The sequence below is a fragment of the Mustela erminea genome, chromosome 10 (assembly GCF_009829155.1).
Source record: "Mustela erminea isolate mMusErm1 chromosome 10, mMusErm1.Pri, whole genome shotgun sequence".
Lineage (NCBI taxonomy): Eukaryota > Metazoa > Chordata > Mammalia > Carnivora > Mustelidae > Mustela > Mustela erminea.
In genome coordinates this window covers 92,662,169-92,731,296 of record NC_045623.1, presented here as the reverse complement: position 1 = coordinate 92,731,296, position 69,128 = coordinate 92,662,169, and the positions used below count along the sequence as shown (strand labels likewise).

General features: G+C 51.4%; 2 protein-coding genes and 2 long non-coding RNA genes across 6 annotated transcripts in view; 2 read left to right on the top strand and 2 right to left on the bottom strand.

Moving 5' to 3' along the window:
- The window catches only part of E2F2 (E2F transcription factor 2), a 21,510-nt gene extending 2,688 nt beyond the window's left edge, over positions 1-18,822 (bottom strand). Inside the window, exons 1-8 of one of the 2 annotated variants that reach the window (XM_032302546.1) lie at positions 17,641-18,822; positions 12,143-12,248; positions 11,474-11,536; positions 10,069-10,288; positions 9,246-9,404; positions 7,266-7,380; positions 5,292-5,484; positions 1-731 (exon numbers count right to left, since the gene is read on the bottom strand). The exon at positions 1-731 is cut by the window's left edge and continues 2,688 nt beyond it. In XM_032302546.1, coding sequence (XP_032158437.1) covers positions 454-731; positions 5,292-5,484; positions 7,266-7,380; positions 9,246-9,404; positions 10,069-10,288; positions 11,474-11,536; positions 12,143-12,248; positions 17,641-17,892 — 1,386 coding nt within the window. In that variant the 5' untranslated portion in view covers positions 17,893-18,822 and the 3' untranslated portion in view covers positions 1-453. The remainder of the gene's footprint in view (positions 732-5,291; positions 5,485-7,265; positions 7,381-9,245; positions 9,405-10,068; positions 10,289-11,473; positions 11,537-12,142; positions 12,249-17,640) is intronic. The other variant, XM_032302547.1, reaches the window with a different exon arrangement.
- Positions 18,823-28,715: 9,893 nt separating this feature from the next.
- LOC116567239 lies at positions 28,716-63,209 on the top strand. Its single transcript, XR_004276160.1, has 5 exons — positions 28,716-28,790; positions 31,087-31,270; positions 56,296-57,540; positions 58,617-58,724; positions 60,532-63,209. It is a non-coding gene; the product is annotated as an uncharacterized LOC116567239 (long non-coding RNA).
- Positions 36,659-38,287, bottom strand: ID3 (inhibitor of DNA binding 3, HLH protein). The gene is made up of 3 exons (XM_032302200.1): positions 37,897-38,287; positions 37,696-37,778; positions 36,659-37,150 (listed from the first exon to the last, which is right to left on the bottom strand). The coding sequence occupies exons 1-2, from the start codon at positions 38,194-38,196 to the stop codon at positions 37,719-37,721; spliced, it is 360 nt and encodes a 119-aa protein (XP_032158091.1). The 5' UTR covers positions 38,197-38,287; the 3' UTR covers positions 36,659-37,150; positions 37,696-37,718.
- A 4,185-nt stretch (positions 63,210-67,394) lies between the features above and the next one.
- The window catches only part of LOC116567238, a 6,007-nt gene continuing 4,273 nt past the window's right edge, over positions 67,395-69,128 (top strand). The window contains exon 1 of one of the 2 annotated variants that reach the window (XR_004276159.1): positions 67,395-67,950. This is a non-coding gene — a long non-coding RNA (uncharacterized LOC116567238). The remainder of the gene's footprint in view (positions 67,951-69,128) is intronic. The other variant, XR_004276158.1, reaches the window with a different exon arrangement.

Here is a 69,128-nt window from a genome sequence, read left to right as displayed (position 1 = left end):
CTGAGAAGTCTTACTAGAAACTAGAACAATCTCCCTGCTAAAAACTCAAGGAAGACAAACAAAACTCAACCTGAAATAAATACAAAGGCATTAAGTGCTTCTTGATAAATTCAGGGTCCTAATTCACCTCCCTCAAAAGGCGAGGGGAAGGCTTTTCCCTGGACCTGGTTGCCTCACCTGTGGCCCTTCATGTGAGAGGTCAGAGGTCAGAAGCCAGATGGGCCTTCCTGGGCCCAGCTTCTATGAGGAAAGAGAGGACCCGACCCCTAATACACTCCTCACCCAAAACCCCTCTCCAAGATAGCTTCAGCTGGCTGGGGGGGTGAGAAAGAGAAGAGGTCCCCCCCATCCCTAGGGCAGCACCTTGTGTCCCACGTCCCTGCGTGGGCAGAGGGCCTGTCCGTCTGTGCGGAGGTAGAGCCAAGGGCAGGTTGCTGGGACAGGCAAGGCCACTCAATTAATCAGCAAATCCCCAAGGTCGTAGGAGTCGAAGAGGTCACTGATGCCCTCACCCCCGTCCAGGCCCCACAGGTAGTCGTCCTGGTCCAAGGGCGGGGAGAAGCTGATCAGGGGAGAGCTGCACGGCAGGCTCGGGGACAGGAACTGGTCCTCGGTCTGCTGCAGAAGTGGGTGCGGCAGCTCCAGCAGGCTGTCGGTGGCCTCCAGGGGGACAAGCGGCAGGGGCGGGGGCGCTGGCGGCTGCGGGACTTGCTGGGGCGTCAGCGCTGGTGCTGGAGACAAGCAGACAGAGGTCACACTTAGAGCTGGTGCCCAAAAGCCTCCGGTCAGACCTCAGAGCCCAGGAACGGCCCTCCCCCACCCCCTCCCTGGATGACTGGGCATCCTCTTCTCTCCAAACATGCCTCACACCCAATGGCAGGGGACATGCTCCCTCTCCCAGCACAGCTCCAGCCACTGCCCCTGTTCTCCCGCCTCTAGAAAAAGGTGGGATCTCCTGGTCTCCAGCTCCTACCCAACTCCTTCCTGGCTGGCTCCACTGGAAGAGCACACGACTCTTGATCTCAGGGTTCTGAGTGTGAGTCCCATGTTGGGTGTAAAGATTACTAAATAATAAAAATCTTTTTAAAAAAGAAAAAAAAAAAAAAACGGGGTGCCTGGGTGGCTCAGTGAGGTTAAGCCTCTGCCTTCGGCTTGGGTCATGATCTCAGGGTCCTGGGATCGAGCCCCGCATCAGGCTCTCTGCTCAGCGGGGAACCTGCTTCTCCCTCTGCCTCTGTTCCTCCCCTTCTTGTGCTCTCTCTCATTCTCTCTGTCAAGTAAATAAATAAAATCTTTAAAAAAAAAAAAAAAATCCTGCCATTTCCCCAGCACCCAGTCCATTCAGTTCCAGTGCTGTGACCCTGGTCTAGCCCGTCGTCTCCCACCGAGACACTTCTTCCCAGTCACCTTGCGTTGACCCTTATGCTTTAGCTTAAAAATGGCTTGGAAGACAATCCAAGTTTGACCAGCACTGAGATCACCCCGCAGGATGTAGCACCCGCCGCCGGCCTTTCTGTTCCCTCTGCCCCGCCTCCTTCCGCTCCCACGCAGCCTCTCCAGCTATACTGGCTCGGCTGCTGTGAGGGCACCAAAAGCATTTCTCCTTAGATGTCACAGGGCAACTTCCTACACAGGGACGAGGAATAGGGCGTTGGGAATCCCCCCCCAAATATATCCTGACGCCCAGAATCTCACCATTTGAGTCATGCCTTAAACCCCAATCAAGCATTCCTTGGAAAACAGAGCCGTGCTGGTGTGTCCGCCTGCCTGATCAGCCTCTTACTCGCTGTGTATCTGTGGGCAAGTGACTTAATGTGGACAAGCCTCTGCTTCCTCACCTCTAAAAGGGGGACACCCATTCCCTGCCTCGCAGGGTTGCTGAGAGGACTCAGGGATGGGTGCAGGGAGAAAACCCTCATCAATAAGAGGAGCTCTGGGGGCGCCTGGGGGGCTCAGTCAGTTAAGCAACTGCCTTCGGGTCAGGTCATGATCCCAGAGTCCCGGGATCGAGTCCCACATCCGGCTCCCTGCTCTGCAGGGAGTCTGCTTCCCCCTCTGACCTTCTCCCCTCTCATGCCCTCTCACTCTCTCTCTCAAATAAATAAATGAATAAGTAAATAAATAAAAATAAGAAGAGCTCTGGTTTACCAAGGCATGGCCAGCCCTGATCTCAAGGATAGGGGTGTTTCACCTCCTCAAGGGGCCCCACAGGAGGTAATCCTGGGACCCCTATCTGCAGATGAGGAAACTGAGGCTCAAAGGAGCCAATTAAATGTACGTGAATGAGAAAACCGGCATGTTTCTTTAGTGGGTTGCTGAGGCCTGAAGTTCTAGTGAAAGGCTGGGCTTGGGAGTGGGGGCGGGGGTCCAGGCTCGGACCCCAGGCCCACCCCTCACTAGCTGTAGGGCCAGGAACCTCAGTTTTCTCAGGAGGGGAAAGAAGGTGCTACCTCCCTGACGTGCTGAACAGTAAGGAGATAACCCGCGTGTGGAACCCCTGTGGGCCGGACCTTGCTCTCTCGCGCTGCTTATCACACCCAGGAGGGAGCTGCTCTCTCGTATCTGTGCCCACTCTGACGGCTCAGACTCACGCTCTATCTCCAGACCACACAGAGCAGGTGCCCGGTTCACAGAAGCTTTTTAAAAAATCACATTCACGCTGTCTCACTGCCTGTAACCCAGAAATCATGAGGGAGTTTTACGTGTCCCAGTTTTACAGACGTGCAAACAGAGGTTCTGAGGGGCTGAAGCGTCCTGCCTACAGTCACCAAGTCACAGCAGGTGACGTGCAAACTCAAGCCCCAGGCTCCCAGCGTTGACTCCTGCATGGTAACAACATTCATGTTTACCTCAGAATGTGAGAGCCTGGAGAGATGGTAGGGACAACCCATACCCAAAGCCCCTCCATGAAAGATGAGAGAAACTGAGGCCCCAAAGCGGAAGGGATTCCCTCTGGTGATGCCAGAACCTGGGTCCCCAGACTGCGTGTGGCCCCTGGCGCTCAGACCTCAAAATGGCTCTGCTTCAGGCAAGAACGTGGAGTGTATGTGTCTGCGTGTGAGAGAGAGAAAGAATGTGTTTGAGAGACAGTGTGTGTGTGTGTGTGTGAGAGAGCGTGTGTGAGAAAGTGTGTAAGAGTATGTGTGTGTGTGAGAGAGAGTGAGTGTGTGTGTGTGTGTGTGTGTGTGTGTGTACCCCTTCCAGGAACTGTCCTTCTGTTCCTTTTGCCAAGGATGTCACTAAGAGGCCACACGACAAGGGTGGAGAGGGGCACCCATGGCACAGAGCTGGCTCCTAGGCTGCCCCACCCCCAAGCAGTCTGTCAGCCTCTACTCCTTCCAGGAGCACAACTGATCAGTAAAACTGAGGAAAAACTTCACCCTTACTTATGCTGGAGGCCTCTCCCCGCTCTACTGCGCCCCAGGTATCAGAGGACATCTGAAGTCAAAGTGGCTCTACCTGGGAGAGCTGCGCACATGTTGACAGCGGAGTGAGAAGGCAGAGCGAAGCAGGAGAGAAAACAGGGCGTGGCACAGGTCTGGCATGGGAGATAGGCCCTGGGAGGTACCCGGAGGGACAGATGGCTGGTGCAGGGAGAGGCGCGACAGAGAAGAGATCACCAGAGAAGAGCTGAGGGCCTGGGCTTTTGTCCAAGCTCTGCCTCCAATTTGCTGTGTGACCTCAGAGAAGTCACTTACCCTCTCTGAACTTCTGCTTATTCATGTGTAAAATGAAGGGCTGAGTTAGATCAGGGCTGAGGAAACTTCAGTAAAGGGCCAGATGGCTTCTCGGCCTTTTGGCTAAGATCAAGTGTAGGATTTGCAGGATACTTACAGTCTCTGTTACATAGTCACTTTCTTCTTGCCCCCCAACTCTTTAAATACATGAAAACCATTCTTGGCTCATAGGCCCCTTAAAAACAGGCCAGATTTGGCCTGCAGGCAATAGTTTGTGGACCCTTGAGTTAAAGAAATGGAATCCAGCCTGTGTTCTGTGGACGCCCCCCCAAGCCTCTTCCGTCAGTTCGAGCTCTGGTTTTTTTAAACACCAGAGTTCTACTTAAGAGAATTCTGGAGTTAAAAAAACAGAAAGTTGAACAATGGCCTCCATAGCCTCAAAGGCTGACCTGCTGTGTGATCCCAGTAAAAGGAAAAACCATCCTGGGGGAAGGGCCTTTGCAGGCTCCCATTTCTACTCCTTCTGGACTCCTTCCCCGAGACCTCTCCCGCCTCTCTGCTCCTTGATGACTGCCTCATGCTACTTGTTGCCAGGTAGAGCCAGCTTTAGCTGTACGGTCCACCTCCCAGCAAGGGGGATCTGCTCCGGTCAGCAACCCCTTCCTTGATCTGTTCCGAGCCTCACGGAGAGAGGACTGGGCTAGGTGTGTAGAGACAGAGGGTCAAGACACAGTTCTGTTGCCCAAGGAGAACTTGGGCAAGTCACATCCCCTCTCTGCCTCAGTTTACTCATCTCTAAACTGGGAACAATAATGCCTATCTCAAGAACTGCTATGAAAAGTAATGTGATAACATAGATGTACCCAGTACATAGCTGTGACTTAAAAAATCTTAGTTGAGCCTTCCTCCAAAAATCTGTAGCTCCTGGGGCACCTGGGTGGCTCAGTGGGTTAAAGCCTCTGCCTTCAGCTCAGGTCATGATCCCAGGGTCCTGGGAATGAGCCCCGCATTGGGCTCTCTGCTAAGTGGGGAGCCTGCTTCCTCCTCTCTCTGCCCGCCTCTCTGCCTACTTGTGATCTCTGTCTGTTAAATAAATAAAATTAAAAAAAAAAATCTGTAGCTCCCATTTACTGTGGGCTTCCTGAGCGCCAGAGGCTTTGCTGGTTGTAGTCCTCATGGAAGTATGGTTCTAGCAGTACTGGCAGGTTAACAATGACAAGAATAGCCAGCAGTTACTGCCAGGCACCATCCCAAGGGCTTTCCCTATATGAACTCATTCAATCTTCACAACCTACAAAGTAGATACTGTTACTGTGCCCAACTTAGAGATGAGGCTAAGGCGAAGAGAGGTTAAGTGACTTGTCCAAGGTCACACAGTTGGTAGTTAGAAGTGCAGGGGTTCAAACCCAGGACCCAGAACAGCCTCAGCCCAGAGCAGCATCAGCCTCCTGACTGAGACAAGAACACACACACACACACACACACACACACACACACACACAGGCTTTATGTAAAGTGCGAGCTTCCCCTTGCCCAACAAATGTTGCCGTGGAGGAGGAAACTCGAAAGCTGGGTGCTCTCCCATTTGCTGCTCCTCTGGACAGAGGGTCCTACCTGGGGATGCCACAGGTTCTGTCATCCCAGGGTCCGTGCTGCTGCCGGGCTGGGTGGAGTCAGGGCTGGGGCCAAGGGTGGAGGTCGGCAGGAGGGGCTCTTTGGCAGGACTGTCGGGCTCCTGCACCTCCTCTGGGCACAAGTAGACTTCGATGGGTCCCTGGGTGCTCTTCAAGTATATCTGCAGGTTCTCCTAGAGGAAGAAGAGAAGCCAGGTCATGACTCTGGGCAGCTGGGCACTGACTCATGGGTTCGGCCGAATGGATGGACACCCTGGCCTCCCACCACCCACGTGAGCAAGCCACACTCCTGAGCTGGGCCCCCACACTTGCCCCATCTGACCTGAGGGGGACATCTGCTCCTTCTGCCTGTCTGGCCCCCAGGCTCCCTTCTGTGAGGGAGAACATCTCGATTTTCCCTTGGGAAACCACTCCTCTGCCACTCTCAAGTCATGTAGTTTGGGGGGACAAAACCTTTCCCAGCTCCAGTGGGTGAGCTTGGGGAGCAGGCCGGGAAGGTCACAGTGATGGTGACTAGTTCAGGGAAGCACACGACTCAGCTCAGGTCCCGAGCATCAGACCCAGGACTCGTGCTGGACTTGGAAATGGAAGCTCCCTTCCCACTGGGGTTGCGGGGCTGGGATCATGAAAGCTACCTTTGCCACCAGAAGAGGCACGCCCACCTAGGAATGGAAACAGCACAGAGAATGGCAGAGAAAGATGGAGAGCATGGGGTGAAGCGTCTAGCCTTGCCTGCAGTTTCCAAATCTTCCCTCTGGACCTCTCGCTTGGTTTCCCGCAGTCCCCTCCACCCCTCACCCCTGACTTAAGCCATTTGGACTTGGCTTTCTGCTGCTTACAACCAGGAGTCCTTGTACTTGGCCTTGCCTCCCCTGCTTCTTCCCTCCCACCATCACACACCCCTGCCATTCCAACACGCACCCAGGTCTCCTCCCCAGTGCACCTGCAGGGCCCTCTCTCTACTCCTGTTCCCCCTGACAAACGTCCTGGTCATTCTTTAGGACCCAATACCTGTAACCGTCTATGGGCTCTTCCTCTATCTGTCCTTTCTCTGGGCCCTCAAAGCACCTTAAATCTATAAATGGCAAGACGACTGCTTCCTTGGGTCTTTTTCCCACTAGGTCCTGAGCTCCTTCAAGGCAGGGGTAAGGTCCCATTTATCTTAACATCCTTCCATTAAACGAATTACTTCTCAAGCACTTAGGACATATCCAGCTCTGGGCCAGGGGTACCACAGGCGTGCAGCATGTCTTTGTGGAGCTAACCCTCTAACAGGCGAAGCACAGTATCATCACACAGTCACCCGTATCTTCCAGCAAACGGAGGGTAAGTGCAATAGAAAAGCACAGGAACTTATGAAATCTGGGAGGGGTGGGGAGTGGTGGTAATCTGGGAAGCCTTCCTGGAGGAAGTGAGGTTTGAGTTGAGACCTGTAAGACAAATACCAGTAAACCAGGCAGTCCAAGGGAAGAGCATTTCAGCCGGAGGGAGCAGCAGCAGAATGGGTTATAATGGACACGAGCTTAGTGTGATGGCAACACAGCAGAGAAGTCATAGGGGCCAAAGCAGAGGCACAATGGGGCATAATGAGAGAAGAGGCTGGTGAGATCAGAACCCAGAGGGCCTCCTAGGGAAGCAGTAAGAATTTGGGTCTTTAACCTAGGCGAGAAGGGATCATGGTGAGCCACCAGTACCACGGCGTGTAGGCCCAGGAGTACAGGGGCTGGTGGGTGCAGAAAGGTGCCAAGAGTGGAGATTTTTTTGGATCAGTAGCTGACGTCTGTTGTCCTTTCCGGCTCCTGCCATCGTTGCCCCTGCTCAGAGACCACCAATCTTGCTACAAGCACCAGAATGGTTCAGACAAGCTTAGGGCCAGGCAGGGCCAGGCACAGAGCCTACAGCGCCGCCTGGGACCCTCCTTAACCTTCCTTCCGCCGAATGCTCCCCCTCTCACCTCGCTCCTGTCAGGCACTTCGAGTCTTGTCTGTGGAGGGGCCTTGACAGCGATCACCGTCTGCTCCTTAAAGTTGCCAACAGCACGGATGTCCTGGTAAGTCACATAGGCCAGTGTAGGGGCACGAGAGTCAAGAGAGGTAACTGGTCAAAATCCAAACCTCTAGCCTACCAGGCAAAGCCTCTGAACATGTCTTTCTCACTCCTTCCGCAGCTTACAAATAACCAAAAACGGCTACCGGTCCTTTTAGCATCATAAGCTACCGTGGATCCCTTTAGAAAACAAATGGGAGTACAAATCACTTTTTTAATTAATTTTTTTAAATGTTGCCTCTTGTCCATTTTCTAGACTATCTTGGGAGCCTGGGTGGCTCAGTCAGTTGAGCGTCTGACTTCGGCTTGCGTCATGATCTTGAGGTCCTGGGATCGAGCCCCGCATCAGGCTCCCCGCTCCACAGGGAGTCTGCTTATCCCTTTTCCCTTCTTGTGCTCTCTCTTTCTCTCTCAGATAAGTAAATAAAATATTTTTAAAAAAAAAGACTTTATCTCTCAGACTAGATCCTTATCTTTGAGCAGGTAGTAAGACCTGTCTTACTTTTGTACATTTCTCCAATGCCTAGCATTCTTATGGAAATACAAGGTGAGATCCTAAAACCAATGAGATGATGGAGCCATTTGGGAAAAATGGATGAAAAGCCTAAGCAGGGGTGTCTGGGTGGCTCAGTGGGTTAAGCCTCTGCCTTTGGCTCAGGTCATGATCTCTGTGTCCTGGGATGGAGCTCTGCATCAGCTCTCTGCTCACCAGGGAGCCTGCTTCCTCCTCTCTCTCTGCCTGCCTCTCTGCTACTTGTGATCTCTGTCTGTCAAATAAATAAATAAAATCCTAAAAAAAAAAAGAAAGAAAGAAAAATCTAAGCAAAGTCCATGTTTATAATTTTAATCCTAGGAATCTAATGAAATAAGTAAAAAATAAAGGAAAATATTCTCTGTACAAAAATATTCTCTGTACTATACTATTTTATAAAAGCAGAAATCTCAAATCGATCTAAATGTTGATTCTAGGGGTGCCTAGATGGTTCAGTTGGCTAAGCAACTGCCTTCAGTTTGGATCGAGCCCCATGTTAGGCTCTCTGCTCAGTGGGAACCTGCTTCTCCCTCTCCCTCTGCCTGCTGCTTCACCTGCTTGTGCTCGCTCTCTCTCTCTCTCAAAGAAATTAAAAAAAAAAAAAATCTAAAATTTGATTCTAGACCTTCTCAACAAACCAGAACATAGTCTGAGCAAGACAGTCATTCTAAACACTAGGTTAAATCACATGAGGTTGGTACTTTTGTAAAAAAATGGTCCAATAGCAACAATTCCATGTGGATCAGGCAAATAGGAAGGATTTGTAGCAACATAAAAAACTGTCTATGAGGGGCGCTTGGGTGGCTCAGTGGGTTAAAGCCTCTGCCTTTGGCTCAGGTCATGATCTCAGGGTCTTGGGATGGAGCCCCGCCTCGGGCTCTCTGCTCAGCAGGGAGTCTGCTTCCCCCTCTCTCTCTGCCTGCCTCTCTGCCTACTTGTGATCTCTCTCTCTCTGTCAAATAAATAAATAAGATCTTTAATAAAATAAAATGTTTGGGAAAAAAAAAAAAAGAGGGGCCTTAGGGTGGCTCACTGGGTTAAAGCCTCTGCCTTCGGTTCAGGTCATGGTCTCAGGGTCCTGGGATCGAGCCCCGCATTGGGCTTTCTGCTCAGCGGGGAGCCTGCCCACCCCCTGCCGCCTGCCTCTCTGCCTACTTGTGATCTGTCTGTCAAATAAATAAATGAAATCTCTAAAAAAAAAAGGGGGGGGAGAAAGAAAAGAAAAGAAACAGACATGACGGACCCTGAGGGAGACTGCCCCCTATGGGGAGATTCTGCAGGAACTCAGGATGGATAGAGTATGCAGCAGGGCCCTGCTCCCTGACCGCTCCCCCCACCCCCAGCCAGACAGGATATCTCTTGTTGGCCTTGTCCTCCGTCAGGTGCTTGAAGCTCAGAGAGCAGCTCTGGATGAGCTGGTCCAAGGCCTGCTCCGCGCTCATCAGCTCCTTCAGCTCCTGCCCCAGCTGCTGCTGCTTCCCAGGCCGGGTGGGGTCTTCAAACATTCCCCTGCCTCTGGGAAGAGAGCCGTTCCCCAGTGTCAGTCTCAGTCCATATCCAGGAGCCCCAACCCTAGGGCTGCAGCATGGACCTGCCCAGACCGCACAACCCCAGAACGGGGCCATCAGCGTGGTCTACAGTGGGGCTCCCTGGGCTGTGCAAATCAGTGGTTCCGCCTAGCCCGCAGGGAGCCGCTGGGAATGGAACCTGAAGTTCAGGGGCTGGGCTAGGGAAAAGAGACAAGTCAAGCCTGACCCTGCTTTCGAAGAGCTCTCGAAACGGTCCACGCTACACCCCAGCCTCCCCCAAATGCCTTGCCTGGGTTCCCTGCAGGTCTGCTCTGGTCTTCGTAGGAGGAAAGGAGTCCAGAGGACTCAGATCTGAGCTGGAAAAAGGGTCAGTTGCAACAGCCCAGGTCCAGGGGACTTTGCTAAGCTGGACAGGGGAATCTTAGGGTCCCCAATTCAAGACGATCTGGGTCCTCTTAGTCTTTACATGTTCTAGAAATCCCTCTTCAATACCTTGGCTCAGCTCCCAGCATGTAAGCCTATGGGATGTTGCTCTCGGCGCCAGCCCCCGCCCCACCGCCACCCCACCTGCCGGATATCGTGCCCCTCCCCCACCTTCACCCACGGCACGGGCACCCACGGGCACCATCGGCCCCAGCCCAGGCACTCACACCCACTGGATGTTGTTCTTGGCCTTCTTGCGGATGAGCTGGATGCCCTCCAGCACGTTGGTGATGTCATAGATGCGCCGTTTCTGCACGTCCAGCACCTCGGCAGCCCAGTTCAGGTCCAGGACCCCATCCTTGGATTCACTCAGGAGGTAAATGAACTTCTTGGTGAGCAGCCCGAGCGATGTGTCATAACGAGTCTTCTCTCCAGGGGACTTGGGGGCTGAGGGAGAAAGGGGCCCTGTCACCGCTCAGGGAGAGCCAGCCTGGACAGCCTCGTCCACGGATGGGGACCTAACAGGTACCGCCCTTCCCATGAACACAGGAACAACCACTCTCCAGTTTACAGAGCACCGCGAGGCTCTGTAAACCTCGTGGTGGTTCGCCACCCCTATCCAGGCAGGGAACCTGAGACCTGGAGAGGGAACGTGACTTGTTCAAAGTCTCACAGTCAGGGGCAGGAACAGGACTGGAGACCAAGCCTCTTCTAACTCCTGGTTCAGAGCACCTTCCCACCATAGCTTAAGGGAGCCGTATCAACACCCCCACCACCAATGATGACAAGCACTGAGTGTGGGATCACGGTTCTAAGCACTTTCCATATACAACAAATTCAATCCTTGCAACCCCCTAAGAGGCTGCTGCACAACCATCCGCATTTCATGGATGAGACTACTGAGGAACAGAAAGGGAAAGTGACTTGCTCAGCTCACTCAGCTAGAAAGTGCCAAAGCTGGGATTTAAATCCAGGCAGCCTGGCTGCAGAGTCTGTCTTCTTAACCATTCCCCTCTCCAGCCAGCTTTGCCAGAAATCTGGAATTAGGGTAATGAGAGAAAGAGAAGGATACGCTGGGACTTGGGCACATTTTTCGACTTGCTTTTTCTTTCCACGTATAGCCTAATGATTATCTGAAAGGAATCAGTCCTATAATACCAAGTGGGGCAGGTTCGTGAAAAAAAGAGACTTTCTTAATGGGGTTGATGTCACAAGACCACATCCCAGCGGCAGTATCTTAAACCACAAGAGGGCTTTGGCAATCAAGTGACTTGCAAAGTCCTACAGCAAGCTAGCCGCGGAAGAGTTCTGGAAACTGAGCTTTGAAGAAGGTCAGATTCCTCCGGAAGGGGACTTTCGGACCCCATCACATACGGATGGCAGGCATTCGGCACACAGGAGGCTTTGGTCATGTTTGGGGTCCCTGGGAGACATTACTGAATGATCAGTGCTCCTACTGTCTCTCAATAAAATGTTGCAGGCAGCCTCTACCCACACAGGAGGGCCAGCTTTCCTGACCTCCCTGACCCAGCTGGGCTTTGTTTTACAGAAGAGACAGCTAAGGCTCACGGCAGGGTGGACCAGAGCCCTGCCCAGATCCCCGACCCTCATGCTTCCCACCCAGTGACATACCTTCTTCATGAGGTCTCTGACCCCCCAAATTTTCTAAAACTCCGGCTGGAACCAGGATGTTGACTGAATATATCAAGAAGCAGAAGTAGAAATTTCCTGCAGCTTAGCTTTTGAAAGACACCCACCCCCACCCCCGCCCAAGCAGCCCCAGGATCTTCACGGTTTAGACCAATCCAGAATCCAGGCTTCCCTTGGAATCACTCACTCAGCTCTCTACCTGTGGGATAAAGCCCTGCTCCTCTCGGAGCTGGAGTCTCTCTTTTAGAAAAGGTCAGACTGAACTAAATACAAACTTTTTTTTTAAAAAATGAGTAAGCTCCCAAGTGAAATACCAGTCACTTGAGGTCACGAGAGTGGTGCGTGGTGTGGGAGAGGCTGTGCCCGCTTGGGTTTGGGCCCTGACACCCCTCCCCGCCACCACCAGTGTGACCTTGGGCAAATCACTCAGGCTCTGAGTCTCTGACAGCCTCATAGGGAAAGGGGGACAGTGCTGATGACTGGCAGGGTCCTGTGAGAGAAGGCAGAGGAAGCTGCTTTGTAAACCGGGAAGTATGCCACAAATATCACTCCTGCTGATGTGGGTAGGGCCGCTGCCCTCTGCCCCAGCCTGCCCTCCCTTCCCACCCTCCTCCTGAGCCTGCCCTTAGATGCCCCATCTGTGCGGCTTACTTCTGGGGCTGGAGAGACCGTCCACTCTAAGGCACTTCCCCTTGGGAGTCCGGAACTCAGGGACCGTGGGTCTCCCGATCCCCTCCAGGTCCAGCTTCCTTTTGGCCTTGGAGAGAGGAGAGAGAGTCAGAGTTTGAGTATCATTCCTCTTTCAATCTTTCCCTGAGTCGGAGCCAAAGCATGGAGGCCACTGGCAGCTGCTTTCTGTGCCTCAGTTTACCGCCAGTCCCGGGGAAACATCTCGGCACTTGGTGAGGAAACAGCAGTGACTGGCCAAGCGAGATTTTGGGGGGAAAAGGAGTCCTGAACCTCAGCCTGAGGTGCGGGTACTCGAAGACTTCCGAAGCCAGTCTGGCCAAGGGCTCAGGGTTCTGTCATAATGGGCCCCAAGGTCACTTCTACATCCGCCATCCCCAACCCCCAAGCCCAGAGGCTGAAGCAGGGAGGAAGAAGTGGGTAGGACCTAAACCACATCAGGCTGGGGAGCGCCTCCCGCCCCACCAAGTGCACGAGCAGCTGGCCCAGCCTGCCCTGGTGCCCATCACAGCCCCACAGCTGGCCCTTATCAGGGTGGGGCTGGGCATCCGCCCAGGCCCAGGGGACTTCCTGGCTCCGTGCCACACCCCAGGGAGGTGCCCACATTGGGAAGCCGAGCAAACATTCCCCACCCCCATGTTTGGGCTCCAGCTCAAGGGCCCCCGGGGCCTCCTGAATAGACTCTATTTGCCAATCTTTCTTTGCTGAGAGGGGCAGACAATGAATCCCTCCCCTGCATCTCAAGGACAAACAGCTGAGGTCCCCCTGCTCCCCCTGCCTGTTCCCGCCAAGCTTGGGAAACACCTGCTAGGGAAATGGAACCACAGACATCTGCTCCTCACCCCGCTGCCACCAGGCCCCAGTTAGGCCCAGAAGCTGCACTGGCCAGGAAGGGGCCTCTCTCCTGTTAGGGCTGGGTAGGGGCAGGGCTAGGGTACTGGGGCACTGGGGCAGAGGTCAGAGGCCTGGACTTGACTCTCCCAGCTCCTTCGTGGGCTCCCTGCATGTGTGTGTGTGTGTGTGTGTGTGTGAGACTTGGGGAAGTACACAACAGCTAGGAGCCACTTTCCTCCTCTGTAAAATGAGGCAGAAAACACCTGCTTTGAGGAGCCACGGTGAGAAACCAAGGAGATAACCCCTGCCAAGTGCTCACCCTACGGCTCAGCACAACACAGTAGGTGTTCAGAAAATGCAGACTCCCTTCCTGAAATCCAGGCTTGGCCTCTTCTTTGACACACCCTTCAGGGGGCCCCTGAGCCTATTTCCTTCCTCTCCCTCTTCCCTAATCACCCAGACACCCTGAAGCTGGCTGGGACAGAGAGGCCTATTTTAACCTCTAACAGTGAGGTCATGCTTGGCGGGTCTGACACTTCTAACTGCTGCTGAGCACAGCTGGGCTGACAGGTGTGGGAAGTGGTGACAGCGATTCTGGCTATCAGCTCTCCTCCCTGCTCCTGCCTCCTCCAGGCAGTCCTCCTGGACTGATTCCAGGAGACCCGCTCCTTGGTTTGAGGAGCCTGGATATGATGCTCCTCTCGTCCACCCCAATCCAGTCCTGGACATGATCCAAACACATCCCTGCTCATTCCTCTTGAAGACCCTCTGGCATATTCTTTTTCTAACCTCTCAACTGGTGAGATCCTAGGGAATGTGACTTATCTTGTCTCTAGAGAAAGGCCCAGCCATTCCCTGAGAACTTCCACATGCCCTGGGCCGAGCCCCAACATTCATCACCTCACTGAGTCTCCCCAGCACCACCAAGCCCCATTTAACAGCTCAAGTAACTGGGACCTGGTGAACTCCAACGTCTTTGTCAATCCTGATCGAGGTTGTCCATCTGAGGACCCTTCCCCCATCCCTCAAGAAGGAATGCCAAAAGCAGGGAGAGGAAGAGAAGTCAAGCTGAGTTTTACCCAGGACAGAAGTGGGGCAGCCCAGAGTCTCCCCAATGCCACCCACCTACCCCACCCAACAGGAGCCAGGCCCTGCTGAGTTCACGGAACACAAGCAAGAGCCTCACTACCTGCAGAGCAGGGAGAAGGAAGGACGTTGAATAAAGTATCTGCACTGGGCCTATCACGTGCCCATCAGTCCTGCACCATCAGTCCTGGCAATCTCTCTTGGCAGAAGAGAAACGGAGACTCAGAGGGGGTAAGGCATGAACCCAAGGTCACACAGACAAAAGGCAGAGCCAGAGTTTGAACCCAGGATTGTCTGACTCCAAAGCCACGTGCCAGGCTGTCTCAGCTCTTTTGCACACATTCCCCCAGATTTTGCTGGAACTTGAGCCGAGGCCTGGTTGTGCCCACCAGCCCCCCATTACTTTATATACACATACCAGTTCCCTCCCTTCCCTTACAGTCCCTCCCCTTACCCTGTACTTCAAGCATCCCAAAGCAGCTAAATGACCCTCACCTAAGGACATCTCCCTGACACCTTGGGGCATGGCCCATGGATGTGCCTGAGCCTACAGAACAGAGGTGGCAGAGGACAAGCCCAGGAAGATGAGGGCCAAGAAGAGCCAGAGCAAAGGCTTGGAGTCAGATCCCTCTGGGTTCCCTTCCAGGCTTCCCCCCTTGTTAGCTGGGTGAGCTCAGCAAGTCAGTTTACCTCTGGAGCCGCACCTGTAAAATGGGCATACTCTGCTCCACCCTGGCTGGGGACCCAGCGACAGTGCAGCAAAGCTCCTGGCTCACACACTGAAGCCACCATCACTAAAGGTCCAGAGCAGCGAGCAAGGGGGAAGTGCAGAGGGAAGCTGAAGAGATGGGAATGTGCCAAGAGCCAAGGCACATTTGCTCTAATCTGGACCCTCTTAGGAGGCAGCCCCTTTGGCTGTTTCTTAAAGGCCTGGTTAGGATTCAAGCTCCCCACTGACCCCTCGGGAGAAGAGGCAGGCCCAGAAATGATGGGGCCAGAGATACCCAGACGCAACCCCACTCTGGGCAGCAAGGTGCCCAAGGTGGGGCTCAAAGGAAGGGAAGTGACTTGCCCAAGGTCACTCAAGGAATGAAGCCAGGCTTTTTCCAAGCCCCAAGTCCTAATTTAGGCAGTGGGGGTAGGAGCAAGTATTCCAGATCCCAGCCCTACCACTCAGTAGCCTGCACTTCCACATCTGACCCGCCTCAGAGGGTTGTTCCTTAACATGCTCCTTTGCTTTCAAGCTTCTCAGGGGGACTTTGGAAAAGCCAGACGAAAAGAAGAACCGTGCAGAATCCCACCCTCTTCACAGAGTCCCATAGGAATAAGACAGAATCATGTAATGTGCCCGGCTGGACTAGGGACTCCGTAGAGGAACATCCCAAGCCTTCCCCAGAGGGTGCTGGAAAGAGCCCCAGACAGCGAGTGAGGAGACCAGGGCTCAGGCTTCTATGCTGCCACTGAACTTGGTTGCCATCCCCGAGGTCCCTTTAAACAGCAGCTCCCCAATAGATCCTACTCACCCTGCCCTTTGCAGCCTGGCCACAACCCAGGCAGCCACACCCAGGGTTGGGTTTGGAGCTGCTCCAGGTCCCGCCCTGGTAAAATGAGTAAGCGGGGGGCCAGGCCTGCCCATGGGGCTGGGGGCCAGAGGGCATCTGATGGGAGAGGGGGCTCTGGGCCTGACAGGCCTTTAGGGCAGTCTGATGCAAGGAGACTCTCCCACTTCTTGGCTTGTGACTTGGACAAGTGACTTCACGTCTCTGCTCAGTTTCCTCATCTGTAAGATGCCTCATCCCAAGCATCTTGGCCAAGATAACGAATGTGAGGAGTGCCAAGCAGTGACTGGCACACAAGAGGCGTTCAGTAAAAGAGAACCATTCTTGCTGTGATCACTGAGCCCCTCTGGGAGGGAGCTACAGACAGATGCACTCGGGCTCCTCTGGGAGGGAAGCAGTTCAAAACCACAGCTGTTACTGAAACGCAGCCACTGAAACCCCGCCTGGGCGCCTGAAAGCAGCTGGCCAGAGAAGACTGCACCCTCCACTGAGCCCCTTCCCCCGCCCGGGGCACCCAACTCCTCAGTCAGGCAGTACTGCAGAAAGTCAAGGCTGCAGAGAAGAGACCAATGATCACCAGCCTTGGTCATACACCTCCCTGCATGACCTTGGACAAATCATATCCTCACCCTGTGCCTCAGCTTCTCCCCGGAGCTACTAAGGCCTCCTCCTTCCCAGGGTACAAAACTGTGTTAGGCTGTAAAACGCTGAGCATAAAGATAGACACCCAGTCTCAATTATCTTTGGCTGTTTGACCTATGAAATAGGATAAGCACCCCTGGCTTCCTCGTGCAGGAAGGGGCTCTGGAAAGTTTAACGCCTTGAGCATGGGCAAAGCGTGATTCCCCTAGCAGGGACTTGTGCCTGCTGCATCCGGGGAAGTCTGGGGGTCTGTGCCTGTCCACCAACAAAGGTCTGACCAGATAGATGCCTCTACGGCAGGGAGGGCTAGTCTTATCTCTCTGTACCTGAACCTATCTACACCACTCACAACGAAGCAAACTACAGCACCCCCATCTCCCCTTTCTGGAGCCGCTTTCCAAAATCCAGGACCAGGAGCTGTAAATGACCTGAGATGAGTTAGCCCAATTATGCCATGGACAGGTGCATTTTCAAGAAAAGGAAATATAAGCCCAGACTGGGGCCAAGACTTGTCCAGGGCCACACTGAACTAGTGGCAGTCAGGACCAGAAACCAAGCTCCCCATCCACCACCCAGTTCCCCAGGGCTTTTCCCACCCCACCCACCTCTACCCTATGGTTGTTTCCATTCTCAAGGGCTCCAGGAATTCCACTCCCACAAAACACACCCTGTACCTGGTGCCACCACATTTAAGACCCTCCCTGGCAATGGCCTGGGGGCTTGAGGAAGGAAAAGTCCATCCGCATAGGAAACCTAGGGGGCTGCCCCCAGTCTGCACCTGCTACTGGCTGCCTGGGAGGGAAGACTGGGCCTGGGAGAGCCATGGGCAGATAATCGGGAAAGAGTCGGCTGTACAGGAAATTTAGAGTCTGTCCAAGCTAGACTGGACCTGAGAGACACCCCATCCCTGCCCCCCATCTTAAAGTCCCCCATTCTACGCCTAGACCAAGCCCTATACCTGTGCCATAGCAGATGCCCAGTACCAGTTTCTGGACCAAACAATGAATGAAAGAATGAAGGAATGGTGGCAATGTCAGCTCCGTGGACTTCCTCAAGGTCACACGGTGCACTGGGGGTAGTGGGTTGAGTCTCCGCACTCCTAGTCCTGTGCTCATTCCACTCCAATGCATGGTTTTTTCATCCCAAGTCCGAAAATGAAGGGCTCCTTCAATTCAGATATGCAGGGCAATGGGTTGTTCTGGAAGCTGAAAGCCCTCTTTTCCCTCCTCAACTCGACCTGCTTCGTTCAAACTGGGTCCCAGGCGCCCCTCCCTCCTTTCCCACACCCGCAAAAGCAGAGGGAGAAGCGATGGGCGGCGGTGGGCAGGTCCCCAGCATTACCGGCAGCCGGCCAGCCGGCACGCATCGCACAGCTTGGCCCTCCGGTCCGTGGGGGGTGGCGTCGAGGCAGGTGCCGGGCGCCGCAGTGGGAGGCACAGTCTGCGGGTACAGCGAGGTGTAGTAGGTGGTGGTGGCCGGACAGAGCTGGGGGCTGCTGAGGCCGGGCGGCCACAGCTCGGTAGGGCTCATCGCGTGCAGTCCCTTCGAGGGCGGCCCGGCGGCTGGAGCCAGGGCCCGGGGCCCTCGCAGCATGGCGAGCGCAACGCCCCCTCCTCAACCCGGCCTGGCGCGCCCGCAGGCACCTGCGGGCTCCGGAGCCCGCGGAGGCTCACACCGCCCGAGGCATGGCGCGGAGGCCAGGGAAAGCCGCCAATGGACGCCTGCGGGGCAAGGCCGGACCCTCCCCTCCTGGCCAGCGGCCGAGCTGAGCAGCGCTTGGAGATCCCCGCTTGGAGATCGCCCCGCGGCGGCGGCGGCGGCGGCACGGCCAGTGGCTGTCCCACCCCGAGGGCGACGGCGACCCGGGACGGCCCCGCGCCCCCGAAAGGCCTCGGCGCTTGGGGTCTGGCTGGCTCCTGGTAGGGGTCTCTGGGGTCGCCGGGGGCTCGGAGGAGAAGCGATGCGCTCGGACGGGGAAAAGGGGCCGATTGCACCGACTCCCTCTCGCCTGGCTCTCTGGTCCCCAAGTCTTTCTCTGCCTCTTTTTTTTCCTCCTTCTTCTCTCTCTCTCTCTCTCTTTTTTTTTTTTTTTTTTTTAGCGCCAAACTGCGTGCCGCGAAATTCGGATCTCCCGCGGAAAATGCCGCGCTTTGGTTGGCCGCCGCTACTGGCACAGGCTCCACCCCCCGGAAAGGACAGGTTCCCAAGGCTGCGATTGCAACACGAGCTTCGCTGCTTAAAGGGGCCGCCACACCTCCTGTCGCCGGGCGCCGGCCGTCCCTAGCAGCGGGAGAAACAGGCTGAGGTCGTGGTGCGGTACCGTGCAGAAGCGGCCAGAGTTTGCTGAGGAAGAGGCCTGGATTCCCTGCGGCGGGGAGGGAGGAGTGCGGGAAGGAGGGAATTGGGGCACGGAGTCCTGTCCTGAGCCCGGACCCAGCAGCACATTACCCAGGCCAAAGGCTTTTGGTTATTTTGCATATACGCTTTTATATCCTTTTTCTGCCCCAGTAAAATGAAAGCCAGGAACCTGTTTTCTTTCCTGGCAAGGGGGCCAGGGGTGGAGCCTAATATTTATACCTCATCGTAGGAGGATACTAACATCTGCTGAGGGCCTCCAGTAGGCCAAGCACCCTGATAGTTGTTTTATTTCATTGAATCCAACAATCCCAGGAGGAGGCACGATGGTCTTCGTGGTAAAGACTGGAGAGACGGAAAGGCTAGGTAACTTGTCCAGGATCACAGAGAGATTCACTGACTTGAGAACTGGTGGTCCAATCTGGACAGGCCAGCTTCTGAGACCTTGTTTGTTCCAATAAAAGCTTTCTCCCCCACCCTCCCAAGCTGTGCCTGCCCCTTGCAGGCCTGGATGGGGCCTGGGGGGTCCAGAGTGCAGAGCTATGTCTTGTTCTCAGTGACATTCCCAGAGCCCCACATTCAGCAAATATTTGAACATCTCCATGTTTCTCCTAAACAATCCTTTTGTCCCACACAAGAGCCTCCCTCCCTCATTCAAAATCTTCATTGCCAATAATCCATTTACATTCCCAGTCCCTCCAGCTTAGAGATGCCTAGGCTCCAAGAAGTAACCTTAGCTGCAAGAAGCTAATTCCAAGTCTGCCAGTTCCTGCCTAGTGCTGCGTGATTTCTATGCAGGTCTGAGGCTGGCGTTCAAAATCCTCCAGAGTTGGTCCCCAGCTTCATACCTGGTTCTTATACTCAGATCTCGAGGATGATGTAACACTAATGCACGATGATCAAGAGCCCAGACTTTGTAGCAGACAGCACTGGGTTCAAATCCAGTCCCAGTCACTTTACCAACTGTGTGACCCCAGGCAAGTTTTATAAACTCTCTGAGCCTCACTTTTCTCACCCTATTAACACCCACCTCATAGGATGGTGGGGGAAATCTCATGAGATCAGGTACAGCTGTCAGCACACAGCCTGGTTCCTGAAGAACCTCAAGAAATAGCCGTGGTCACATTTCCGGCCTTATCTCCAGTATGCAGACCCCCTTCATTCCAGTCTACATATTTCACTGTTCTTCAAGGTCCAGCTTAAACATCACCTCCTCCAGGAAGCCTTCCCTGCTTACCTCCCCTTTCCCAGTTAGAGAGCTTCATGCCCTCTTCCCATGCTAAGTGTATTCTGACTCAACAAATAAAGCTCTATTTAGTGGCAAGGAGGCTGCGATTCAAGTCCCACTTCACACTTCCTAGCTGAGCAACCCTGGACAGGCCGCTACTCCACATCTCAACCATCAACTACCGACAAGGCTTCTTCTACTCAGTTGCTTTCATAGGTCTCGGAGACACTATTGAAATGGGGGTGGTAATGACCCTCACAACACCCTTCTGGGACAGGCACTGTTATTATCCCCATTTTACAGATGAGGGATCCTGGAAGGAATTGTGGCAGAGCAGGTTTGGGGAAGGAGCAGAGCCCCAGGGCCAGGAAGGGAAATGGGGGTGGCAGGGCGGGGCTGAGAGAACGCAGGGAGCCAGCAAGGGGGCCAGGAGCCAGCTCTCTGTGGTTGAGTTTCGGGCCGCCGGGGCTAGCTTTGGTTTCACTGCCTGGGAACGGACTAATTCCTGTGGGGCATATCTGTAGTCTGTTCTCCCTGAACTTGAATTCCTGCCCCATCCATTCCTAGCTTGGGCTCCTGGTCAGGTTGCCAGACTTCTCTGAGCCTCACTTTCTTCACCTTTGAAATGGAGATGGCATGGGGCGCCTGGGTGGCTCAGTTGGTAAAGAGTCTGCCTTCTGCTCAGGTCATGATCCCGGGGTCCTGGGATGGAGTCCCACATTGGGCTCCTGGCTCCCGGTTCCCTGCTCAGGGGGGATCCTGCTTCTCCCTCTGCCTGCTGCTCCTCCTGCTTCTGTGCTCACTCTCTCCCTCTTTCTAAATGAATAAATAAAATATATATATATTTTAAAAAGCATGGAGTCTGTTTAGGGCTCCCCCTCTCCCTCCGCCCCTCTGTAACCTATATGCACTCTCTCTCTAAAATCAATCAATCAATCAAAAAGAAAAGAAAAGTCCCCAAACCAAAGCAAACTCCATTCCAAGTGATGTACCTCACCCCTGGTGTATCTTCTGAAAAAAAGCCTCAGATTCCCTCTGTTCAAAGTCCTACTTATCAAAATACAAAACACCTTATAGAAACTTCCTGAAGGTACAGACCTCCTGTTTGGGGGCTCTCCAGTGGGTTACCTGTTCACATGAATCTAAAATTGAGAGAGAGAAGCCAAAAGGGAGCTTCTGTAGGAAGGAAAGGTGGGGGGGGGTTCTGCTCCTTAGGGAAAAGAAAATCAAATCACAATGAGATTCACACCCACTAGGACCACCGTAATCAAAAAGATTGACAAAAACAAGTGTCCAGGATGTGGAGAAATTAGAACTCTCCTTCCTTGCCAGTTGGAATGTAAACTGGTACAGCCACTTTGGAAAACAGTTATACACAGAGTTACCATAGGACTCAGGAATATCACTCCTAGATATACACCAAAGAGAACTGAAACTAAATGTTCATCCAAGAACGTGTGCATGAATGTTCATAACAGTATTATGCATAGCAACCAAAGATAGAGGTAGCCCAAATAGGCACCAGTGGTTGGGTGGATAAATTTCAGGTGACGTAGCCATACAATGAAAAATTATTCAGTCATAAAACGGGATGAATCACACACAAGAGCCACAACACAGATGAACCTTGAAAACTATTGTGCTAAGTGAAAGAAACCAGGCACAGAAGGCCATCTACCACATGATTCCATCAACGTGAAATGTCCAGAATAGGAAAACCTATAGTGCCAGAAAACAGAGTCGTGTTTCCAGAGGTGGGTAGAGGTGGGTCAGTTCCATTTCACAGATGAGTAAACTGAGGCTCAAGAGAAACTGAGTTCCACTACCTCTCCTGTCTGTGTGGCTTTGGACCCATGACTTCACCTCTCTTGGAGCCTTAGTTTTCTCTATTGTAGAACAGAAATACTGTTGTGCATCTAAGAAGGTGATTGTACGTGGTTGGTATTTGTTTAGTTCCTTTTCTCGCTCGGCTCCCTGGCCTTTGGGTGGAAGCTAGCGGGGTTTAATGGTTAAGAGTGCCACCTAGAGGTGGGCGCAGGCAACTGCCCCAAGCCTGCAAGGCCGTCTATTTTTGGTCAAGTCAGCCCCCTACGGGCTGGGGGAGGAGAAAAAGGATGTGAAAGGCGCCGCCCTGCTGGGAAGGCGGCGGGCGGGGGGCGCTACCAAATTGGCCAGATTCTTTCCAGATGTGTCCAGACCCTGGAGATGTTTTTCACAGATGTTGGGTCCCGTGAAGGTGGCCGCACGTTGTGGGGAGGGCAGTCGGATTCAAGTCCAATAGAGATGCCCAGAGCAGCTTAGGCGGACAACACCCATAATTCCTGGGGTTCTCAATTAATTCTTTCCTCTTCCTGTAGGAACTTTTTCTTTTTCTTTCTTTCTTTCTTTCTTTTTTTTTTTTTTAAAGATTTTATTTATTTATTTGAGAGAAAGCAAGAGAGAGCGCGCAAGAGAACAGGAGCGGGGGCGGGGGGAGAGGGAGAAGCAGGTGCCCCGCTGAGCAGGGAGCCTAACCCAGGGCTTTATCCCAGGACCTGGGGGATCATGACCTGAGCCAAAGGCAAACACTTAACACACTGAGCCACCCAGGCTCCCCTGTAGAAACTCTTCAAAGACACACCTGATAGGAGCACCTGGATGGCTCAGTCCCTTTCCGGTCTGACTTGATTTCTGCTTGGATCATGCATGGTTTCTGGGGCTTGCGGTTGAACAGGGTCCTGAGATCCAGCCCCAGAGCCGGGTGGGGAAGCTCAGCAGGGAGCCTGTTGGAGATTCTCTCTCTCCCTCTGGCCCAGCCCCTGCTCACTCTTCCTCTCTCAAATAAATAAATAAATCGTTAAAAAGCCAAAAAAACAAAAACAAAACAAAACAAAAACAAAAACAAAAAACTGGGGCACTTTGGTGGCTCAGTTGGCTGGGCAACCGACTCCTGGTTTTGGCTTGGGTGGTGATTTCATGAGTCAGAATCTCATAGGCCGTGAGATCCAGTCCCACACCAGGCTCCCTGCTGGGCAGGGAATCTGCTTAGGGATTCTCACCCTCTGCCCCACCCCTACTCATGTGTGTGTGTGTGTGTGTGTGCGTGTGTGTGTGTGTGTGTGTGTTTTCTCTCTAAAATAAATAAAATAACATCTTTTTAAAAAACCACATACCTGATCTTATCACTCTCTAGCTTAAGATCTGGCAAGAAGTTCCCCACCGTGGCCTGCCACCTCTCTGCCCCTAGCCCCTGCTTTTCAGCCCACTTCACTCAGACACCTTAGGCTCTGATCAAATACACATCTTCTGACTCCGCCTCCGACCTGCCTGCTCTCCCTGTTGGCCTATCCTGTCCTCTTTTCTCTTCCACCAGGAAGAAAAAGTCTGCTGTCAGACACAGGTTTCTCAGATACACAAGTCATTGAGAATGCTGTGATCTCAAACAACACTTGATAAAAACGGCTATCCTGGAACCCTTCCCACAGATAGAACTGAACCAGGGACAGCAAAGTCAAGGATCCAGATCAATTACTAACACTGAGAAATAAGACTCAGAATACTTTTGAAATAAACAAGACATTCAGTCTTTGGAGTCCCGGTGATGCTGGTACGGGCATGGGTGGTGAGGGCTTCACCCACCCCTCCCTCGGAAACGGTCTCTGAGGTCTGCTCCCCATGTCCTGTTAGGAATCTCAGGCTATCCTAATGACACACTGTCATTACAGTTGTTTTTCTGTTCTGTCATCTTCCCCAGATTTAAGCTGTTTCTTGTCTTCTTTATCTTTATACCCCAATGTCCAGGCCAGTGTCCATCACAGAGTAGAAACAGGAGAATTGCTTACTGAACTAAACTCAGTGAATATTGTTTAGACTCGTTTTGTTTTTGTTTTTTTATGTATTTGACAGAGAGAGATGCAGTGAGAGAGGGAACACAAGCAGGGGGATTGGGAAAGGGAGAGGCAGGCCTCCCGCGGAGCAGGGAGCCTGAGGCAGGGCTCGATCCCAGGACCCTGGGATCATGACCCAAGCGGAAGGCAGACGCCCAACGACTGAGCCACCCAGGCACCCTGGAAGATCACTTCTGATCTCTTCCCAGAAAAGCCTCTGGCCACTGTCAGAATCTCTTAGTGTCGCTGTATGGGGGAAAAAGGGGGCCCTGTGGGGCCAAAGAGGTCACAAGGGCTGGTATTCTCAGGTACCACCTTCTCCTGGCCTGTGGAGAGAGACTTTCTTGCTTTCTAATCCCACCTGTCCCCAAGCCCCCCACCCCGAATCATTCCTCCCCCAACAGGCAGATCAAAACAACAATGCTAATAGTAGCAAAGCAAGCACACTCACACTCCATATCCATTTCAGTGATCACAACAGCCCTGGGAGGAAGCCACGACCAGCCCCATTTTACAGATGAAAGGACTGAGACAGGGGAGTAGTTCAATGATCTGCCTTTAGGCACACAGCTTCAGGGTCCAGAACTATATTTATTTACTATGTGCCACTCACCATTCTGAAGGCTTGAAGTAGGTGTTGTTATCACTCCAACTGTACAGATGAAGAAACTGAGGCCCAGAGAGTTTAGGTAGTTAGCCCAAGGACACAGGGCTTGGAAGGTCAGGGAGGTTTTGGGCCAGGGCATTCTGGGTTCATCCTCTTTGACCACTCTGCTGTCCATCCTTTCTTCTGCAAGCCTTGGCTTCAGTATGTGTAAGTAGGATAAGAATACCCACCTCACAAGATCTCTACGGGATTAGATCTAATATGTATGGGCATCTGGAACCCAGTAGATAACCCAAGGATAAGAGGTCTCTGGAGGTTCTCTCGGACCTCAACTGACAGTTGCAGCAACTGGCCACCAGGGGGGAGTCATGCGCCAAGGACCAAAGCCCTTCTCAGGGGCCTGGTCCACCCTTCAAGGGTTAAGGATTCTGCGGAGCCCTTTTCCCCCTATGCCCCACCCTGGGATCAATGACAGAGCCCAGCCTGCGCCAGAATCTCACGGAACTGACCTTCTTGCAAAAGAAATAAAGTTTAGACCTGAAATGCATCCAAGACCCCTTTGCTAATTCCAGTTCTGGGACTGAGGGGCTGGGAGGATGTCTGGGGAGGAGAGCCCAGCTGTGTCCCATTTGGTGGTGTAGTGGTGGGGAGGTGGCAATTACCAGCAGTGCCCCTTCTGCTGGCGGCTGGGTTCCTGGAGCCACAGCTGCAGGGCGGAGGGTGGCTGGGGGAGTTTGGAATTGTCTCCCTGGGGGTTTCCATGGTTACAGATGGATGCCGGCAGGCAACAAGGCTGTGTCCTTTATCTGTATTGTCTCCTGGGGAGACAATGGGCTTTAGGGATGGGGGACACTTGATGCAGCAGGAGCTCTGCCTGCTCTGCTCTAGAAATCCCCTGGCTCCCCTCCTGGGGCTGACAGCGGGGCACAGGGCTCAGCCTTGGAAATGAATCCTTGCTTTGGTGGACAACATGACCACTGCAGAGACTTGAAGAAGCCCCCAAACAGCAAAACTGCAGGGCTTTCTTGAAGTAGTCAATAAAAACCCCACATCTGGGAGTCAGCCCTTATCAAAGCATGATTCTGTCCCTTACTGACTTGGGTGTCTTATTTTACCTGTCCAAGTCCCAGTTTACTCATCTGGAAAGTGGGGGACAATACCTGCTTTTTTTTTTTTTTTTAAGATTGTATTTATTTATTTGACAGAGAGGGAGAGACAGCGAGAGAGGGAACACAAGCAGGGGGAGTGGGAGGAGAAGCAGGCTCCCCACTGAGCAGGGAGGCCAGTGCGGAGCTAGATCCCAAGACCTAGGATCATGACCTGATGGGAAGGCAGATGCCTCACGACTGAACCACCCAGGTGCCCCAATACCTGCTTAATAAAATTACTGGGAGAAAGCACCAATCACAGAACCTGGTATCAACCAGGTACTCAGAGAGGGCACCTGGTTGGCTAAGTTCATACAGCATGTGACTTTTTTTTTCTTTTTTTAAGATTTATTTACTTATGGGGCGCCTGGGTGGCTCAGTGGGTTAAAGCCTCTGCCTTCAGCTCAGGTCATGGTCTCAGGGTCCTGGGATGGAGCCCTGCATTAGGCTCTCTGCTCAGCAGGGAGTCTGCTTCCCCCCCCTCTCTCTGCCTGCTTCTCTGCCTACTTATGATCTCTGTCTGTCAAATAAATAAATAAAATCTTTTTTAAAAAAATATTTATTACTTATTTGAGAGAGAGAGAGGGAAGGGGCAAAGGGAGAGGGAGAGAGAGATTCCCAAGCAGACTCCACGCTGAGCCCGGAGCCCGACAGTTACAGGGCTCCATCTCCCAACTCTAAGACTGTGACCTTAGCTGAAACCAAGGGTCAGAAGCTTAACCAACTGAGCCACCTTGGAGCCCAGAGTGTGACTCTTGATCTCAGGGTTGTGAGTTTAAACCCTATGTTGGGTGTAGAGTTTGTTTTAAAAAATAAAAATAAATAAATGAAATCTTTAAAGAAAAAGAAAGAAAAAGGTACCCAGTACCTGAGCTCACACCGATTCCTGGCACGTCTTTGGTCATAGGACTGGCTCTGTGGTCTTCACCAAGGCCCTTCTTCTGTCTTGGATTTAGCTGCCTCATCTGTGACCTGGCGACTTTGGAAGGCTTTAAAGGATGAAGTGAGATGATGAATAAAATGCTTAAGGAAATAGAAATCAACCTCCTAACACACAATTCTGCCTTCTAGGACTTAAATCTACTTGGAACCTGCAACACCTGCTTGCAGGGGGCATGTGGTATTTGGGGGGAGTCGAATGATGGGCGCTATGGTAAGATAAGGGAGATTTTTTTTTTTTTTAAGATTACTTATTTATTTGACAGACAGAGATCACAAGTAGGCAGAGAGGCAGGCAGAGAGAGAGGGGGAAGCAGGCTCCCCGCTGAGCAGAGAGCCTAATGCAGGGCTCCATCCCAGGACCCTGAGACCATGACTTCAGCTGAAGGCAGAGGCTTAACACACTGAGCCACCCAGGCGCCCCTTTTTTAAGATTTTATTTATTTATTTGACAGAGAGAGAAAGAGAGCACAAGCGGGGGTGTGGTGGTGGCAGGTAGTGGGGAGAGGGAGAAGCAGGCTCCCAGATGAGCAGGGAGCTCAATGCAGGGCTCGATCCCAGGACCATGATATCATGACCTGAGCTGAAGGCAGACGCTTAACTGATCAAGCCACCCAGGTGCTCCTAAGCGAGATTTTCTAAAGGAGGCAAGATTTGGAGGGTCTCTGAATCAGAAAATTATTCCCAAAAGATCTGCCACCCTGTGCCAAAAAGAAACAAAAGCCCAGAGGAGAGAAGGAACTCAGCTCCTGCTGCCAAGTTTACTTATCTGGCCCGTCACCATCTTCTCCAAGGGAAGGTACACGCAGGTAGGGAAGAAATAAGAGGGGAGGGAAAGTTGTCATTTGTGGGACACCTTCATATAAGGCAAGTTGCTTATAAGCCCGTTTTATGGGTAAGGGAACTAACGATTACTATTCTTGTTATTCAACTGGATTGGCCAAATTATGTACGAGACCCAAGACTGAGATTCATTTATCTGCAGTATGGAAGACAGAACTTGCCCACGGGAAAGAAAAACATTTCCTTCACCTTGAAGTAATCAGCGCCTGGTGGCTCAGTCTATTATGTATCCAACTCCTGATTGTGGCTCAGGTCATGATCTCAGGGTCATGATATTAAGCCCCATGTTGGGTTAGGCATTGGGCATGGAGCCTACAAGAGTCTCTTTCTCTCTCTCTCTCTGCTTCTTCCCTTTCCCCTCTCTTAATAAATAAGTAAATATCAGCAGAAGGAAGCAAAAATTTCTGAATGTCTGTTCTTCCTTCCCTTACGAGGCACGTAGTCCAGAGCCCTGCACACAGTAGGCGTTCAAGAAAGGAAAGTTCTTGTCACCGTCACTGCTGTTATTTTTTTTTTTTTAAGATTATTTATTTATCTGTCAGAGAAAGAGAGTGAGCGAGCACAGGCAGACAGAATAGCAAGCAGAGGCAGAGGGAGAAGCAGGGTCGTTGCCGAGTAAGGAGCCCGATGTGGGACTTGATCCCAAGATGCTGGGATCATGACGCAAGTTGAAGACAGTGGCTTAACCCACTGAGCCATCCAGGCGCCCCCATCACTACGGTTATTAAGCACATTACTACACATTCAAAGCTAGGGAAGTGAAGATAAACAAAACTCACTCTCACCTCTGAGGAATTCACCCTTGTAGAGGAAGGACAAAAGCAAAAAGTCATCTCTTCCACTCGCTTGATTTTGCAAACCACCTTCACATACGCCATTTCACTGAATTCTCGTGACAACCTCGTGAGGAAGGCATTTTTCCCATTTTAGAGATAAGGAAACTGAGCCTCAAGTGGGTTTCAATGATTTGCCCAGACATTGTAAAATATGAATAAAATAGGAAATAAAATAATGTTCGCAGGAACACACCTTCGTTGGATTAACAGATGTGTTTAAAAGCAATAAAAAATATTATGTGAGGCTGACAAAACATGACCCCATTTTATTTAAAAAAATATATATATAAAAGATAGCCTTTACTGGATTAAAAAAACAGCCAAGCTCTTAACAACACTCATTTATGGAGCTACCGCGGTCTGCCAGGCGCTTTCTAGGCATCTCTTTAATCCCACAACAACCGGGAAAGGTAGACGTGGTCAGCCCTCTTTCCCGGAGGAGAAGCCAAGCCTCAGAGAGGTGAAGCTCTGTGCCCAGAGTTGCACAGCAACTTGGATAGAGCCAGAAGGGGGCCCCAGGCTCTAAGACGTAGGTGAAGAGCTGGAGCTTGGACCTGTTCCCAAGTCAGTTTTGCCAAGGAAAAGCTCCCGCTGAGAGGTGATCCCTCTCTCTTGTCTCACTCCGCAGAGCATGATGAGTGGGAGGGAGGCTGCGGGCCGTTCTCCAAGGTAAGAGGGTTCGTTGTAGCCCATTTGGGGAGCAGAACAGCATAGCCTGGCTTTCTCCAAGTGTGTGTGTCTGCGTTCACATGAGTGAGTGTACACGTGTGACTGTGTAAGCTTGGCTGGGTGCCGGGTCTCATAAAGCCACGTGATCCAAATCTGTACCTCTTCCCAAAATGTCAATTTTACTTCCAAAATTGAGACATGATGAATTTTTTAAGAAGATTTCATTTATTGGGCGCCTGGGTGGCTCAGTGGGTTAAGCCGCTGCCTTCGGCGCAGGTCATGATCTCAGGATCCTGGAATCGAGTCCCGCATCAGGCTCTTTGCTCAGTAGGGAGCCTGCTTCCCTCTCTCTCTCTCTCCCCGCCTGCCTCTCTGTCTACTTGTGATCTCCCTCTGTCAAATAAATAAATAAAAATCTTAAAAAAAAAAAAAAGAAAGAAAGAAGATTTCATTTATTTATTTGGCAGAGAGATAGAGAGCACAAGCAGGCAGAGCGAGAGGGAGAGGGAGAAGCACGCACCCCGCTGAGCAGGGAGCCCAATATGATGCGGGGCTCAATCCCAGGACCCTGGGATCATTACCTGAGCCTAAGGCAGCCACTTAACCGACCGAGCCATCAGGGGCCCCATGAGACATGGTGAATTTTACATGAAAGTGCAGATGGCGATAAAATGGCTAAGAACGTAAATGTCATGTGGTATTTCAAGGTGACGAAAGACAACGAGTATAAGGGGAGTCTTTTTATGTACCAAGTACTAGTCTGAGAGCTCTGTACACATGAACTAGTTTAATGCTCAAAGCTGTCTGTTGCAGGGACTGTTACTACCTCCCCTAACCCCCCCGTATAGGTGCAGAAAGATGCAGAGACTGAGGATGAAAAAAGTTAACTTGTTCAAGTTCATACAGCCGGGAAGCGGAGGAGTGTGGGCAAACATAAGCATTTCAATAGCCAGATATTAGAACATCTGTATTACCCATGGTTAGTGCAATTAAACATTTACAAACAGATGGGCAGCTGAGGATGATGAAGAAGCAGGTGGCTTCTGCTTGATTGCCTTGATAAAATAATGAGGGCTGCCAACTGCCAACAGCTTACCTGGGCCAGCTACTCTAACTCTGTTGTCTTGTTGAATTCCTACTACATCCCTTTGAAAGAGGTACTGTTGGGAGCTTTACAGATGAAAAAACGGAGGCTCAGAGAGTTAGTGTCTGTTGGCTGATCACACAGCTAAGTAGTGGCAGAGATGGGATATGCATGGGGGTCTCTTTGACCACAAAGCTGCTGGCCACACGGGTGATTATGTCAGCTCTGTCCTCCAGGTCCTCTGGCCTCTGGGTCTTGTTCTTCCTACACCCATCTAGAAGAGACTCCTGTTCTCTTCTAGAGAGGGGTCCTTTTATGAGTGAGCTGCTTCTGGATCAGGCTGAAACTGGCCAGGCTCACAGAGTTCAAAGTTGAGACTTTCCACCCACTGAAAACACACTTGTCATGAAATAGTTACAAATCCCGATCATGAGAGAGGAAGAGCTGGGCACTAACTGGAACTGTAAAGATCTGGCTCTTAAGCTCTAGCTCTGTGAGGAATCCTTTCCACATGACATTGGATGAGTCACTTCCTTGCTCTGGGACTCAGTTTCTCCATCTGTGAAAAGGGAATAGTGAAGCTAGCTGTGACTTACTGAGGATCTGCCTCACGCAGGTGGGTTTCCAAGTGCTTCACGCTCAGTTCCTCACCAAATCCTCCCCACAGCTCTGCAGACAGGGTGCGGGATCCTGGCAGTATTACAGGGAGGAAATGGAGGCTCAGAGAGGTGACGGAGCTTGTCCAACGTGGCACAGCAGGCGAGTGAAGGCACCGGGCTGGAGTCCTTCTTTTTGGTCCCTGCTCTCCTCCTCAAGGCACCTGGCTGTCCTGCTGAGCAGATGCTCCTGGGGGGCACCGTGTGTGAAACGGCTCTGAAGGGTGCACGTGCTGGGCCGGTCGTGCTGAGATGCCGTGACTGGATTACACCAACGACACCGCCACCTTGGAAGGATGAGAAAGGATTTATGTTAGGAATGTGACAACCATTTCCAGCAAGCTCTTGCTTGGGGTTACCCAGTGCCAGGCGCTTCACAGAGGTCAGCAAAGTTAGTCATCAAAGCAACCATTGCAGGCTCTGAAAGGATGAATAACTTACACAAAATTCGGATTTCAGCCCGTGTCCGTCTGATTCCCAGACTCACAGAGACAAAGTGCAGGGGGCTGGGGTCGCTGCCTGAGGCTGATTCTCTATGACCCATTTGTTTGCACAGAGTTTTGAAAGAGCCACAGACATCCACAGCACCGGATGGGGAAGTCGAATCAGAGACCTGGACTCTGCTGCGTACTTCAGGGTGACCTTCGGCAGGTTCCCTAATACCTGGGAGCCTCGTAGGAGCGAAATGGAAGCAATTTCCAAGCCTCCTGTTACCATGTAGACTAAAATGCTGTGCACTGGTGAGTAGGCTCTTCTGAACACCTTCTTGCTGCTACCTTTGATAAGATGTGGGACCAACATGTAGGCTCCTTGGGACCCACCCCGATGAACCTGCAGTGGAAGCTGGGATCAACCCTTCATACATCTGGACCAGTTGCAAGACCTGTCAGGGGCCCCAGTGGGGGAGGGATGAGTATGAGCCAGTGGGGGGAGGGCGGGGCATCTGTCTTGATGGTCTCTGAGTCCTCATCTCCTCCTTGCATGACCTAGTACCCTGGTGCATCTTGAAACCTTTATTTTTCAACCTTTTATTTATTTATTTATTTATTTATTTTGAAGATTTTATTTGAGAGAGAGAGAGAGTGAGCGAGTGCACATGAGTGGGAGGAGGGACAGAGACAGAGAGAATCAGGCTCCCCTCTGAGCAGGAAGCCTGATGTGGGGCTTGATCCCGGAACCCTGGGATCATACCTGAGCCAAAGTCACACACCTAACCGACTGACCCACCCAGGCACACACACACCCCCCCCCTTTTTTTAATGCTAGAAAATGGCATAAGCTGGGAACAAAACTAAGGTCAGAAAGAACCTGGTTCAGTGAGCAGGCCGGGTTTTCTGAGGAGACTGCCATGCCTTGGGTACCCTTATTGCCCTACAACGCACACGTTTAGCCCCAAACCAACCAACTGCCAGCTGGCCAGCGACCACCTCGACTTCGAGTAATGAGTTCCATATGTTTCCATAAGAACCCAGCTAAGCTTTTCCCCAGCAGTTCTCAGAAAGTGTTCTCCCCGCTCCCCGGCTTCCAACTCGTGCTTGGCCCACCCTTGTTTCATTTGCTCTTAATGAGGGCAGGAGGGAGGAGGCTGGGTGGCACTGACAAGGAGGCAATGCTCTCGGGAATCACCATCCCTGACTTCACATTTCCAGATCCTCAGGGCACATGGTGGGGGGTGGGCAGAGCGGGGGCGGGGGCAGAGGGATGTGCTACCAGCCCCTGGCAGTCCCTCTATAGGAGCTGTGTGAGGTCATAAGCCTCTCAGGGTCTCACTTACCCCATCTCTAAAGTGGGCATAACAATCCCTGCTCAGGGTAAACAGGTATCACAAAAAGAGCCCTAGAAAGGAAGATAGAGGCTTGGGTTCCAGTCCTGTCTTGACTATGAACTTTCTGTATAGGCCTGAGCAGGTTCCTTCCCCTTTCTGGGCCCTTCTGTCCCTGACAAACTTTAGATTTATGAACAAATGGCAAAACGTACAGAGAATTACATCAGCTTATCTGTCAGATGCGGGTGGCTCCAGGGTGGGGGTCGCAGGAAGCCCAAGGCCTCCCTACCATGGTCAGTGTTACTGCCCACCTGGGCTCCCTTTGATGGCGGTGTGGCCCACCGAGAGTTCGACCTCCTATGTCTGGCACAAAGTTGGAGAAGGGTGGTGGTGGTGAGGAGGAGAGGGAGTGTCCCCAGATGGAAAGTCAGTTTATAGCTTGGGTGGGGAAGAGGGGAGGGAGGCCATGGTCAGCCAGCCCCCAGCCATGGAGTAACATGAATCTGAGTTCAGAGGGCCACAGCACCCACTTCCTTAATCTGGGTCGTCAAAGACAACCCCCAAATCCTTGTCCTAAATAACCTACTGCCCTGATCCGGACTGTCCCGATCCTACCCAAAGACTGACTCACTAACCTTGACCACTGATGCTACTAGTCAGACTGACCCTCACACTATGTCTGTTACCCCAAGCCACAGACTGCCAGCTGCCAGCTCCCATCCACACTTAGTCCCAAACCCTGTCACAGTCTGGCTGAACCCCAACTCTGGCCACACTCTGACTCCTCACTCTACTTTCAGAGTGATTCCTGATTTTGGTCAGGAGGAGACCCCTTGACCTTGCCACTGACTTAGCCTTAAGAGGAGATATAACCAGAGAAGAATTAAATGCTAAATTGTGAGTGAAATAGGACATGAGAGAGGACAGTGGGGCGGGCAGGGGTTGGAGGGGGGGGGAGACTGGAGCAGAGGGCAGAGGCTTCCCGGAGGACCCCAGCGGGCCTGGGGCCACACTTGGAAGGTCGGATTGGCCTTGTGCGGGGCACGTCGCAGGCGCTCGAAGAATGCGAGTTGCCTGAAAGAATGAAGGAAGGAAGGAACGGGGGTGCGATCCAGGGCGGCCACCCGGCCAGGGCAAAGCTGCCTAGGCAGGAAGCGGGGTGGGGGCACGCTGAGGCAGCATCGGGCCGAGCGCAGCTGGGGGCAGCGGGAGAGCAGTCCGGTCAGCGACTCCGCTGGGTGGGGGGCCCCCCCAGGCTGGGAGGCTGGGAACTGGGAGGCCGCGCTGCTGGCAGAGTGGCGGGGGCGCCGCGAGGCTCCGGATGGGCTGGGAGCCCCGCCCGCAGGCTGCGGAGGGAGCCGGAGCCAGAGCGGAGCCAGAGCTCAGACATCCGGGCGCCAGCGAACACCTGCGAGCGGCCCCCAGGGCCCGCGGGGGGAGCGCGGGTCGCCGGGCCGGGGGCGGGGCGGGGCGGGGGCGGGGCCGTCTCGCCTCCGCCCTGCCGGGCTCGGGCCACGTGGGCCGAGGCTCCGCCCCCGCCCGGGCCCTAAGCCGCGGCGGGTGGGCAGCGGCTCTCGAGTTGCGAGGGAGGGGAGCGGGCAGAGCGAACCCCAAGAAGCAATTCTGCGGGAGAGAGCGATAGGGGGTCTTAGAGTGTAGCCTGGGGATCCGAGAAGAGTGGTGGCCATGCGAGGTGATGAGGCCAGGAGGACACATAATTGAAGGTTGCCGGGCGCATCCACAGCTGGGTAGAGCTATAACTGGCGTCCTCAAGACACCATCTCCGGTGTCACGGGCATGACTTTGAATCCCTGCTTTGTTACTTAGAGCTGTGTGGCCACGGGCAAGTTACTTTGCCCGTTCTGAGCCTGGCTGTCTTGCTCGTTTGTTTTATTTACAAAACAAAACTCTCTTCCAAATGTCCCTGTTTCAGATCTGATGTGATAATGAACCCAAGACACTCAGCTAATAGTGAAGCTTGTATTTCAGGGAACTTGGTAGATGCTTTATGTACATTACCTTTAATCCTGCAAAGGAGGTACCATCACCCTCTTTCACAAATGAGGGAGAGTGACCCTGGGTGGCCCTGGGTCTTTCATTCTGCAAGCACCCACTGGGGACTAAAAAAGTACCAGGTGCCGGAAATGGCGAGGGAGAAGAGATGGCCTGGAGGAAACATGAGAATGTGGGTTTTGAAGCTCCTTGCTGTGCCACGTCCGTGTGGTGTGTGACCTCCAAGTAATTCAGCCTCTCTGAATCTGCTTCTTCTGTAAAATGGGAATAATGATACCCGCTTTGCTGGGCTGTGGTGAGGATTAGAAAAAAATTAAGATAACATAGAGCCTGGCACCTGGCAGGCACTCGATAGGTGATTATGACGGAAGACACTATCCTCAATCTGAGAGTTTTCCTACCCGCAGTCAAATCGCTTTCACTCTCTAATGACTAATGAATTGGCATGCTGGTTTCAGCTTTTGTCCCAGCCACCTGAACAGCTCAGTCTCAGGCAGACCTGACAGGCAATTTCCTTGGAATTAGCTTAATAATACCTTGTAGGTGTGTGATGCATTTCAAAGAACTTTCCCACCATTATCTTCTGTCGGGGGAGCAAGAACTGCCAGCTGCTGGGCAAAGGAGAAGAGAGGCTTGGAGAGGTAAAGCGGCTTGCTCAAGGTCACACGGCTGCTGCGGAGCGATTTGGGTCTTTCTAGCCGTCCCCAGTCCCCTAGCTTCTGAGCGAGCAGGAAGCAGCATGCCGTGGCAGAAAGGGCAGAAGATCAATGCCTGTGATCAATGGTCTAAGGTAGGGCCGCGTACTTCAGGGTGGATGGCTCAGGATCAGCAATCTTACCTCGATGTGGAAACTGAGGGCCAAGAGGGGCAATCTCTCGCTTGCGGTTGGATAGCTAGGATGTGTTAGAGCAAGGATCCTCACTCTTGTACGGCTGTCACCAGAACAAGCACAGCACCTCTAACAAAACCTGGGTCCCTAGACCCAACCTGGGTCTACTTGGTTGAGGTAAGAGTTCCTCACATAGGGACTGAGGACCTCACAGGGGACTAGAGGTCTGCTATGACTCTGGAAGAGGGTGTGTGTATTTTCTGGTGTGCTCAAACCTCCCACCAGATCATCAGAGACCAGGAAACAGGTTAGGAACCGCTGGTCAGCCAGTTGGCAAAGACAGAGGTTGCCTCCCCACCACGTGCCCCTGTTCACCCCTGAAAGCTCACCCGGGTTAAGGCATGAAGGGTGATGACGTGACCTGTTTGTTATGAAATATTGAAGTAACTCATGCCAGGGGCCAACACACAGATGAGATCATATCATAAACAGGAATCTCATGAGGCCAGGAGCCTGGTGGAGCCCACCTGGGGAGCTGCCAGGTGGGGAGCAAAGGGGGATGGTGGCGATTGGTGGTCTTGCCCTCTGCCCCACTCTCAGACCTGGCCTCCTAGGATGGCCAGTCTCAGGCTCTGCTCCTGTCCACTACAATTGTAGTCACTGTAGTTATGTTAAAATCCCATCTCAAGGGGCTGTGAGAACCCGGCTCAGACCCATTATCCATGGAGCCTCAGACTCTCCATTTCTAAAATAGAGTCAAAGATGCTCACAGAGTAGACTCCCAGTGGAGGTGTTATGGGAAGGAAATACCAGAAGGAATGGAGGCTGTGAGGCCGCTTCAAACTCCCAGTCTAGGCTCAGTCTTCAGCTACCTGGCGGGAGGAGAGGGATTGGTATTAATGTTCCCCAATCAGCACCTAAATCATTCTGATCAGAGTGGCTGGGGGGATTGAGGGATGAGAAAAGCCCCTCTCCTATTTTTTCCAAATTTGGAAGCCCAAGAGGAAGCCATATCAGAGAACATGAGGAGGGAAATGAAACCGGGCCCTGATCTGCTTATTCATCTCTAAAATGGGTCTATCAACCACCACCCCTGTCTGGGCTCTGGGTGAGGCTCCACTCTTCCCCATCCCCTGCTAGAAAGACCTCATGAATAATTAATGGCACCGAAGCCATAGGGTAGTGGAGCAAAACAGCTCAAGGGACCTAAGAAACTGGGACTCAGGAGACCTAATTTCTATCCTGAGCTCCCAACTTGCTGGATGAGCTCCCCTCACATCTTTCCTCATCTGTAAAATGAGGGGCCAGGGCCAGGATCTTCTCTGCACCCAACCCTTACTGGATATGCGGATCCCATTATGGACCCTTTCCACTGTCCCCCCAACTCTAGTCTTAGCTGGCATTTCCCCACATCTCCCTTACATAAGCAAGCTTACTTTTCCAAGGTCCAAGAAGGACATTGATTTCTCCTAAATTCAGCCTTCTGAGAGTGTTTGCACTTAAGGAAAACAAATTATATACTCAAGTGTTTAAAAACCGTTTATTATGCAAAATGTTAACTTTTATAAAAAGTTTAATATACATTGCATGGTCACAGAAAGTCACCTTCCTGCAAAAAAGGTACAAAAGCTATATACTCTATTATAGAGTTCATAATCAGGGCAACAGAGCCTTTCTCCAAGGAGACCAGAAGACTAGCTCTACTGCTGCCTTGGCAGACTTTGGAGAGCAGCCACCCCCCCTCAACCTCCACACTTGTGAAAGAAAGACTTTAAAACTTAGGGGTGGGGTGGGGGCCGGGAGACGTCGCCCAGCTGGTGCCCAGAGCTAGCTCTGGCTCTTTAGGCCACCCAAGTTCACAGTCCTTCGCTCCCGGGCGCCAGGTCCAGGCTCGAGGCAGGGGTTCGGGGAAGTCAAGTGGGCAGGGCGAGGTTGGGGCCCATCCATGCCCTCGGGCTTCCGGCCGTAGAGGGTCCCGGGGTCCCAGGCGGAACGGGCGCCAGCACCTGCATTCTGGGCGGGGGAGGAAAGAAGACCAGGGAGCCATCAGTTTCCGCCGAGCGCGCCGAGGCGGGGGCCGTCCGCAGACTGCCCGGCGCCAGGGAGGAAACTTGGTCTCTACCTCCAGCTGATAACTCCGAGCCCCACGCTGCCCCCACCCAGTTGGCGCCAAAGGACCACAGGCGGAGCCTGCAATCACCCCGCCCTCCTGGAATTGACACTAGCTGGGAGAGGGCAGAGGAAGATACAGCTCCTTTTACGATTCCAAACTACAAACAGAACGGCTCTTTTATTCACCTGCGCCTACTTTTCCTCGAGTCTTTGGCCTCTGATGGAGGACAGGGGCAAAATGCGTTCAAGGTTGAAACGCACATAGGGCGGGGAATTGGTTCTACCATTCATTTAATGTAACCACGGATAAGTCCCTTGCCCCTCTCTCGCCTCATTTTCCCCAAACTGAAGAGGCAGTAATTCCTTAAAAGGCCAACCAGTTCCAAGATCTGTCGTTTAAGCACCGCCCTACCTCCACCCCCCAGGCCGGAGGTGGGGATGCTTACCTGGAGGCGCCAGGACTGCCAGGTCAGTGGCAGAAGCTCCTCTTGTCGTTGGAAATCACAAGTTCCGGAGCGAGCTCAGCTGTCTGAGAAAAGGGAAAGAGGGAAAAGTTATGCACCGCATTTGGGAGTTTTAGGGGTCCAGGAAGCATCCCGGCTCTGGAACTCAGCCCCGCCCCAGCTCCCGCGCACGCCCCCACACACCTGGATGGGAAGATGCGGGCCGTCTGGGGGTCCAGGAGCGGGCTCAGCCAGAACCACCTGCAGGTCGAGGATATAGTCGATGACGCGCTGCAGGATTTCCACCTGGCTAAGCTGAGTGCCTCGCGGGACTCCAGGGACCAGTTCCCGCAAGCGCGAATAGCAGTGGTTCATGTCGTCCAACAGGCTCAGCGGCTCCTCGGCTGCGGGACCCTTGCCGCGACCGCGCGCGATGGCCAGGCTGCGTTCAGACAGGCAGCACACCGCCTCGTAGCAGCCGCGCACCGGGCTCAGAGCCTTCATATTGAGGAATGAGACTGGAGGTGCCGAAAGGACGAAGAGAGCCAAAAACCCCCAACAGCAGCTGGCAACGCGCGCACGCCAGCAGCGGCCCCACTTATAGAGCCCGCCTCGAAGGCACGCCCCTTTATGCAAAACGTGCGCCCGGGCCCCGCCTCCGCCAATCCTGGGCGTTCACAACCCGGTTAAATTGCAAACAGGCTTCCTCCGGCTGGTCTGACGCCGAATACCGCGGAGTCGCGGATTCAAAGAATGAGGAAGCGCTGATACTGGGGAGAGGCAGGCCTCTTTGCCAGCAAGGATTTTAAAAATCACTTAAAACCATTAAGTTTAAGAATTTGCCTTTTCCTGGCAGCGCCCCAGATCTTTGAGCTCCCCTGCCCCCTGCCAGTCCACCCACAGCCCAACACTAACTCGAACCCACAGCTCCTCTGAGGTCATAAATCCCTGAACAGCAAAGAAGCTTTTTTTTTTTTTTTTTTTTAAAGCAAAGGATTTTTCAAGGGAAACTTGTAAGGAATTAGTGCCGCCTTGTTCCCCAATTTGCTGTTCGTCTGACCTCCAGACTCACTGGCGTCAGGAATTATCTTGTGACCAGAGGGGAAAAAAATTAATTGCGGTGAAGCTGAGGTTACAATGAAGAAAACAGATTTGGGCTAGGGCTGAGATTGCAGAAGGAGGAGGGGAAGGGGGTTTGAGCAAAGAACACTATTTATTTGAACAACAGGGGAAAAGAAAAGGAAAAAAAAAAGGCAGACTGAATCCGTGATTTTTGCATGGGGAAAGAAAGGAGCTCCCACCCTCTGGCCCCATGAACTCCATAAGCAGCCAAAGATATGCCAATTGTGTTTTGGAAGTGAGTTTGATTAGAATTTTGGATAGAGTTTTAAATATGGAGGACAGACAGGATGATTTCTATATAAATCTTTTTAGGGGCCCCCATTGGGTCAGCCAATCTCTTGACTCTTGCTTTGCCCTTCCCCCTCCCCACCCCCACACTTTCCACACACCTCTCTGCAGAAAACAATAGTTTGGTAATTTCATCACTCAATTGTCTGTCCCTTTCTGCTATGGAAGGGTAGGCCACCTGGACTTGATTATTCTTAGCCTTGCTGAAATAGCTCCAGCTCTGAGAGCCCAGGAAAGGGATCAGAGGACAGGGAAGCTAAGCCTTGTATTGCAACAGGACATTGCACTCAGTATTCTTTCCTTGTCTTCTTGTCACTTCCCAGAACTTTTGGGAATTCACAGCCTCAAATGCTGGTTTTCATCTTGGAAACCCAGGTGGGATTCCCCCAATGGTTGCTTCCTAAGTCAATCAGTTGGTAAATATTTATGGAGTCACCTTACATAAAACAGTGGCTCCTGCTCTCAAGAATCTCACAATTTGGGGAGACAAAATTAACACAGGAAACAATTAAGAGTTCTATAGTATGTGGCACTGATTAACAAGACAATGGGAGCTCAGAACTAGGAGAATCTCAAAATTGTCGTGGTAGAAAGGACACTGGGCTGGGAATCAACATCCCAGCCATAGGATCTCGAACAAGTCCAGGTACCCTGGCCTTGTGAATAGTATGGTGAGATGGTGCTAAGTGATTATTTTAAATCCTTTCCAATAATGGAAATCTAAGGCTTTATGAAATTTGGACAGGCAGGAGTGGGATGGTAAAGGGCCCAGAGAGGGCCATAAAACATGTCCAGTGTCACGCCAAAGCTAATGGCAGAGCCAATCCTGAAGTCCCATTGTTTCCATCAAACCACAGGGCTCTGTGTTGCAAGAAAGGGGTCTTCTAAAGACTTTTCCCTAAAATGTTAATGTTTTCAAGTTTCTTCTACTCTTTAGCATAAGAAGGAGAAAGACGATAACCAATAACCTGTGAGTGCACAAGTCAGTCTATAAATGCTATAGACGTCAAAAGAAGAGAATGCCAGCTATTTGGTCATGGGAAGGGGTAAATGGTGTCTCTGCAAGACTTCTGAGTGACCAAATAGAAAACCCTTTCCTTTTCTATCACACAGACTTCCGTGGTTTGTGCAAAATGGTCTAGCTGGGGCCGGCAGGGGCGGGGGCGGGCGGGGGTGGGGTTGTTGTGGGCGCTAGGGGTTGCTGAGGGGTGGTTCTGAAAAATCATGGCCTTTGGGGCCGGGCCGATTTATGTTCACATCCCTGTTCTTCTCTTTTACTAATGATGTTGAACTAAGTCAACTCTCTGTGCCTCAATTCCCCAGTTTATAAAATGAAGCTAATTAGACCTACCTCATTTATTCAACAAATAATTATCGCATGCCTCTGCTCCGCAAGGCACTTGACATGCTCTCTCCACCAGATCAGTTAGTCTCCTCGGTGCCTGGGGACACAGCATAGGGCCAGGTGTGTGGTAGGTGCTGGGTCCACAGGTCCATACAGGTTCTCTTCTCTCCTTCTCCCTCCTCCGTTACTACCACTGATGCCTCAGGCTTGTGTACCTGTTTGCAAAGCACCTTCACATTTATTATTTCCCAAGATGATTTCAGGCTGAAATGCCTCTGGGCTGTGTGACACAGGCAGTAGAAAGTGCAGTGGGATTAGCAAGCAGAATTCTCTCTTGCCACGCCAGTAACTTGCAATGTGGCCTTGGACGTGTGTTCTTGCTTCCTGGGCTGAATTTTCTGCAAAATGGTGGGGGAGGTGGGAGCAAAGGACCTCTGGGGGTCTTCTCCAATCTAAGATTCTAATTCTGAAAGAAGCAGGGTACGGTTGGGAACACTGAATAAAGACTGAACCCGAGAGACTTCTTTTTCCAACAGCGGACTGGAGGGCTAGCTCAGGCCTTCTGCGACTAGTTTAGTGGTGGCGGGGCCTCAGCCTCTTATTCCAAATGCCTCTGAACTTTCTGTTCCCAGTTCTGCTCCTTTTACCAGCTTTTTCCCCCCTCTTGCATTTTTTATTTTTATGAAAGGATGTCATTAAGGCTTTTGTCTGCGCTGTTTTTGTTTCAGAACTTTTCTCACAATCCTATTTTTTGTTGAGGAATCCGCTCCTTTGCCCAGCTGTGGGTCCCGGTCCCACAGCTGTGTTGATCTAAGACTCAGCCCCAGACAGCCTGGCGCCAGGGTGGGACGTCATGCGTTCACACAGGGATGCGTGTCCCAGGCAACCTTTCCTCGGGCAGTCACCGGTCGGCGACTGCCGCCCCCACCAATGAGCGCCCGACACCCGAGAAAGGGGCGGGGCCTGCGCCTCCCCGGCAGGCGAGCGGCCTGTGAATTGCAGATGCTGGGAACTTGATAACGTTCCCTGAATTGGGGCCCTTTAAATTCTTTTTTCCCTCCCTCTTTTAGTTCTTTCTTTTCTTCCTTTTGTTTATTCTTTCTCTCCACCTTCTTCCCTCATCTATATATGTATATAGTTTTTTTTCTTTGTCATCTCCTTCTTCCTTTTAAAACTATCTCCTCCCAGTGTCAGGAATCATTTTGTAAGCATTTCCAGGAACTGAATCTTCCTTTGCCAAAATGGAAAGAAAAAAAAAAAAAAAAAGAAGAAGAAGAAGAAGAAGAAAAGAAAAAAAAGTCAGTGTTGTGTACTCTGATTTTTTGAAGAGTTGGCAGAACTATTAAGTTATACTGTTTTGTCTTTAAAATTTTAAAAAGTGGTGGGGGGTCTCTGAGCTGTTGCTTTCAAAGCCAGAGTAATGATGATGAGAACTGCAGATGTCTTTTTGCCTAAACTGAGTTTCTATCTACTTGTCTACCTATCCACCCCCCCCCCCCCATTATGTTGTGAAGTTGGAATCAAGGGAACCTCAAACACTTGCCCAAGGTTACTGGGATGTCAGCTGTGGACTTGGGGCCTCCTCCTCCCTTGGCTCCCTGTCCACTCTGTCCACTAACTCTCATTAGCATTAGGGTGGTCTGCTGTGGTCTCAGAACATCCCCAGGTGCTGTATTTCCTAATAGGTACCTGTTTGCTCCCAAAGTGCCTTAACTGTGTGCTGAGGATTTTCCAGCTGGGCACATAGAACATGCCCCCCCCCCCCGCCTCCTACCCCCCCTCTCCCCACAGTGAGCCTAGACCTCAAAGTGCTGCTTGAGACTCATGTGACACAAGGAAGGCACAGGGAATTCAGAATTAAGACCAGCCTCAAATTCCTGCATGAAGTACTTCCCCTCACTCTGCCTCAGTTGTCTCCTCTGTAGAATGGGGAGGAAAATAATATACACTTATCTCACAGCTGAAAGGATCAAAGGGGAGGAGGGATGGAAAATACTGTGGGAACCAATTAGTTATTTTTCTGTGCTATGATGTGATGGACCCCTGGTGGGTGGACTAGATGGTACCAGTTGCGTTTAATGGTTTATGCTGAGACTGTTCTCAGGAATGTGGGTAATATGGAGAAGGGACTGTAGGAAGCATGGGGGGTCTAAGACTTGAGTCCTTATAGGGGTGGGGATTTCAGAGACCTCCAAGATAGGCTATTCTATAGTTAAGAAGTACTTGGTGCTATCATCACCATCATCATCCTTCATTGAATCTTAACCGTTCACCTTCTCATACATTATCTCACTGATGCATTTTATGAAAAGGAAACTGAGGCTCAGAGAGGTAATTATGCTTGCCCAAGTTCACATAGCCACTGAGTGGTAGATCCAAGATTTGCACCCATGTCTGCCTGTCTCAAAACTTGTATCCTTCTTTGCCTATGCCTTTCATCCTGTCCCTTCAAGGAACTTCTTGTGAAGGTAGATTAGACCCGACAGCATTTTACTGTACTGAATAGAGAAAAGCAAAGTCGGGGGCAGGTAGGGGATGCATTTGATAGGAAGACAGACACTAAGGTGCTGGGAACATTAAGGGAAAAACCTTTCTTTTCTAAGCAAAGAGACTCAGGGAGCATTGGAAATTTCTTGGAAATGTGAAGCTTTTTTTATTTCCCCAAAAGCCTTTTCTTGTCCATGTTTTAAGGGATGTTTATTCTTTTTTTTTTTAAAGATTTTATTTATTTATTTGACAGAGAGAAATCACAAGTAGATGGAGAGGCAGGCAAAGAGAGAGAGAGAGAGAGAGAGGGAAGCAGGCTCCCTGCTGAGCAGAGAGCCCGATGTGGGACTCGATCCCAGGACCCCAAGATCATGACCTGAGCCGAAGGCAGCGGCTTAACCCACTGAGCCACCCAGGCGCCCAAGGGATGTTTATTCTTAAAGTGCAGAATGACATCTCCTGTTTTTAAGAATCCGTTTTGAATTAAGTTTCCTCCCTCTCTCATTCTTCCAACCCCAGTTCCACCTTTTTGGTCCAGTCATACCACCCTGAAGTTAACCAACCCCTTGCTTCAACAGGTAGGCAGTGACCATGGACGTCCAGGAGCTGGTTGGGCATCTGGGGTGAAGGAGTGGACACCCACAGGGAAGCGAGTAGGGAGTTTATTTTCTGAGAACCTATCCTTTGTTGGGTGCCTTATAAAATATCTTATATAATCTGCTCTAGGGGCTTTGGGGGTAGGTATTATTATGGCAAATATCCTGAAGTTCAAAGAGATTTGTCACACAGCTTGTTGGTATAAAACCCCACCAATCAGGATTTGAATCCGGGTCTGTGGCTCAAATCCGGACACGCACGAGGATGAACACACACATAGTGTGTTCATGCTCATGTGTGAAACTGCACACAGTGTGCAGACACAAAGGACTGGTTCTCTCCCGCTAACACTTACAGGCTAGTGAGTATGACCAGCAACACTCTGTCAAGCAGGGACAGTTTGGAACGTCTAGAATTTGGAGAGCATCAGTGGGTTATGTGGGAGTTTAACTGTGACTTAAAAAAAAAAAAAACAAGGGAAGGGGGTGCCTGGATGGCTCAGTCAGTTAAGTGTCTGTCTTTAGCTCAGGTCATGATCCTGGGGTCCTGGGATCAAGCCCCACTCCCTGTTCAGCCAGGAACCTGCTTCTCCTTTCCCCTCTGCCTACCATTCCCCCTGCTTTTGCTCTCTGTCAAGTAAATGAATAAAATCTTAAAAAAAATAAAAATAAAAACAATAAAAGGAAACACATATATTGCAGAGGTTTTAGTCTTTCCAAAGCACTTTCACTCGGGCTTTCATTAAACACTCCCAGCCACCCGATGGGCCATAGAGGTCACCTGCCTTGTGACCAGGTGGTCTTTCTTTGGTTTCAGTATCCCTCCCAGTGCCTGACACAGAGTGGGCACTTAGTGAAGATATACTGAATGACATTCCACCTCGGTCATCACTTTTAGGAGATCCCTTGTGGGTGGAGGGATTTAAAACCCAAATGCAGGTTATACTGGCTGACTCTCTGATTCTGTGACTCTCAGGCCTAGTGTCATTGCTGCAGACACCCGCAGCTGGATTTGGGCTCCCACGAAAGGGGGGGTCAGAAAAGGCTGTAGAAAGATGGAGTCCGAAGAAAGAAAAAAGGTACTTCCCACACAGGTCTTGAAATGCAATGTTCACCCTTCCCAGATACGGTCTTGTGTTGGCCTACGTCCCAGTTGCTGTTCAAAGGCTTTGAGGGTAGGTACTGAGGTCAAGAGAGGGGGATCTGACCTAAGAGACAGGTGTCCCTGCCAGAGAGGAAAAGGCTCCTCCACTCCCAACCAGAGGGCCTCCTGCCCGCTACAGGTGCTGCTGAGTGGAATCATTACCATGGAGGCCCAGGCATCGGCAGGCTTACAAAGGACAACCTTCGCTGAGCGCCAAGAGGGAGCCGGGCATCTTACATGTATTTTCTCTGTCTCAATCCTCATATCAATTGAAGTCAGAGGGGTGAGGTGACTTGCTCAAGGTCACTCAGCTGTTGGGAAGCAGAGCAGAGCCTCCTGAGTCCAAAGCTTGTGCAGTTAGTCAAGCTACCAACTGCAGGAAAATGCTGGAGAACGGGGGACTGTCTTAAGGGGGAATTGAGGATGGGAGGAGAAGGAAATGCACATCTGAAGTCCATTTTGCTCAGCAGCCCCTCATGGTGTCTGGCACTGTATGTGTGTATGTCTCTGAGTAAGTGGGTTCTCCAGAAAGTGTGTGTTCCTTCCTGAGTGTGGGTCCTTCACCCCTCCCTGGGTTTTGGGATCCCTCTTGAGGGTTGTGGGTCTGGGCCCCTGGTGAGAGTGTGGGTGTCTCTCCCATGCTGCGGTCCATTTACATTTGTGGGGTGGTTCCCTGCCCAGCATACGGCATTCATACGAGCTTCTGGGGGGTGTGCAGCCTTCTCCCTAACATGCCCTTTGCAGTGTGCGTCCCTCTCCCCCCAGTCCTGGGGCCAGGTGCAAACAGGGCCAAGAGGACAATGAGCTTGCACGCCCGGGTGGCCTTTTCCTCCACTCGCTCATTCACTGTGACCCCCTCCGCCTTCACCCCCGCGCCCTGGCTGCCCCCATTCTGGCCCTCTCCGACCTTGGCCCTCCTCGCCTGCGCCAGGGCGCCCCACCTCCGCCCTGCCAGACCCTCCGGGTCCTCCCTGCCCGCCCCTCTGCGGCCCCCACCCGAACCCTCCCCGCCCGCTCCCCCAGGCCCCGCGGCTCCCTCCCGGACCCTGCCGGACCCTCCCCGCCCGCCCCACCCGCGCCCCGCGCGCCCGGAGCCCCGCGCCCCGCGCCCCCACCCCCGGCGGCCCCAGGCGCGCAGCTGCGGGACACACAATCGCCGGCGCCCCCTCCCCACCCCCCGCGCAGCCCCTCGCCCAACAAAAGCCGCTTTCTTTCCCCACAACAGATTAAAGACCAGGAGGGGGTGAAAAATAGCTTCTCCAGCCCTGGCGGGGGAGGGGCGCGGGAAAAGCTGGGCTTTGGGGACTCTTTGATGGCGAGCGTGTGGGAAACCCGGAGGAATGTGGCTGCTGGGATCCGCGCAGCAGGGCGAGGCTCCGGGAGAAGGACCCGCCCCCCGGGACCCCCGCGCCCCCCTCACCGCGGACCCTCGTGTGCCCCGCGCCCCGCGCCCCCGCTCGCTGAGCCCTCTCGCTCCTGCGCATTCTGTCTGTCTCTCAGGCCCTTTTCTCTATTTCGAACTTCTCGGTCGTCTTCCTGTTTGCCGTTCTTCGAATTTTCCTTTTCGCGAACCCCCTTGCTCGTCCACCTCTTTTCTTCTCATTTCTATTCGCTTCGTCTCCGACTCCGTGTCTTTTTTTATCTTTATCTGAACACCCATCCTTTATCTTGTCTCGGACACACTCTGCGTGCCTCTTGGTGGCCTTGTCTCGGTTTCTTGGTGGCTCCTCGTCTGTGTCTACGGCTGGGGCTCTCCTGGGTTGGCTCATAGGGACGCTGCTGGGTTTAGCACCGTCTCCTGCCTGTTTGGAGAGGGCTGGCAAGAGAGAACCTGGGATGTGGGCAGTTTGTTGAAACATTCCTCTCCCTACACAGACACACATATGAGTGCAGATGGGAGCCGGCAAGGGGAAGACTGGGGGAGCCCAGAGAACAGGCAGGGAGAAGACTTGGCGTGGCCTGGCCTGCTAGACCAGGGTCCACTAGGAACAGGGGCTCTTGGAGGCATCCAAGGGTTCAGCATTATTTTTGGCCCAGTTTAGTTCAGTCTCTGAAAGGAATTCCTGGCCCAGGACCAGATGGTGGCCTTGGGACCCTGATGGGAAATGGGTTGGGTCTCCTGGCCCCCTCCCATCTAGTCCTTGGGACAGGGCTTGGGGGAGGGAGGAGGCTGAGTCAAGACAAAGGGCTTCCAAGTGGCTTGGGGCAGAGACCATCCTGGCAGAGACCTGGAGGTATGTGCAGGGAGGCTCAGCCTCCAATCTTGGAAACACAGCCTTTGCACTTGGCTCTGCCACTAGCTGACAACCCTGGGCAAATCCTTTGTCCTCTTTGGGCATCAGTTCACCCACCTGCAAAAGGAGATCTTTGTTTAGATCAGTGGTCCTCAGCCTTTTATTCTACCCACAAATCCCAAGATCCAATTTATTCCAAATGCATTGCTTATATTAATTAATCTGCTTTCTCATTTTGTATTTATGAAAGACAAGCATTCAGAGTTTCTGATTAGCATGATTCATTACCATGCAGAGCTGTTCTAATTCCAGCCAAAGACACCCCACGGAGACCCCCAAAGCCCTGGTGCTTTAGTAGACTGTGCAGTAGAATCCCATGGGAGACTCTGCTTCAGAGTCAGACAACTTGGGTTTGAATACTGAATCTGCTAGCGTCCAGCTGTGTGACCTTGGGGAGGTCACACCCTCCCTCTGCTTCCTTATCTGTAAAAAAGGAGATATTCATAACATCAACCCCACAGGATTGTGGTGAGCATTACATCAGATAACAGAAAAATGTAAGAAATAGGTGCTCAAGGGCTCCTGGGTGGCTCAGTGGGTTAAAGCCTCTGCCTTCGGCTCAGGTCATGATCCCAGAGTCCTGGGATCGAGCCCTGCATTGGGCTCTCTGCTCAGCAGAGAGCCTGCTTTCTCCTCTCTCGGCCTTCCTCTCTGCCTCCTTGTGATCTCTGTCTATCAAATAAATAAACAAATAATCTTGAAAGAAAGAAAGAAAGAAAGAAAGAGGTGCTCAATAAACAGGAACTGTTAGAATATCGATGCCCTATACCAACACTGCCAGATAGAACCATGAGGCAGCCCAGTGGGACCGCATTTGTCACTTAAAGTTTCCTAGCAGCCACCTTTTTATTTTTTTATTTTTTTATTTTTTAAAGATTTTATTTATTTGTTTGACAGACAGAGATCACAAGTAGGCAAAGAGGCAGGCAGAGAGAGAGGCGGAAGCAGGCTCCTCGCTGCACAGAAAGCCCGATGCGAGTCTTGGTCCCAGGACCTGGGGATCATGACCTGAGCTGAAGGTGGAGGCTTTAACCTACTGAGCCACCCAGGCGCCCCGGCAGCCACCTTTTAAGAAAGTAAGTACAGTGAAATTAATTTCAATAATGTATTTTACCTAATTCCAATTACCCCAAAATATTGTCATTCAAACATATAATTAATACAAAAAAATGACTCGTTTCACATTATTTTTCACACTGGTGAAAATTCACACACACCGAAATTCATACACGTGATTTTGTGCACATCAAAATCTGGTGCGCTTTTCTTTTTTTTTTCTCAAGATTTTATTGATTAATTTGACAGAGAGAGATCACAAGCAGGCAGAGAGGCAGGCAGATAGAGAGGGGGAAGAAGGCTCCCTGCTGAGTGGAGAGCCGGACTCTGGGGCTCGATTCCAGGACCCTGAGATCATGACCCGAGCTGAAGGCAGAGGGCTAACCCCCTCCCTGAGCCACCAAGGTGCCCCTGGTGTGCTTTTCCTCACACAGCACATCTCAGTTCAGACTAGCCACATTTCTAGTGCTCAGTAGCCACTCATGGTTAGTGGGAAACAATTGGACAAGACTGCACTGATCGAATTACTTAGAAAGCCAAGGTAGATCTTAAAGAGGAAAGAACATTGGAGTTGAGTGTTGAAGGCCAGCATGGATATTATTTTATTTTATTTATTATTTTTTTAAAAAATATTTTATTTATTTATTTATTTGCCAGAAAGGGAGAGAGAGAGCACACAAGCAGGCAGAGAGGCAGGCAGAGGCGGAGAGAGAAGCAGGCTTCCTGCCGAGCAAGGAGTCATGGGATCATGACCTGAGCCAAAGGCAGTGGCTTAACCCACTGAGCCACCCGGGCGTCCCCAGCCTGGATTCTAATACATGAAGAGCAGGCAGGAGGAAGACAGGAGGGAAGAGGGCAGAGAATGTGAGCAAAAGTGCTAATTAGCTTGCATAGGCAGCCTCTAGAAGGTGGGTCGCTGCTGGCCAAGACTGGATAAATAGTTGGAGGTGGGGTGTGCGAGGTGTCTTGAGTGCCAGGCTAAAAGCATAAAGAATGTGGGTATTAATACTTTAGAGATCCACCTTCTTTGCAGGGAAGAAGACAGCCGTACCGTGGGTAGTGTTGATTCTATTAAGATCTCGGTTAGCACCAGCTACCATTTCTTGAAGATTCACTATGACCAGGCACTATGCTAACACATTATGTTAATTACATCATTTAGTTCTCTCAACAAACACTCATACATTGCTGATGGGTATGGAAAATTTTGGAAAACAGTTGGCACTTTCTTAAAAAGTTAAAACATATGGGGCGCCTGGGTGGCTCAGTGGATTAAAGCCTCTGCCTTTGGCTCAGGTCATGCTCTCAGGGTCCTGGGATCGAGCCCGGCATCGGGCTCTCTGCTCAGCAGGGAGTCTGCTTCCCCCCCTCCTTTCTCTGCCTGCCTCTCTGCCTACTTGTGATCTCTGTCTGTCAAATTAATAAATAAAATCTTAAAAAAAAACCACATAAATTGACCATAGGACCCAGCAATTCTTGTAGGCATCCACCCAAGAGAAGTGAAAACATATGTCTAGTATGTTGGTATATGACTTGTATGTGGATACTCATAGCCACATTGTTCACTAGAGCCACAAAGTGGAATCAACCCAAATATCCATTAGCTGATGAATGGATAAACAGACACATCTCCATACAATGGAGTATTATTCAGCAATAATAAAGGGAATGGGGTAGTGATATGTGCAACACACAGATAGAATTTAAAAATATTATGCTAAGAGACGGGTGCCTGGGTAGTTCAATTGGTTAAGGGTTGGACTCGATTTCAGATCAGGTCTTGACCTCAGGATTATGAGCTTGAGCCCTGCGTCCGGCTTTGGGCTCAGTGGGGAGTCTGCTTGACATTGTTTCTCTCTCTCTCTCTCTGCCCCTCCCCACTCCCCTCTCTCTAAGTGAAAGGAGCAAGACTAAAAGGAGAATATGTTGTATGATTTTATTTATGTGCGATTTCCAGAAAAGGTAACTTTATAGAGAGAGAAAGACTAGTGGTTGTCTACTGGGACAGTAGAATAGGAGGAAGAAGGGGTGTGACTTTTAATGGAACAGGGTTTTGGAGGGGGAAAGGGTTGATAAAAATATTCCAAAATTGTTGTGGTGATGTTTTGCAACTCTGTAAATATGCTAAAAATCATTGAATTGTATACTTAAAATGGGTGAGTTTTATGGTATGTAAATTATATCTCAATAGAGCACTTTCATTTTTTAAAGATTTATTTTAGGGAGAGAGAGCACACACACGTAGAAGCAGGGGGCAGGCCAGAGGGAGAGGAAGAGAGAGAATCTCAAGCAGACTCCCAGTTCAGTGCCCAGCCCAAGGCTGAGCTCCATCTCACCACCCAAGATCACGATCCCAGCTGAAAGCAGAAGTCAGGCGCTTAACTGACTGAGCCACCTAGTCACCCCTAAAGCTCCTTTCTCCCAGTGGTGAGATGGAGCCCCTCATTGGGTTCCCTGCTGCTCAAGGATTCTGTTTATCCCTCTCTCTCTGCTCCTCCCGGGACTCATGCACGCTTGGTCTCTCTCTCTCTCTCTCTCCCCCTTGCATCAATCAATCAATCAGTCTTGGTGGCGGGGCGGTGGGGGTGTGGTAATTCCACCTGCGTTTGCCATAGATGCTGCCCTTGTCTCCTCGCACAGATGTGGACCTCTCGGAGAGGTGACGCCGAGGCTGCTCAGCCAGGAAGCGGAGGAGTCGGGTTTTGAAGCCCACAGAGCCAGGCTCCTGACCTTGGGGCTCTCCCACAGGATGAAGGTTGTTTGCGCTGAGCCCTCCATCTTTTGGGGGGTACTTACCACACCGGTTTGGTGCCAGACATGTTTTCAAGCTGCAGCTGCTGCTCTCTTAGAAGACAAGGGTCAGGGGGAGGCTGCGGATTTGGGACGCTGACAGAGCCTGCTTCGTGAGAAAGCTGGGGCCACTGGGCCAGGGTCATGTGTAGGTTCCCTGCTCTGACTCCCCCTCTGACTCCCCATCCCAACTCTGCCTCCTTCCCAGGGGAGAAAAGGATTTGGTTCCAAAGCTGAGGCCAGAATAGGAGCCAGAGACCTGATCTGACCCCCACCTTGGAATCTAGTGGATCTGGGGCCAAAGATGGGGGAGGGGCTGTCCCCAAACCCAAGGAACAAACCCTGTTATTTTATAATCGCACCATAGAGCAGACTTGAGTGGAAAGTCACAGGATCTGAAATCTTGAAAATTGGTTTGAACCTCTACCTCTCAGTCTCCCCATTCAGTGTCCTTGAGTGACTTGCATACATGTTCCTAATCTCTGGTTCTCTTACCTTTGGAACAGAGACAGTGATACTCCCTTGGGTGGCTGTAAAGATTTGGGGAACCAGGGATTAAATTCATTTTATTTTATTTGTTTTATAAAAATTCACTTTATTTTAGACTGCCTGCATTACATGTCTTAAGTTGCTACGGTTCTAAGTAATTTCCCCACTCAAAAGAAACAAGGTTACAGATCTGTACCCCTGGAGCAAATAATACATTCATTATATATTTTAAAAAGAAACAAACAAACAAACAAACAAGGTTAAAAGAGAATAGTAAAAATAGTTAATAATTCAAGTCAGCATTTATGGATGCTGATTCTGTTCTGTTTTAGGTGCTTTCCCTGCATTAACTCATTAATCTTCATCACAACCCATGATGTTGGTATTATTATTACTCCCATTTTACAGATGCAGAAACTGGGGTTCAAAGAAGTCAGGTATGTCGCTCAAGGTCACCCAGTGTGGGAAGGACAAGCCAACTTGACGCAGAGCCTTTGCTTTCTGCCATTTATTTATTTATTTAAGTAAACTCTACGCCCAATGTGGGGCCTGAACTCACAACCCCAAATCATGCATGGTCTACCAATAGAGCCAGCCAGGTGCCCTGCTTTTTGCCATTTAGAATGGAACAGAATAGAACTCAAGAAGACGGCAGTGTCAGGGTTGTGATTTTGAGCCCCACATTGGGTGTAGAGACTACTTAAAAATAAAATCTTTTTAAAAAAATATGTTGTTGTTGTTTTTAAGATTTTATTTAGGGGCGCCTGGGTGGCTCAGTGGGTTAAAGCCTCTGCCTTAGACTCAGGTCGTGATCCCAGGGTCCTGGGATGGAGCCTTGCATCGGGCTCTCTGCTCAGCTCTCTGCTTCCCTCTCTCTCCGCCTGCCTCTCTGCCTACTTGTGATCTCTGTCTGTCAAATAAATAAAATAAAATCTTTTTAAAAAAAAAAGATTTTATTTGTTTGATAGAGAGAGCAAGAGAGCACAAGCAGTGGGAGTAGTAGAGGGAGAGAGAGAAGTGGGCTCTCGGCTGAGCAGGGAGCCCAATGTGGGGCTTGATCCCAAGACCCTGAGATCATGACCTGAGCCGAAGGCAGATGTTTAACCATCTGAGCCACCCCGGTGCCCCTAAAAATAAAATCTTAAAAAAACAAGGAGAAGAAGAAAGAGGAGGAGGAGAAGGGGAAGAAGAAAACAACTCCAGTCTGGTTTACTGAAGTTCTGGTGTGTGAGGATAAGGAAAAGCAGCAGTCAGTTAAGATGACAAGTCTAAAGTAATTTTTTAGCATCTCACCATTTCTGAACCTCTCTGCAAGGAGGTCACACCTGTCATCTTCATGAGAGTACGGGGAGTCACCATGACAACTCTATCTGTCTTACCTTTAGCATGAACTATCATATGTGAAAATATTTTTACATTTATAAAACGATTTCAATTTAATGTTTTAAATAGGTAACACATCTGACTCAAAATTCAGAGAGCATGCAGGTGAAAAGCCTCCTTCTCAACCCCATTCCTGCCATCCCCCAGCCTGCCAGTCTTGCTCGTTTTTTCAAGGGGAAGGGAAGAACTGATACCTCTTGAAATTAGAAAGTGTGTGCTTAATTTGTTCTGAAGTCATGAGGCATAAAGCCTACCTGACTCTGGTTGATTTCTTCAGGTCAGTCTCTGCCTGATTTCCTGTACCCTTTCATGCGCCATTGCTTCCTGCAGGTGATGGTTGGTCCCTCAGGGAAATGGTTGGTCCCTTCTCCCTCCAAACTTTCCCCCGAGGAATCCCCAGCAGCATCCCCCTACACTCCTGACCACCTTCCCTCCCACCTCGAGGCCCAGCTGGTTCCTCATACCCCGGAGCCTGCAGAGCCTGTAAGTGGCTGAGAACATCTCATTGTCTCACCGCAGCTGATAGGATGAAGGTGGATCCTGCGGTCACACCTGGGTGGCCTCAGGCCAAATCTAGCTTGTGGGAGAAAAAAAAAAAAAAATTGTTTTCAGCCTTGCCCGGTGATTACAAGATTGGAAAATTTCACCTGAAACTCTAACGTTCCAGCTTTATTTGAAACACTGGTAGATCCAGAGTGCCTGGGTGGTTCAGTTGGTTAAGCGTCCGCCTCCTGATCTCAGCTCAGATCTGTCCCAGGGTCACAGAGTTCAAGCCCCAGCCATACCGAACCTGGGTTCACGCGTGATGAAATCAGCCAGGGCTGAGAAGCAGTTGCCTCCTTTAGAAACAGTATGTGCGGGCTGGATTGTCGTAGTTCCCACCACCCCTGCTGGTTAATGTGGCCAGCAGGTTAGTGGCCTCTCCAAAGATGTCTGCATCCTCAGTCCCGGAACCTGAGCATAGGCCTTGTTTCCTGGTAGGTGGAAATGGAGGATGCAGAAGGTCACTAATCAGCTGATCTTAAAACAGGAAGGGTATCCTGGATTATTTTGTGGGGTGCAGTATAATCTCAGGGGTCCTTACAAACGGAAGAGGGAGGCAGAAGAGGACAGTCAAGGGAGAGAGATGACTATGGAAACGGGGCCAGAGAGGTACCATGTTGCTGGCTTTGAAAACAGAGGAAAGGGACGCCTGGCTGGCTCGGTGGGTTAAGCCTCTGCCTTCGGCTCAGGTCATGATCTCAGGATCCTGGGATCGAATCCCGAGGTAGGCTCTCTGCTCAGCAGGGAGCCTGCTTCCTCCTCTCTCTCTCTCTCTGCCTGCCTCTCTGCCTACTTGTGATCTCTCTATCTGTCAAATAAATAAATAAAATCTTTTAAAAAAAAAAAGAAAAAGAAAGAAAATGGAGGAAATGACCACGAACCAAGGAATGTCAGCAGCTTCTAGAAAGTGGAAAAGGCAAGGAAATGGATCCTTTCTTAGAGCCTTCAGAAGGAAACACTGAACCTGCCAACACCTTGATTTTAGCTCAGTGAGATCTGGGCTTGAGAGAGTGGGGCACAGCGGGTGAGAACTGTTGTAAGCGCGTAAGTCACGTAGCTTAAAAGTCTTGATCGGTGGCATCTGTTGTAAGCGATGGGCTTATCAGGTGGATCCCAGGCTGAGGGGAGACGTCAGTGCCTGGTTTCCATTCCAGAGTCCAGTGCTCGTGGAGAGAGTTGGGCTGAGCAGGTAGAGCTTGGAGGTCACACAAGGCCAGAGACCTGGTGGGGGTCAGCAACCAGCAGCCAAGAGACTGATCCTTGACTGAAGACAGCATTAGAAGGACAGAGTGGACAAGCAGGGGCGGGTGCCTGTATGGCTCTGTTGGTTAAGTGTCTGCCTTCAGCTCAGGTATGATCCTGGGGTCTTGGGATGGAGCCCTGCATCCGGCTCCTTGCTCAGTGGGGACTCTGCTTCTCCCTCTCCCTCTGCCCCTTCCCCTGCCTTGTGGTCTCTATCTCTCTGTCAAATAAAGAAATAAATAATTTTTTAAAAAGATTTATTTATTTTTTTGACAAAGAGAAACACAGCAAGAGAGAGAACATAGGCAGGGGCAATAGGAGAGGGAGAAGCAGGCCTGCCGCCCAGCAGGGAGCCTGATGCTTCGAGGCTCAATCCCAGGACCCCGGGATCATGACCCAGGCAAAGGCAGATGCTCAACGGCGGACCCACCCAGGTGCCCCAATAAATAAAATCTTTAAAAACAAAACAAAACATGGGACGCCTGGGTGGCTCGGTGGGTTAAAGCCTCTGCCTTCGGCTCAGGTCATGATCTCAGGGTCCTGGAATCGAGCCCTGCATCGGGCTCTCTGCTCAGCGGGGAGCCTGCTTCCACCTCTCTCTCTGCCTGCCTCTCTGCCTACTTGTGATCTCTTTCAAAAAAAAAAAAATCTTTAAAAAATAATAATAAAAAATAAAAACAAAACAAAACACAAAAAGCAAAGTGGCAAAGCAGGGACTGGGCTCTGGGCAGGGTGAAAGGGCTGTGGGAGCAAAAGGGGGTAAGGTCGGGAGCAGGTGCTCACCTTGGGTGCAAGCTGGGCAGGGTGCGGGGTTGGTGCTGATGGGTGTGGGCACGACCAGTGGGTCAGGATTCCTGCAGGAAGCGGCAGGCCGCCTTTCTGGGAAGGAACTCATCGATCAATTTCTCATGAGCGATTACTGATGGCTCATAGCGGCTCGCTGTGTCAGACTTGCCCAAGGTATTCATGTTTAACAGTGCATGTCATTTTAACATAAAAAGATGAAGTTGCGTTTAAGGTAGCCGTTGTGGGAAGGAAACCCTCACGGCCACGAGGATGTAAGATGTCACCTGGACAGCCACGTGCATCATCTGCTCTCTAAGCCTGGAACCCACAGAAGTCTCCCATCTTCTAGCCCCCGTGCCCTTTAACGATCCCTAGATTTTGTTATAATTCTTCCACGTATTTTCTGTGTGTGTTGGACCAGGGTACTTATTTTCAATATTATTATCTTTTTTAGCAACAAGTCACATAATACTTAATATGTGCCAGGCACTGTCCTAAATGATTTATAAATATTAAATTGCCTAATCATCGTAACAAGTGCTGCCAGCTCCCTCCTATAGATGTGGGGAAATGAGGCACAGAGAGGTCGAGGAATTTGCCCAAGACCCCATGAGTGGCTGTACTTCCTGAGCCTCAGCTTTCTCAGCTGTTACCCTGAATTAACAAATCCTAGGGCCCTCCCCAGAGCAATGCTTCCTGGCCCTGGCGCTGTTGACCTTGGCTGTCGGGCCCGTCTTGTGCATTGCAGGATCTGAGCGACATCCCTGGCGTCTACCTGAGAGAGGCAGTAGCAAACCCCCTTCCTGGCTGTGGCGAACACACAAGGTCTTCAGCCCTTGCCCAATGTCCCCTGGGGTCAAAATCAATCCTGGTTGAGAACCACTGCTCTAAAAGGACCTGGGGAGGATTAAGCAGGGTCGTGCATGTAGAATGCCTTCACACATCCGTTCCCTTCTCTGAGCCTTCTAACCCTATGCCCTTTGAATGCCCTTTGAGTTGTAACTCTTCACAACTCTCTTTCTCTTTCTGTTCCTTTAGTGATCTCGAATATGTGGCCCTCTCCATGTGAACCGTGTGCATGAAAGCTTCTTGCAAACCCGAAACTGGTCCCAGGAGTCAAACCTACGTTCTAGTCCCCTCTGTTCCATTGACGTGCCGTGTGGCCTTGGCTGAAGCCCTCTCCCTCCCTGAGCCTCAGTTTCCCCACGTGTGCCCGGAGGGGCTTGACCTAAAAGCTTTCCAAAAGATTTTCTCACTGCAGAAATCAGCGACTGATTCATGCCAAATGCCAGCAAATTCCCCCTCCCAGAGTCCGAATTATTCCAGAGACTTAGTCATCCCAGAGTTTGAACTTTCTCGCAAAAACCATCTGACAAACTCTTCCAGCTTAAAAAAAAAAAAAAAGAAGAAGAAGAAAAGAAAAGCTATTAAAAGAAAGTAAAAGTTTCAAAACCAAATCCTAAGCAAACAACCCCGAAAACAATACATACACACGCTCACAGCACCCAAGGTAACGCCAAGAACAGGATATGAAACCTTGCAGGCCGGCACTAAGAAATGATTCACAGGCTTTTCGAGATGCTTCTATTTCAAGGCACGATCCGCCCACTGGATCGGGCGGCTCCAAAAACAAAATAAACCTTAAAGAAGCTGCCGTTTCTTATCTCAACACACAGTTGGCCTTGCCAGCATCGCCAGATCTCAAGGGCTCCAGCCAGAAGACAAAGTTGGGTCCTGTGAATTCCCTTTCTGTTCTGTTTCGAGTCTCAAGCTGCTGGCTTGTTTTTTGCATCCACCTTTGGTTGGCTGAGCTTAAAGCAACACCGCCTTAACTGATGTGAGTTCCTACGTTTAGTTTAGCAAGGCCTCTGTGTGACTCTGTCCTGCCGGATCCCAGGCGGGTCATTCTAGCAGCTGTCGCCAACTAAACAATCCTGCCTGGCTTGGGGATTGTGCAAATCAACATTATTCTTGCCCCAGGCCAGGAAACATTACTTTAGGCACGCCATCCAAAGCTCCATGCTCTTAGGTAAAATAGAAATATAGAAGTATTTATTCACTGAATGAAATGCTGATTGAGTACCCACTGAGCTAGACACGGGGGTTGCACCGGGCTACAAGGAAGCCTCTGCCTTCAAGGAGCCTTGTTGAGTAAGAAAGGCACTTGAGTTAAATAAAGTAGAAAAGAATGGAACTAATCCCTACAGGAAATGCCCTGCAGAAAAGGCGATACCAATGTTGGAGCAAAATTTAAAGAAATGCAAACACTTGTGATCTGGTTAAGTGCGTTCTTATCCATGCCTACCCTTGATTGCTGCTTTTAGATTTAGAACATTTCTTTCGCTGGTGCTCGGGTTACACCCCACCCAAAAGCCCAAAATGCTGCAGAAAGGGTCTAGCTCAAATCTCTTTTTCTTCCCGACTCCTCTCCCAGCCCAACCTTACATCCATGCCATCATGGCTTCACACAGCCTTCCCTCCTCCCCCTCTTAACTGTCCTCCAGGGTCTGATTCCAAGCCCATTTTCCCCCAGGAAGCCTTTGCAGACCTCCTGGCCGTGTCCCCACTATTCCTACATACACAGATCTCGTGCTCTTTTCTTGGCATTTAGCCTGTCCTGCCTTGTGACCTCTCTTGTATTTCTGTCCTGAACTTTTACCTAACTTGTGAATTAGGAAAAAGAGGATAAGGACCGACATTAAGTGCTTTTGGTGCCGGGTGTCTTGTAGGTCCCTTACTATACACTGGCAGCCTGGCACATAGAAAATGTTCAGGAAATATTCACCAGCTGAATGCTTGAGTGATTTCACTTAAATACAGGGATAGGGGTGCCTGGGTGGCTAAGTGGGTTAAGCCTCTGCCTTCGGCTTAGATCATGATCCCAGGGTCCTGGGATCGAGCCCCGCATCGGGCTCTCTGCTCAGCAGGGAGCCTATTTCCCTCTCTCTCTCTGCCTGCCTCTCTGCCTACTTGTGATCTCTGTCAAATAAATAAATAAAATAACTGTGAGGCAAATGCTACTAGTATGCCCATTTTACAAACAAAGAAACTGAGGCACAGACAGGTTAGAGCCTGGAACTGTGGTCGTTCTGCCTCCAAAGCTCTAGTTCAGGCTCATTCAGTTCTGTGTTGCTTTTCTTCATATATATATACATTTCCCACCCTAAGAATCTTGTGCATGGTCTTTAATAAATTTCTATGGATGGATAGGACACATCCTATGCTCCCTTCCTCATCACATCCCAGACATTATTACTTGCTCTCTTTTGTGGTTCACAGTCTTTATTTCTATTGTAGAAATTCTATTTCTATTTCTAACAATCTCACTGTTACCTGTGTCTGTTTTTCTCTCCCCCAAGACCGGAGATATGTCTGCTGAGCCCAGGCCTGACACATGGTTTGTGCTTGATGAAGGTTTGCTAAACCAAACAGTGACAGAGTGTGTTGAATTCTGTCCTCCTAAAAAGGTATGTCCAAGTTCTACCCCTGGGACCTGCGAATGTAACCCTCATTGAAAATAGGGTATTTATAGATGTAATTAAGGATCTCAAAAGGAGATCAGCCTATACGCAGGGTAGGCCTTAAATCCAAGGCCTAGAGTCCTTGTACAAGAAAAGAGTGATCTGAGACACAGAGACACAGAGAGACGGCCTGGTGAAGACTCAAAGTTTGGGGTGACAGAGACAAGAAGCACAGAGGACTGGGGGTGGCCGCTGCTGGTTGGAAGCGAGGATTCTTTTGCAGAGCTCCAGAGGAAACCAACCGTGCTGACACCTTACTTTAGGACTGCCGGCCTCCAGAACTGTGAGCGACTCCGTGCCTCCGGTGTTAAGCCACCAGCTTTGTGGTAGTTCGGTAAGGCGAGCTCTAGGAGACTCATGCGGCATGTGAGCAGGGGGACAATCCCGGCTGAGAGATTCAGGGGTGAAAGGACTCAGCTGTGACTCTGGGGTCTCACCAGCCTGGCTTGGGCACCTCCCTATTCTAGGGTCTCCACGGATGTTCCCCAGCTCCACCAAGCTTCGGGCTCCTTCTGTGCAAAATGGAGTCATCGTTACAGCTAACATCTTTGTTTTTTCCATTTTATTTTCTCATCATGATTAAGTGTACTCTTTCTTAGATAGCTAACATCTGTAGAAAGGGCCAGGCAGTGTGTGGTAAGACCTTTCCAGGCATCCTAAGACCGCCTGGGTCAAAGGCCAGGAACACTCATTAAGAAAAGAAAACTGGGTTAGAAATGTACAATCTCAGCTCGCCCTGTGTGAGAACTCTTCACCCTGCATTGTCCTGCCTTGAATCTGACAAGATGATTGTTCATGGAGAGAGCCTGGGCCGAGTCAGACGGGACCAGCTTCAGATCCGGACTCTGGTGTTCGCCTTGTGCGGTCTCTCTTGTCCCTCTGAGCCTTGGGCTCAGCATCCGTAAAATGGGGATGGTACCAGGCCTACTTCATAGCATGGGTGTGACGACTGGGAACGCACGTGCTGTAACCAGAAGGTGCACAGTAGGTCCTTAATGAGTGCACAGTAGGTCCTTAATGAGAGGAAGTGGCCGCTGCTGCCGATGATGGCGGCTCAGGAGGGGACAATCCAGAGCAGCGAGCGAGTGAGAAAAGCCTGCAACAGCTGGTGGCTGATTTTCCCAGAGGGGGCCTGAGGGACAGCGAGGGCCTCTCGGGCAGCTGCTTCCTGGGGTTGTGATGTCACCAGCCTGTCCAGGAGGCCACAGTACCAGTGCCTGTCACTGCCTCCCAGCTGGCCGGCTCCGCTTCCTGCGCCCTGAGCCTGCCCTTGCCTTCTTTCTCATGACCCTCGGGAGGCAGCTGGACTGCAGCTCAAGGAACAGCTCCCATCTGCAAATTGGGAGAGCAGGGGCCCCTCGCCACTCCCCAGAGCTCCCGCACCTTGGAGGGACCCTAGAGTGTGACTCCTGTCCAGTGGTTTTCAAACCAGGTTCCTCCAGATCTTGGGATCCTGTGGAAGTGCCCCAGGGACCACTGAGAGTGGGGAGGGGGCAGCTTGGCGGAAGCAAGGGACACACTAAGCAGGCCAGGTTCTCAACCCTCCCCCCCCTTGGAACAGCCCCACTTTTATCTTGTTTACATATTAGATCTACTTACAAACTTTAATTTTCGAAGAAAAGATTTTACGACAAAAGAACGTTAAAAAAAAACCTTTGAGCCTTTCTGGTGTGCGAATTATACCTCAGTTTAAAAGAAACCAAAAAGCAAAAAAGCAAACCCTCCAACCTCTTCTGCCCTTTTGGTTTTCTAGATGGGAGAGTGAGTCGAAGTGACGAACAGCAGCCCTTTCCCGGTCTCCCCGTGAATCAGGGCTGGAACTGGGAGCCGGGCCTCCTGTTACACCCAAATGCTGCCTCTCCAGGCCACAGCTCAGATGCACAGCGGGGCCAGCCCAGTGACCCCCCCCCCCCACCTCGGCACGCTTGAGGCCTCCCATGCCACCGTCCTGCTTGAGAACCACCATGACCTTCCTCCCAGAAGACAACTCCAGGGAAGAGGGAATTGGTTCGTTGTTCTCTGAACTAACGTTTTTTAAGCACCTACTATGGGCCAGGCATCGTACTTGGCTTTGGGAATCCTGGAGGGACCAGGATGTCAGACTCCCTCTCTTCTGGAAACTTAACATTTGTATGGGAGGGGCAGATCATAAACAAGAAAGCAAATCCGTCAATGGGAAAATGTCAGGGTGAGTTCTCGGGTGGAAATAGAAGGGGCGAGGAGGTAGAGACAGAGCGCACGTGTTTCTAACCAGATCGGGCAGTTGGATGGGATCCTAAAGAGGCAATATTTGAACGGAGACCCCAGAGAGGTGAGAACCGAGAGGATTCACACTAAGTGATCCTGGTTGATTGCCAAGTGTGCAGTGTGAATGCCAGACAGCAGCAGGAAGGGAGAAAAGCGGGTTACCTGAGTGTCCGCCTCAGCACAGTTTGGCTATGACTAAGTAGACAAAGGCGATGTTCACATGTTCGCGCACCCTTGGAACCCGCCGCGTCTTCTTCTCAGCATGTAGGTGTCTTGCTCTGTTTAATCCTCCTGGTCAAGGAGGGGCTATCATTTCCACTATTCTACCCATAAGGAAACCGAGGCTCAGAGAGGTGAACGGACTTGCCTAAGTCCCATAGCCAGAAGGTGGTAGAGCAGGAGCTTGAATCCAGTCCTCCCGGGGTCTACGGCTTTAACCATGGCCCAGCTTGGCCTAATTCACTGTCTGCCCACACATTAGGTGCTCAGCTAAACGGATGTCTGCTTGTGTTTGGGGAGACAGAGCTCTGGTCAGCTGTTTAGCTGTTCCAGACCCTCAGCACGACTGCTCCTTGAGGGGCACCCGAGGACTTGTGCTTACCTTTCCCTGCCTTGCTCCCACCAACCTTCCAAAATAAATCCCTGATGTCCCAAGGGGGGGTGAAAATGAATGTGCTGGCAGGAGTCACAACAGCGTCTGCAATCCTCTTCGTGGATTGTGAAACTAGACAAGTTCTGAGACCATGAGTCACCAATGTTACGTCAAGAAGGAAATTGCAGACAAGTAATCGCTAGGAACACCGCTTCACGGAGCCTCCTTCCCTGGCTGTGTCACCCCGGGCCCCTGACCCTATGTTTTAGTCACGGCAGGCATCTGGAATACAGATGGGAGCCCCGTTTCTCTTCCCCCCACGCCCAGGGCACCCTCTTCCCAGGTCCTCTGTCTCTCTGAGAGTTGGGTTTTGCACTCCCTAAGCTGCACCATGAGCCTCCTGGACTTTTCGTAGATGATGGTTCCTGTGGAGAGGTCTGGGTTCGAATCCTGACTCAGTCGCTCAGCAGCTGAGTGCCTTTGGCAAGTTTCTGGACCCCAGCATCCTTACTCAGGGGTTAACTAGAACAACAGATGCCCGTCTTCTAAGGCTTCAAGAGGGCAGTGTCCTTGTGTCTGTGTTCACTGCTGTATCTGCTTCCAATGGTATGACATCAATGACTAAATATTCGCCGAATGAATGAGAGTTCTAATATAGGACCTGGATGTATAGTAGGTTCTTAGTACCCGGTGGCTGTTATTATTAATACTAATTCCTAAAAGAAAGCCTACTGAGCAGCTGACCTCAGAATCCTTCTGTTCAGTCTGTATCTCTCTCGGTATCAGTGAAGATGCTGGTATGTCCGTCGGTCCTAGAGTCCCAGAACCTGGACACCTGGGCTGGTAAGAAGGGGGCTGGGCAGACAAGACCCAGATCTTACAAAACAGGAAGGAGATTGGGGCACCAAGGGATACAGGGACCTTCTTTCTGCAGCAGGGGTGACAGACAGAGAGCACCTTGATAAAAATTAGGAAACTGGCCCCTTGCATCAGCCAAGGTTCCCATAGGAAACAGATGGCTGGCCAGGAGGGGCAAAGGAAGAGAGAGTTTTGTGAAGGACCTTAATCTCTAAGGGGGTTGGTAGGGTTAAGGGAGGGAGGGGCATCCAGGACCAGCCCCAGACGGAAGTGCTGGCCTCTGATAGCCTGGCCAGGGGTGGCTTCGGGAAAGGATCTGTGGCCTGGGGCAGAAGAACTCTGCACAGTCAACCCAGCCAATGAGGAGGAGCAGCCCAGGGCAATAGATCCCCGACCCTCCATTCCTTTCCTCACTAGTGTCTCCCTGGAGCTTCCATCGGCCCAACACACGTGGAAGCAGGGGTCCTGGCCCTGGGTGGAGGGGGTATGGTGGGTCTGGAGGCACACTTGTGGAGAACACACAGCATGCCTCTTTGTGTGTTTTGTTTTGTTTTGCTTTGGTTTTTAGCATATCTGAACGGGGGACTTTGCATACAGTACTTAATTCTTGTGTGTCCTACATATATTCTTATAATTGCTCTAGGAGGTGAGGAAACCAAAATTCAAAGAGACAAAGTGAGTTGCCCCACCTTCTGACCCCAAAACCATGATCTCTCTTTCCTTTCTTCCTTCCTTCCTTCTACTTTATTTTTTTTTTTTAAGATTTTATTCATTTATTTGACAGAGAGAGAGATCACAAGTAGGCAGAGAGGCAGGCAGAGAAGGAGGGAGAAGCAGGCTCCCCACTGAGCAGAGAGACCAATGCAGGACTCCATTCCTGAGATCATGACCTAAGCAGAAGACAGAGGCTTAACCCACTGAGCCACCCAGACTCCGCTCTTCTTGATATTTTAATGAAGTCTTTAGAGTGGGATGGGAGACATCGCTTCTCGGCCTTATGGCTAAGATCAAGTGTAGAGTGGGATGGGAGATAGGAAGATATTTAAATATCTTAAAAGCCAAAGAGATGCAAAGCACAGCCTCACCTGGATGGGCCAGTGTCACCAGAGCTTAGTGGCCCGGCGTGTCTGGACACGGTGCAGCCCTGTGTAGGCTGAGGAGGGGATGCCCCACGGCCGACCTCACCCACAGGAGTCCCAGCAGCGAAGCTTCAGGAAGGCCATTGCTTGCCAGCAGCAAGGTTAACATTATCAATAGATTACTGGTTTATTGCAAAAGGATACGATTCCGAAACAGCCAGATGGAAGAGATGTGTGGGGCGAGGTATGTGAGAAGGCGCACAGAGCTTCTGTGTCCTCTCAGGCCCAGAAGCTCCTCGTGTTCTGTCCATGGGACGCGATTCTGATGACAGAGCTCACACTGACTTTCTGGCTCGACTTTCCAGGGGACATCTCTCTTGACCAGGTGATGCTCTTTCCAATGAAAGGCAGTTAGGGCAATGAGGAGCCTTGGAAGGGCATTCAGCTTTGCCTAGAGTGGGCCAGGAAGTGAGGCAAGGCATGAGTGGGGTGGCAGGGGCGAGGCTGCTGGGTGGTGGCTACCTCTCTCCCCCGCACCACCCTCCAGCCACACACGCCTTACTTCCTGAGCTCTACCGCCATGACCTTCAAAGGTGAAGGTACATCAGAATCACCTGGATGACTTGGTAAAAACCCAGCTTGCTGGCTTCTACCCCAAGAAGGGTCTGGTAGATCTGGTGGGAATGGGTCCCAAGAATTTGCATTTTATTTGTTGGTTTGCTTAGTCTTATGTCATCTCTACACCCAACGTGGGGCTCGAACTCACAACTCCAAGATCAAGAGTCACATGCTCTTCTGAGCCAGCCAGAAGCTCCAGAGTTTACATTTGAAACTAATTCCCAGGGGGTGCTGCTAGTTGGGGGACCCCACCTGGAAAACTCCTATACCATTCCTGTCCATTCTCCCCTTAAGGCCTTTGCACCTGCTCTTTCCTCTCTTAGGGATGCTCTCCCTTAGACCTTTGCCACTTCCTCAGAGAAGTCTTCCTTGACCACTCGTGGTAGAGTAGTCACTCAACCACTGCTTCTTGCCTGTTTTGTTTTCTATACAGCCCTGGTCACATTTAGAAATTATCTTGTTACTATATTCGTTGACTTTATTATTGGTTTATTGGTTTATTGGTTGTCTGTTTGCCTCTATGAGAACGTAAACTCCGGGGCGCAGACGCCTATCCCTGGGGGCAAAGGTCAGTGCTTGACCCAGCAGTAGCTACATAGGAAATTGTTTATTAAGTTGAAAGCAGGTCGGGTGGGCTTCTGCAACCTGGGGGACTGGCGGCGGCTCGGTTTTCTGGCAGTGGAGGCCCTGGTGACGGGCACCAGAACAGAAAGCTGTTTGAATATTGAACTGAACAGCTGACATAGGTTACAAAAAAGTCATCCTCTTTTGGGGGGAAGGGACAGGGTGGGGTGAGACAGAGTTTAAGATAGGTGACCTTTCAAGCAGAGGGAGGAGGAAGGAAGGGCCCACTGACATCACAGCTGAGAGGCCCAGAGCTCCCTTGTGGTCCAGGGGCCAGGGCCACCAGAATAGGCCCCTGGCTTGAGTCACTCCCACCTGTGAGGCCAGAGGCCAGGCCAAGCCTGGAGGTGGGGGTGGGGGTGGGGGTGTGGTCCTGGGGAAGTGGCGGGAAGGGAGGGGTTCCCACTGCTGCCTGACCTGGGTCCTTCTTCCTTCTTTCTTTAGCCCTCCGGATCACTTACCCATTGCATTGTGGAGGTCTGGCTGAGACACAGGTCCTCAGTGTCCTCATCTGGAAAGTTGGGGCTGTGAGGAAGGGACCAGGCCAGGCTTCTCCCCGTGCCACAGGTGATCTCACCCCAGCTTTGCATCTCCACTCCCTGCACTCATATGTGCCTGAAGTTCTGGAACCAGTCCTGCCTGAGGCCTCCATTCAAGCTCTTTGTCTGCTACCCTCTATGTGTACCTGCACATAGAGGATTTCGCCCACTGAGCCACCCAGGCGCCCCATAAAATGGACTATCTTAATCATTTTTCAGCGCACGGCTCGGTGGTGTTCCCGACCTTCATCGTGTGCAGCTCTCACCACCATCCATCTCCAGACCTTTTCATCTCGTGAACCTGAAACTCTGTCTCTGCCCGCCCCCCGCACAGCACCTGGCACCCTCCATTTGCCTTTCTCTCTCTCTCTCTCTTTTTTAAAGATATTATTTATTTAAGATTTTATTTATTTATTTGAGAGAGAGAGAGTGAGAGAGAGCATGAGAGGGGAGAAAGTCAGAGGGAGAAGCAGACTCCCCAGTGGAGCTGGGATCCCGATACAGGACTCGATCCCAGGACTCTGGAATCATGACCTGAGCTGCAGGCAGTCGTTTAACCAACTGAGCCACCCAGGTGCCCTAAAGATATTATTTTTAAGTCATCTCTACACCCAACACCCCTCCATTCGAACTTTTAGCCCTCTGGCTCGGACCACCCTAAGTATACCTTGTAAGCGGGATCACACTGGGACACCTGCCCGGCTCTGTCAGCGGATCGTGCAACTCTTGACCTCGAGGATGTGTGTTTGAGCCCCAAGTTGGGTAGAGAGATGACTTAAAAGTAAAATCTTTAAAATAACTGGGATCACGCAGTATTTGCCTTTCTGTGACTGATTTTTTTCACTCTGTGTTATATCCTCAAGGTTCATCCATGTTGTAGCATGTCAGAATTTCTCTCCTCGTTAAGGCTGAATTATAGTTTGTTGTACATATATATCACCTTTTGTCTGTCCATTCACCTGTTGATGGACGTTGGGGTTGCTTCCATGTTTCACCTATGTATTTATTATTTATTGTTTATTTGGCTATTATTATAAGGCTGCTATAAACACTGGTTAAAAACATCTCTCTTCGGGACCCTGCTTTCCATTCTTTTTTTTTTTTTTAATTTTTTATTTTTTATAAACATATATTTTTATCCCCAGGGGTACAGGTCTGTGAATCGCCAGGTTTACACACTTCACAGCACTCACCAAAGCACATACCCTCCCCAGTGTCCATAACCCCACCCCCCTTCTCCCAACCCCCCTCCCCCCAGCAACCCTCAGTTTGTTTTGTGAGATTAAGAGTCACTTATGGTTTGTCTCCCTCCCAATCCCATCTTGTTTCATTGATTCTTCTCCTACCCACTGCTTTCCATTCTTTTAGGCATGCATCCAGAAGTGGAAATGCTAGATCATGTGGTAATTGAATTTTTTTTTTTTTTTAAGATTTTATTCATTTATTTGACAGAGAGAGATCACAAGTAGGCAGAGAGGCAGGGAGAGAGAGAGAGGAGGAAGCAGGCTCCCCGCTGAGCAGAGAGCCAGATGTGGGACTCGATCCCAGGACTCTGAGATCATGACCCGAGCCGAAGGCAGCGGCTTAACCCACTGAGCCACCCAGGCGCCCCAGTAATTGAATTTTTAAAAGAATTGTCAGCCCAATGTTTGTACCTCTTCACGTTTACCAACCTTTGCCTTTTTCGCCTTCCCTAGTTCCAACTCCTGCTGCCCTGCAGTCTTTCAAAATTTCCTAATATGATGAATTCCAGTAGCATGGACAATCAGTCCTTGGGCTAGACCATCATAAAGCCCTTGAGCCCAGCCTGGCTGAGAGCACGCCCCCCCCAGCTTCTGGCTCAGAACCGGTAGCAGAGAAGGTCTACCGAACCCCTACTATGCACCAAGGTCCCCGCTGGGTACTTGACACGCACCAGTGCCTTCATCCCCCCCATGGCGCAGCCGTGTTAGCGTGCCCACCAGAAGAGCGGGCCTTGGGAAGTGTCCTGACTTGCCCAAGCAAAGACTTCGTGAGCAATGAAGCTGGAGAAGTGGGAAGGGCTCAGGGTATGGAGGCTCTGGAATATATTTTATCTTGAGGTCAATGGGGAGCCACTGCAGGTTTTAGACAGGGAGACAGCATGATCAGATATGGGACGAAAGCTGAGCGAGGTTAAGACAGGTAGGGAGGAAAAGAGAAGGGTGATCATGTGATTTCTGCTTCCCAGAGCAGGAAGAAGGGAGGCTTTACCTTGGTCAAGAGGGAAAGGGATGCTGCAGGACAGATGGGAACAGAGCTGGCACATGTGACCTAGAATGAGCAATTTGAGCTGGAGGCGGGAGGGGGAGCTTGAGGGGACTTCACAATGCCTATGCCTAATGCAGGGGCTGTGTTGTCTGAGGCAACTTACCGTGGTTCCCTGAACCTCAAGTTCCTCATCGGTGGAACAGGCTTCATCACGTACAACCTCCTGGGTCGCTGTGGGAGTTCAGTGAGATCACCAATACATGCAAAGCACTTACGGAGGCCAGCCTGGCACACAAGTGCTCGAGAGCCCCCGAGACTCTCAGTGGGAAATGAGGCATCGCCACTATTTTTATTATAACCCTCACTGCTTCGGAGCAGCCTCCCAGGTAGGCGGGGGTCTTCAGCCTCCAGGAGTGTTCCCGAGCCTGGCTTATTTCCAATGGGCTCTGGTGGATGACATCTCTCTGCTTCCCGGTGGGGAGGGTGGGAATGGCAGCCACGCATGCAGGTGCCACCTCCCTGCCCGCCCTCCTCCCTCCCCTCCCCTGCTCCTGCTCCCCCCCAACCCCCAGTCTATTTCCAGCAACGTGGCTGCCTGAGGCCAGCGCCAGGTGTGGGTGGTGAGTCAGAGCCAGGCTGGGCGGACATGGTGGCCCTGGGGGCCTGAAGCTGTCACACTGTCACAGCCTCCCTCCCTGGGCATTTCCCGGCAGCCCTCCCGGCACTTTAAAGTGGGGGCCGGTGGGGGGGAGCCTAGATCAGTGCCAAAAGGCCCCTCATCGGTGTTACAGAGCCCCAGCAGGCCCCAAATCTACGTGTCCCCTGGCTGGCAGTGGGGACAGGGACCCTGCCCTGTTTAACTCCATGCCAGTACACCCAGGTCCAGACTTGGCGTGTGGCACGGGCGCAAACTTAATGAGCCAACCTGTGCCTCAGATTTGCTTTTGTGAAGACAGAGCACAGGTTCTGGAGACAGTGTTCCTATGAACCTTGGCAGGTAGATTCGCCTCTCTGAGCCCCAGTTTGCTCACCTGTGGAATCAAGATGACGTGTGCCTTGCGAAGGACCATCAGGAGGGGGCAGCAAGGCCCCCTCACAGAACTGTGAACCAGAGCGAGATCTAGAATAACACTGGCCACGTTTTGTTACAAGTATATTGCTATATCGGCTCCTCCCTGGGTGGCGAGCTGCTCCTGGGCCGGAGCTGGGTCTCACCCCTGCCAGGCCCCCGGCCGAGCCCAGAACCAGGACCCCCCATTACATGATGGACTGACTCCATCCAAGATGGAAGCCTGTGGGACTCAATGGTGGTCCCTGGAGGCCATAGCGGGCCCCTGGCCACCCGAGTGCTCACTGTTTCTGTATGCCAAGAGCTTGGGCAAGTTGTTTCCTCAAATTCCCACAGTGCTGTATAAGTAGGTCCTATTACTACTCTCCCCATTTTGCAGATGGGGAAACTGAGGTTCAGGGATGTTAAGTCCCTTGCTTAGGGTCACAGGTTGACGTGGAGGAGGGCTGAGGCTGGGTACAGGTCTGCCTGGCCTGGCGATGTTCTTCACGGTCC

What these genes read in the sequence shown, in the direction of transcription:
- ID3 (XM_032302200.1), bottom strand. Translation starts at nt 38,196, where the DNA reads ATGAAGGCTCTGAGCCCGGTGCGCGGCTGCTACGAGGCGGTGTGCTGC. An exon ending in GCCCGCATCTTCCCATCCAG is followed by an intron (nt 37,779 to 37,896) that starts GTGTGTGGGGGC and finishes CCCTTTTCTCAG; the next exon opens with ACAGCTGAGCTCGCTCCGGA.